At 38.8% G+C, this 72,089-nt stretch overlaps 1 protein-coding gene across 1 annotated transcript; it reads right to left on the bottom strand.

The window, feature by feature from the left end:
* Positions 1-31,098: 31,098 nt before the first annotated feature.
* LOC139708502 (somatostatin receptor type 2-like) lies at positions 31,099-69,557 on the bottom strand. Its single transcript, XM_071620449.1, has 4 exons — positions 69,332-69,557; positions 37,984-38,149; positions 32,720-32,846; positions 31,099-31,812 (listed from the first exon to the last, which is right to left on the bottom strand). The coding sequence occupies exons 1-4, from the start codon at positions 69,555-69,557 to the stop codon at positions 31,099-31,101; spliced, it is 1,233 nt and encodes a 410-aa protein (XP_071476550.1).
* Between the last annotated feature and the right edge of the window lie 2,532 nt (positions 69,558-72,089).

Here is a 72,089-nt window from a genome sequence, read left to right as displayed (position 1 = left end):
TCATCTTCAGATACATTTATGTTCAGTCGTTGCTACCGAAAGGATTACGTGTGGTATTACGAAACGTATCACTCTCTATCCACACAATCATATTGGTTACACATTGCTATAATAATCATAAGACAAAATGGTATTACAGGTCTGATTATCATCATCATTATAATATATATATATATATATATTAATATATATATATATATATATATATATATATATATACATATACATATATTCATATAAATTATATCTTAATTTTGATATATACAAGGGATGGTCTCTTCGGGGTCACCTCTTTTCTCCCAGAGGGCCCTATCATTATCGATGGATACCCTGCGTTGCTGGGTTTATATCCATTTATACATTTACAAGTGTATTTCGATGCGGGAATAAAGACAGACGTGTGGGCAGAACATCTCGTCCAGGATTCGAACCCCACTCTCTGTTCCATAATCCATAACCTTTCTACTATCAAACCATGGTGCTTTTCCGATCCATCTCGAGTGAAACCTTTCAAATTTTTGGGGTAAAAACTACGTTTGCTTTTGGAGGTGATACCTTCTTTAACCTTGGTGTAACCCATGAAGCACCAAACGCTGTGTTGCATATACTGCAGAAACGGATCCGTGTAATAATGTAACATTTGGAAGTGACGAGGACCCGCTTATGCCGTACATGTATAATATTTCTATATTTTCTCACCCGCAGAGTGTGGTTCGTGTCTGATATCGACAAGGATGTGTATTACGAGCCACCTGCCCGACAATAAACTGCGCTGAAAGAACATTCGGTTGGATTAACCGAACGGCTACGGATTCACAGAAAAACAACATGGATGTTCTGTTGTGTGAACCTGAGATGTATTGCGAGTATCATCCTTCATAGGACATCCTGGTATCATTATCACCACACTCAAAGTAATTTGAGAAATCTGTGTATAACGTAATACGTGTGACTGACCTTCTACTACCTTATCCAAGCTGTTGCAGCTGACGTATGATTATAACACTTCTATATTTTTTCCAACTCATAATCAGATCGATAACCTATTTTTCAATTTTCTTTGAAAATGTCACCCTATGTTCATTGTTACAATAATGTCACAGGATCATAATAACGACCGGCAATGAGTAGGCGCAAGGGAAAGAAATCTATATGCAGTGCCCTTCTCTAAATGCTAAAAATAAAATGAGTGAGATTGTTTAAAAGTATGCCGTTCAAACATTCACCTCTCATAAAAGCATAAGCAACGACAGCTGTAGCATTATATGGATTTTGTTACGAATCAGAGCTAAATCAATGTTTTGTTAAATTACGACCATATAAACAGTGGGTTAGGCCTATGACGAAATATTGCATATTATATATATGAATGTTAAAAACTTGTATTAGACATATTCAGAAGAAAAGAAAACGTGAATCATCACGGAAATTGTCTATTTCATACGTAAAACTATGGAGCTGTGAATGCCTGAGCACCAAAGAAAATTTGACTGGTGTCAATAGTTGATGTTAGAACACGATAGATTCAATTTCATTTTATCTTCTGGATGGAGCTCGTCTTGTATGCAACACATTTTGAATATAATCAATTATTTTATCAATTCATGTTGCAACTGGGTTGTGGTTCAGCCAGTAGAAACGTCTTGTATTATACAGCATTGTGGTGATCGAGGGGCGTGTATCAGAGAGATCGCAGGCAAAAGAAGAAGAAGAAAAAAAGGCGTTTCGTGTGCAGTTGTTTGAACTTCGGTTTTTGGATTGTTTTGGTGGACCCTGATGCCTAATGCATTGTTCCCTCGCTTAGCGCCTGATTTCTCAAACCATCCTAACATGGTCATTGTTTGTCTGATCAAGGGTCCCTCGCGATCAAACTTCGCCAGTGTTTGATTATATGAAAGAAGCCATTCCAAAAAATATATCACGTTTGGACGTAACCTTTAGACGCTCTTCGCACGTGTTCCTTGCGTGTTATCCCGTTTTCTCCTCCAAATCGACTCCCGCATCAACTCTCATCTTTGCATACAATGGCTGATGATCACCACACATCGCAATGACATGGATTGTGAATGGGTATCGTAAGTTTAAACATACCTTGTGCTTCAACATTGAAGGGCATTAGTTCAAGATGGCTTACATCTTCAAATATTGAACTGAAATTCAGTTTAACGACACAACCATATAACTAATGAGTCCATTCCATCATCACGCGCTGCATTCGTCGTATATTATCTGTACGAGCTGAAATTTTCGCGTACAGATATTTTCGCGAATTGCTACTTGGAGGACATTTTCGCGTGTTGTTAATTTCGCGGTTGCAAGGGTCTAACTGAACTTAGTTATTCGAGCGTTATTTTCGCGGTTCAAAGGCGATTCGCGAAATTCCGAAAATAACAACACGCGAAAATAACACCACGCAAAAATAAAACCACCGCGAAAATTTCAGCTCGTACAGTACATGGAGATAAGAATTCCCCTTCAATAAATGAAATGCGAATAGTAATTATAGTCACTCATCATGCAATGTGTATAATGATAAGAATTGCCTTCGTAAAAGGAAATAAATACCTGTTTGTTTCTTCAAACCCCAGCTTACTTCTTTTTCGTTTCAACATTATCCAGTTTTTATGAAATATCTGAGCTACATGGTCGTAAATGATATTTTAATACCTGTAGTAAATTCAAGTGCATATTCTTGTAAAATACAAGGGTGTCGTTGAACTCAATTTAATGGATCTAACAAAGTGTCGTGACAACACAGTAATTATTTATCATTTAACGAACACTGTGTAGTAGTGGAGAAGATTCTCTGCTTCGCTGATAATTATTGGAAAACATTACCGATTAAAAAAGAAATGTAACGTTTTCGCATGTGTAGTAATGAGGCGGCATTATGTTATTGAAGACACATTAACATCAATCCCTGCTCAGGAAGCGTTGCAGTCCCATCTTTTATTTTAGTCATCGATGCTCCCTCCCCTCCTCTGAAAAGCTTTCGATGATCGTTGCAGAATGAGGGGGAGGGGGTGGATAGGGTTGAATGAGCTGGCTAAAAGCAGCAAATGTTGCAATCGAGTGAATGTTGTTCTGATGGAACGGAAACGGACGTTTCGTCCGTCACGTAGCTCCGACATTATTAGCCTTGATGTATCCAGCCACCTGGAGACAAAGCACATGTCTCTTGCCCCCTTCCTTGCTCATCAGGGAAGAGGGTTTCAACTTGGCTTTCGGCCAGTCGACTTGGCATCGTGCCAATCTTTCAATCACTATCTATTCACAAGCATCGATCGAGGGGCATTGATAATAATGCTGCTGTTCCGTCGAAGAAAGGAGTAAGACCAGGGAAGTGGGAATAAGAGACAAAGCATTTTTCCGGGGTTTTTACGTGAGGGTTTACGTGGATTCACATTTGTTTCATTTCATGCCTTTGTGCTTACAGCACAAAAAGGAAGAACGCGAACAATATCCAGATACAGATTTATGAAACTTTTATATAGCGTCAGCGCATTTTCTATGAAGACTGACTGTGAAATAGTCACTATTGTTGTACTTGTAAAAAATGGTGACAATGGTTGTGATATAGTGATACGATATAAAATTATACAAAAGGAGGTAAACATCTGCATTTTTCGATTTCTAATAAGCGTAAAGTTCCACCGATGTACAATATGTAATTCATGGTCATTCTTTGCGTTTGTTTGTGTTTACTTATTTAGTTCAGCACCACATACATAACCATCTCTTTTTGATGTAGTAGGTTGTGACAAAATGAAAATACTTGACTTCCTAAGCATGCCTTGTATCACTCTTTGCAACCTCTACTGACTATATTTATATCATTTCTACATTGAATATCGCGGTCTCTGAGCAGATCCCTATGCGTAACAGTACTATATAGTATTCAGCAACATACAGCAGGTGCCTACAATCAATGTACAACTGTATGTAGTCTCTTCCCACCTCCCTGGCTCTACTCTAGAATACATAATTACAGGCACAACAGCCTCCCACTTTAGGCAAAGGGATGAGAAATTATCTGGTTGTAAGGCCTTGTAATACAATTAACGCTTGTTTTCCAAGTAAGGTAAGAATGGTATACATGTCTATACTGGATTGTTGATTTTGGACCAGGAGTGCTTATCATACACTTGCAATCTGCGATTTCCAGATTTCCTTGTCTCATCACACTGGTCTGTACCGGTGCCAAAAGTCCTACTAGCGGCCATCGAGTGACCATCTGGAGGCAAAATCCATCCAGCTATGCATAGGGCCTATACGGTCTATAAAATCTCAACACAACCTTCCCAGGGCAATAAGATGTATGATTATGATCAAAATTTTGCTATAAAGAACAAAATTTTGCTGTAAACATCAACATTTTGTTATAAAGATTAAAACAAAACAAAAGAGCACTGAAAACTAGAACTGTGTGAACTAATAAAATATACAAGTATAGTATAGTTGTATACCATATTAATACAATGCACCCTGTCGTTGACGAGATAAGGTCATAATCAAACTGATACTTTTCTTTTTCCTTCTTCTTTTTTTTTTTGGGGGGGGGGGGGGTGAGATTCTCGCCCTATTTTCTTTGTATCATTCCTGTACATGTAGAACATCACGGACAGTTGAAGCATTCTATATTGCAGCTGTGACGGCACCTCCTGTATGGCAAAAATTTATATAACTTTGGAACGGAGAGTCCGATTTTCTGCAAACTTCATTGATGTTTTCCTCTACTACTTCTGCACACGTTCTCAATCCATGCAGGGAGGTGAGACTCACCTCCCTGATCCATGTGAATGCAGTTGTATATATTCACGTTTCAAAAACCTTGCTGACCAATGGTGCATGGTGGGGCCTTATTTAAACAAGCCTGGTGTAATACTACCGTTCTAACTGGTATACCTGCAATAAACATAGCATGTGCTATTCTTTCCCCCTATACGAGGAATATTTTTATGGCCTTCTGGAATCACAAGAAGATAATCCCGACACGCTGGTTAGAAACTCTCAAAATGAAGGGTTCCGGATTTTCCCCCTTGTTCTACATTCCCCTTTCCCTGGGCCAACGTCCTTCCGGTCGACCTTTGGCTTGGTGATGCCGCGGTATCATCCCGCCATTCAAATCTTTCTTCCACGTGGTCGTTTTATGTAGACAGCGTCTCGATGTGCAAATTTGAGTTCGTCTCTTGTGACTTCATTTCATACTAAATATTAACTTAATCAGGGCTGCCTCCATATCAAAATTTGGATGTGCAAGGCTACGTATGTCTTTGCATAATGAATTAAAGAATCAATCAGGACTAATATTTATTGTACAAAATCACGTCGCAGTAATGTGTACATATTGAAACGAATAAAACCAATGAACTCCCTGAAACAAAATGTGCAGACATTGGATACTTGACGAAGGTGTACCGCTGTTCTACTACAAAACATTTTATTCCTTTGTTGATATATCGGTACCACCTTTTTTGTTTGAACTGATTTTGTTTGAACTGATTTTGTTTCGTTGCTGTATCTATGACTTGCTCAGTTTATAAAATGGAAACAGTTTTCTTTCACGTCCTCTCTGAAAGAACAGCCTTTTAGCTAATTGAGGATTTTTAACCTCGTAAAAAAAAAAATGAAATGCATATTAGCCCCTACATACAAATTTGCATGTTTCATGTTGTTCTAAAGTTTGTAGAAACTGAAAATCCTCGTTAGGAAAGAGGATTTCCGGAAGACAGAACCGAGAACATTGCTCGCCAAGAACACTGTAGGCCTACACATGACGGTGTGACAAGTGACCATGCGGCTTGCGTTGATGTAGGATGTGAGGGTTCGACGGAGGTATTTTATAGATGTGACATGTTAAATGTTCCTCCTTGGCATAACTCCTTGGGGTGTAGGCCTACATCCATACAGACCTCCATCCATGCAAGCATGGATCGCAGTTCAATGTGAAAGTGAAGGCACGCGGACTGTCGTGATGGTACCTTGTAAGTACGGATCGGTGGAGATAGAGAGGTTACGTAACTTATTATTTACGATCGATAAAGTACAGGCGCGCTGGTGAATTTAATAGCAGAGTGTCACCCATCGGTCAATGCGGGATGTAATAATGGGGCGGAAAGTGCATGCCCCTTGTGCCACCCAGTCCACACCCCCAAGTACGGATTCCCGAAGGAATGCATGCCTTTCTTCTGAGAACAAAAGCGTGGCGAGATGGGGTTATTCATTGGGCCCAGGGGTAGGGGGCAGGAAGCGATGTAAAGGTTGAATGGCGGGAACTCATCTGTCCACTCTCGCTCTCTTCAGAATCAAAATACTGAGTACAGCGTACAATTTGGTCATGGGTGTAAGTACTGTAACCCATTGAAACATTGAAATGCAAGTGTAAATAATTATATTTCATTTTCAAAGAGGGAGGATTAAAAATGGTTTATCTAGGCAGCTTGCATGCAGACTTTCAAAGCATTCCAACTGTTTTGGGGACAATTTACAGCGACTCTTTCCCACGATGTATGGAATTGTTCCCATTCACTGTTTTCGCGCAGTTCCGCCGTGTGCTCTTGCTTCGCACCATTACGTAACATCGTTAAATAAACAGACGATATTTGCTGACGAAAAAAAAAAAGAAAGAAATTTCTTTGCCTCAGCGTGGATGCTGCGCTGTATAGCTGGATAAGCATCGATATTCAATGTTTTAAATGAACCGAATTGCAGCCGTATACAAATGAGTGATACTACCATGGAGCTACTATAATACTTACAACTGTGTAGTAGCTCCATGACACTACCGAGTAATCGGTGGTTTTCAACTGGGATAGTGTCATTTTCAAAGGCCAGTATAGCCACAGGGTCAATGAGTATCTTTACGTCTATCTATATAACCCATACATAATTCTCGTGCAATACAACCTTGTCGTTCTAAATGTCTTGTAATAGTCAAGCCTGCAATCGTTAGTATAGAAGTGATAGAATTCTTTGTCATTTTGGTTTCGTTTCCCCGATCTTCGAGAGGTTGATTCCTGATAGTATTCAACACCTTCTCAACTACAATAACGAGGTAAATGCGCGAGCATGCAATATCTGGCCAAGTGCACTGACAGTTTTTCAATTTCAATTGTGATTTTCTTTTTTTTATTGCTCATTTTACAAGTATGTGTAGGCCTATCTATACAATCTGATTTGTAAATCACTCTGTTCAATAAAGTGTAATTTTTTTCTTTGAGAGAAGAGGGGAAGAACTGCAGCTTATGTTTTCGATTTGCGCGCACCCGATATCAATTTAATTGGTTATAGCCGTTGTATAAAAGACGGTTCTTGCTGGAAAAGAAATCGAGGCCAACAAATCATGGGAAAAATCAAATGCAATTTTCCTTTCAAGGATGAATATTCTGCAGCGCATTTACTGCTTTCACTGCATTCATTTTTTTTTTTTTACTCTGCATCGATGTCTAATGACTTTTTCAAAGACCCTTTACAGCTTTCTGCATTAAAAGTGAACTTCATGAGTACTGTTAAGTGCTGGTGTGCTCCCTTTTGCTAGATCTAACCCCCCCCCAAAAAAAAAAAAAAACCCACATAAGCAAAGCCTCAGCACACTGTGAAGGACAGATATATTAAGCAACGCACATAGTTGCTTCAAGGGTTGCCATATTTTTTGTTTTTGTGAACTGTAAGTGCTTCGAAGTTACCGTACATCGAACCAAAAAAGCTGTAGCTTCATGATCTAATGAACAATAAAACTATACAGCTCTTTTACCATGAGTACTGGTACATTTGCAAAAGGCATTTTGTAATTCTATATCAGCCACACCATACAAGGTTGAAAAAATTAATTTATGCATAAGGAGCTAGACTTCTACCAGACAGTCCTTGTAGCCATGTACACAGTACCTGCATATTAATTACTAGTACAATTAACACAATCTTCAACAAAACAAGGTTTATGAAGCAATGCTATCATGACTTTGCACTCCCATGAACTTACACTTAAGTTACAGTACTTGACTTGACTAAAAAATGAAAAAGACTCTGACAAAAAAAAAACAACAACAAACTTGGGTGCAACATTCTATCCCTATTTCTTTTTCCTATTATTAGTATTAACGTTAATGCTTGCATTAATGGTTTGTCGAAAGTGGCATTATTCTTAGCAAGCAAAGAGTCATGCGCTGATATGCGAGACTCAAATGTAGAATTCCTCTGCTCTTACCATGCAACCTCCAAATATCAGAATTTTACACAGTGCTGTGTCCACGAAAGAAAATTGTGCACTTGATAGAGGGTCTACATATGGCTAACTTACAAAAAGTTATGTAAATTATTAATGCTATCTTCATACAACTTATCTTTGTGGCATGTTTTGTCTGCAAGTGTTATGTTTTGACAAAACATAAAAAACCAACTTTCATTCAGCACTTAGTAACATTCGTGACTCCTCGTCTGCTTTTCCGATAATTTGTCTCCCAGCTACTGAGCTAGATTGTGGAAAAAATATAGACAGTAGCCTGGAACAGGTCCACCACGCCACGCACCAGTTTCTTTTTGGTTTAGTCGGCAACCAGTTGTAGATATGATCTGGAGTGGATTTTACTATTGCTGTATGTAACATGATGTAGGGCGTTGATGGCATGCACAAGTAAACAACAATGAGCGGTCATTCACTTACCAACGAGGGTCCAGTCAGAACGCCGATGCCGTAGCCATACTGACACGAAGATCCGAAGGTCACCGCTACCACAGACAAGATCAACCAGAGCGTTGGCCGACCCTGCGAAGGCGAAGAAGGTGAAGAATATCTAGGCATGATTGAATTCCAATAATGAAACACCAATGAACACGAGTTATCGTAGTATTGAAGCTCTTGCTCAGCTCAGCTCAGCTATCTCAAGATCACGGAACAGTTTTGGCTCGAAATGTTTTATGCCAGGCTGTAAGTAGGCTCGACTCGATTCCTTACGATGCTGCGGTTGCGCGACTGTCACTTCATTCACTATACTATAAAGCATCAACTGCTGGCGCGGCGTGGCGGTATGGTTCGGCGCTCGTACTCGTCGTCGTCACCTACGTACGTTTGTGTACGCTTTCTTCACCTTCAATTCGCTGCATGCGCTGGTTGGTGGTACAACGTATGGTGTACGTGTGTACCTTTAACTGGCGAAAGTATCGGTGTAGTGTATGTGCGCATGCGATTTCAGTGATAAACTGAATGAGAGACTCTCAAGCTTGCATGCTACCGACGATGGCGTCCTTGGTCTTTACGCTGCGATCGCCTGCCCACGCGGTCACTGCGCGCGCGTTGTCTCGTCTTCTAAAACATGCCTACTACAAACATAACAAGCTTGCGTAGATTGTGTGTAACAGAGCGTGACGATGCGAACGTAAACACAAGGAACGCCTCCTCAAGATGTAAGATAAATCGAGATCGATAAAAAACCCCGCAAGACTGGGCTCTAGCGGTTAACCGTTATATCACCTGCTCTGGACCCTGGTCACTATAAAGAACTTTATAAAGGCGGGTAACACAATACAAGCATTCAAGATGACTGGGGTTTGGCTGGGAGGGGCAGGGAGGTGAGAGGAAAGAGGGGTTAGGGAAGATCCACTCACATGACCATACGCACAGAGCTAACAAGACGCAGTTCAAAGGCTTGGGATGTCTCGACAGAGTACTTGTTACATCGTGACGCAGCGAAGGAAAGCCATTAGTATATTGGGGGAGGGTGCGGGGAGGGGCATGAGTACTGCTAGCATGTGTTCGTTGCAGTTAGGTCGATCTTTTTCAACAGAATACGAGTACGAAACGTATAATACATGTACTAGTAATTGAAACTGGACATAAATTTGAATAGTATAAGAAAACAAAAACAAAAATATATCGATGTAGATTTTGATTCATCCAGGTAGTATGCTAAAAGCGTGTAAATTAAATCTGTTCGACTGGACTTACTTGTGAAAATCACGGAGAAAACAGTTTCGTGACTCGTCCGAGTCACTTCGGACGAGTCACGAAACTGTTTTCTCCGTGATTTTCACAAGTAAGTCCAGTCGAACAGATTTAATTTACACGCTTTTAAAAACAAAAATAGGTGTGGACCTATGTTCCAGATCATTTAAGTTCAGTGTAGTGTTATTTCTGCATTCCATTTCCAATTCAATAGGCCTATAACAAAATTATATATCATAACATATTATAATGGTAATGACTGTAATGGTGTCTATTAACTTTTGGGGGGGGGGGGTGAGAGCAATGTATCCAGGCCTACTCATACGTTCTCCAAAGGATCCACTCATAAGAATGTACTTGTAAATATTGTGGGTCCTGTACAAATTTTGAGAAAAAAAAAAGTGATGACCTTACAACTTCGAAGAGTGCGGAGGTGAAAGGATAAAGAAAACAACAATAAAAATGATAAGAGTGCATATATACAAAAAGAAACAAGTGAAAATGAGGAAATAAGTGAACATTCATGTCGTAAACAAAAGCCTATAGATCAAAGCCTAAAGCAATGGTCACAGCCAACATTAACTTGATGCAGCATGGGCTGCCTTGCAAGGGTAATAATATCAAGACTATTCGTAGTTCTTTCGCAATGACTGCTAGGCAACCTAGTCGTTCCTCATCTTCTTCAATGAGCATAATTCTGGGTGACGAGTTACTCTTTTTTTTATCTCCTGCTCCCCCGTTTGTTATTACAAAAGAGTGATTGAAATCACAATTCCAATATAATCAAAATCCATTCTGACGTATACCGGGGAAGCTAGGAAGTGAACAAAAAATGTTGGCATCTGCTCCGCAGATGACGTATGCTGAAGGCTCTGATGCTGTGCAGTGCCGTGATGCTGTGTATTGCAGGGCGCCATCTATGGACAAGTTTGCGTGTATTTTTCTCCCGTTTTCGCCATTTTTTCACCATTTCAACTATAAGAGCATGTGCTGTGACGAGCCCAATGCTGATACAAAATGTCTGCAATAAATGATTTCTTTGTACCAATTAAATGAGATGATCATAATCATAGACGAGTTGGGAGAGCAGGCTGTCACGTGACTTTAGATAAAGACGTAGACATAACTCATGTTGTTACGTCTGACATGCCGAAGATGTGCGTCATGAATCTTGACAATGGACCGGCCTGAACTTGGAAACAACTGTTTGGCGCATTGCCATCCAGCCAGTGCTTCAGTATGGAAAGATATGTAATATGGTCATCAGGCACGTGAATTAGAGTTGAAGGGGAAGGGAGGGGGGGGGGGGGGGCTAGGTGGGGTAAGGTGAGAGCTGGATGGAGAGGGAGAGTATGAGGAAGGGGAAGAGCAGGAAAACAAAATGGGAGGCGACGAAGGAGAGAGAAAATAATTGACCTATATCTGACAAAGACACTTGCCTATAGAGTCGCAATAGTTTGCCATTGGGCTTTTTACTTCTTTTGTCTGATGATTTAGCTCCTCAGCTTCAAGATTTTTTTCCTGTTATAGCCCGCTTGTCCGTGCATGCCAGGTTTTCCCGGTTATGTATATCAAATTAAGAAAGAAAACCTCTCTCCCAATCATTAATAACCTTGTAATCTGTCTGTCTTTGCTTGCAAAGTGCTGCGTCACAGTAGGCGCGTTATCTCGGTCTTGATAGATGTGATGATGATATCGATGATTATTATTGTTTATCATTGAATTGGTATAAGTATGTTTACACTCTCTAAAAAAAAATGAGTGAAAATATTCACTCTTAAAGGAGTGAATAAAAAAAAGAGTGAATTTAGAGTGAAATTGGAGTGAATCTTGAGTGAAAATGTTCATTTTCACTCATTTTGGAGTGACCTCAGGAATCACTCGAAGATTTTGGAGTGATCCCTGAGGTCACTCCAAAACGAGTGAAATGAACAATTTCACTCAAAATTCACTCGAAATTCACTCGAAATTCCCTCTTTTTTGTATTCACTCTTTTATAAGAGTGAATATTTTCACTCGACTTTTTTTAGAGAGTATGGTTGTTCGGATTATTGTAATCGTCATTATCTTTATTACCGTTATCGTCGTCATTGATTTAGACACATATTTTGATCAATTTACCTTTGTATATGCAGCTCGTTGCACTGATAATCTCTTTATTGTTTAAATATGGGAATGTGGCATTTCGTCAGCACTGACATTTCTTTTTTCTTTTCAAATCAATGCCATCCAACTTCTTGTTTGACATACAATTAATGAGCTCCATTTTGCAATTTCTCTGCACTTTTACAACCATTGATATCCGATAAGTTCGCAGTTAGTGAAGCTAAACTACTTATTCATAATAGTGGAAACAAATTTGCATTGGAACTATTACAGTGTACGAGTGCTCCTTATACTTTCGGGTCAGGCAAAGAATACAATGTATATATTACTTTATTTGTCTATTATTTTTATTGGGAAGAATGTATAGTGAAATCTATATCAAAGTATAGGATTAAAGCGATGGTACAGTATTAGTGGATATGAGAATTGGGCTTTTAACTTTTTGCGAGATACCAAGAAAACACTTATGATATAGCTACTACAGAGCATATCATCAAGAGGAATTCAAAGTTTAATTGATGAAAATCGGGTTTGGAATGACTGAAACATCCACACAAAAAAAGTAAAACAAAGCGATCACAATAAAGTGTGGGTCCCACGCTTTATTAGAATCGCTCTTTTTGGATATCTCAGCCATTTCAAAAACAATTTTCATCAAATAAACGTTGAATTCCTCATAGAATTACATGCTCTTTCATATTTCATAAGAGGTTTCTCATTATTTCACCAAAAAAATGTTAGAAACCTGAAATTAGATCTCAACCAAAACTGTACGATCCCTTTAAGACCCTAAGACTATGCAGACAAATCGACTGAAACATTACAGTGAAGAGGGTCGGGGAAAAAAAAGAATCATTGTTTTTCTCTCAGAAGACAGCTATACTAGCAGAGGTCAAAACCTTTATGTTTAAGAGTTTGCATTAGAGAAAGCAGGCATAAATGATAAAATATATATGGGCATAAATGTCGCATAAAAACGTCCTCAAGATGTCCTTGATCTGACATTCAAGTCAGCGTCATGATTTTCTTGCGTGCATCCTGGATCATCATGCAAGCTGATAACTACGAAGATGCAGAAAATTATGTTCTGTGAACGAGCCAGCTGACGACAAAGTATACAGAAAAAACAAAACAAAAACAGATCCGGTGCTGCTCGGTACAGTGCATTACGATGGATGTATAGATGTCATATCATTACACGAAGGACTAACACTATACCTGCATTATTTTGCTGTTTGTTTGTCTGTTTGCTTGTTTGTTGCTGATGTTGTTGTTGATTTTCTTTTGAGAAAACATTGAACCACTGGAAATGCGATGATAGACATTAAAGGGGCTGTCAGTACTGGTTGAGGTGAGAATTCAGATTGTAACGTTTTGCAAGATTAAACCACTGTATATAATTATGAAATGTTAAAGAGCTTACAATTCTAAGGGGATTCAAAAGTTTATTTGATGAAAATCGGTTGTGAAACGGCTGAGATATCTAAAAACAAGGTAAAACAAAGAGATCCTAATAAAAGGCGTGGCATGTCAATTTTATTATGATCGCATTTTTGGATATCTCAACCATTTCAAGGCCGATTTTCATCAAATAAACGTTGAATCCTTCTTGAAATTACATGCTCTTTCATTTTCCATAAGAGGGTTCTCATTATCTCACCAAAAAAGTTATAAACCCAAATCCTTATCTCAACCAGTACTGTACAGTCCCTTTAACTGAAATTAAAGAAATTTAGGCCTGCTCCTTTATGCTAAGTTCGTATATGGATAACTGCAGTCATGTTGTGATATATTTCTTTGCCGAACGTAACTGCAGATGGATTCACAATAATGGATTGACCAATATAGAAACTGCCCGCGCGCGTGCTAAGGGCACTTCCACCTTTAAGGCGTCCTTCCGGTGAACTATACGTGACTGTATCGGAATGAAGACATTCTATCCGGCCATATAGCTCCTCTATCCGAGCCATAGCTACCCCAACACCGGGCAATGCCGGGTTGGATGTATGTCGCACTTCGGCACGTAAACACAGGACTACATGTTCTGTCTTTATACTTCGCCCTTGGTGACGACAGAGAAAAGTGATGGGGCTTTCGAGTCTGGCATCATCATATTCCGTCAATGTCATCGTCTTTCGGATGTATTGTATTTGGTTAGGTACATTGCATAATATTCCATGATTAATTGTAGCGCTACTACAAGGAAATCAAAAGTGTTTGTCAGTTGATTCAAGGACAATTGAACCATTATTATTGTTTGATGACAATATTTCATTGCACTATAAGATGCGCAGACAAAATATTTTTGATAGTATCCCAGGCTGTTTTGGATCCACATTGTACTCTTTATATTACCGCTGTCAGTATGCCAAGTGGTAAGACACATCAACAGAGCACTATAAACATACGTTCACATGAGACCATTAAAGGCCTTCTATCAACTCTATATCTCGTGACGTCACGGCGCATCACGAATGAATCTTTGACGTCAGGACCCAGGGTCCCTACTGGGTGAGAGTATTACGTGCTGTGTGTGATGAGGATGTGTGAGTGACATGGACAGTCACCGCAATCACCTTGTGGCAATGTACTAAGGATATTTAAGGGACTTATACGTCTTCTTTCTGACTTTAATGTATAATATTACAATGTTTATAGCGATGTTTGTTCCATTGGTAATAATCAGGCTACAATGTAAATGTTGTTGTAAAAGGGATTATGATCGATAAAAAATATAATGATAGAAATACTGATGATGGCGTGAGTAATGAAAACAGTGAATGGAGAAACGCTGGTTGTTACAAAATAATGTTTGCCGATAATAAGATCTAAATCTCTGATTTCCCTGTATTGATTATGTATGGTGTCATGTCTGTTTCTACACTAATGCGATATTTGTATCGTATTCGATATTCAGGTTCGTATTCATCATTCGGGCCTACCTGACGCACAGTTGCCAAATGTCAAGAAAGCATTTTGCTGTTATACTCTATCCATACCTGCATGCAGATTTGCAGTAATCCGAAACAAGTCAATAAATCAATAAATCCATTAACAGAAAAATCAATAAAGTAATTTTACTCTGCACCATGCACTGCCATAAGTTGTAAAATACTACTACAAAATAACTTGATGAGAAGGGTATGATAGTATACATATTACAATATGAAGAAAATTAATAGGTAGTTTAGAGAAAGGGTGGAAGTGACTTGCGATGCTATAATTTCATCTTCGTATCTATCTGTTTTTTTAATACCAGGTGGTTGCGAGTTACATCACTGCATGCTTTGTGATAACGTGTAAAACTTAAATTTCTTGTTCCTTTTTATATGTGTTGTTTTCATGAATCGTTTTCCAAGTATACGTTCTGATTCTGTGATTATGAATCGTAAAGGGAGTGATTATTGTTAATTAACGAATACTGACATGCCTTCGTTTGCCAATTGGCGTAATGTATGTCTGCATGAAACCTATAGAAAGTACATTTAATTCCCCTAATCCCTATGATGTCACAATGGCCTTCAGGTTGGATTGAGGCACATTGTTACACCTGAGTGGGCTTCCGGATACAGAAATCAACAGTAATATATAGGTTAAGTTTGGACGGATTACCGAATGCTAATGCTGCGTATGATGAAAACGCCTGGATAGTTAAAAACAAGGTGAGGGCCACACGTGAAGTGCTAAGGATGGTTTTATGCATCCATATTGTTTTGTTGATTTGTGGGTGATAATAAGGATACACTATGTGCATGTGCATGTGTCGTATCGTATGCAGATTTATTTTGTGTTGCATGTTATACGTTCATTATTATCATTATAATTATTGTTGTTATTATCATCATATAATTATCGTTATTATTATTATTATTATTATTATTATTATTATTATTATTATCATTATTATTATTATTATCATTGTTATTATTATTATTATCATCATTATCATTGCTATAATTATCATATTTTTATCTAGCGCATTTATAGAGACAGCTACGGAAACATTACCGATCTGGTTCGACATTACTCATGTGCGTATATTGTACAGATGCATGGGCGTCACCAGGGGGGGGTGCGTTGGGTGCGAACGCACCCCCTTCAGATCCTTAAAAAAAAAAAAAAAAAAAATCAGTCTGCGAGCGACCTCAATGCCGGACGCTAAATAATTACTCTTTTCTATTTTTTTTCATATTTTGCACCAGGGGCACACACACACACACACACACACACACACACACACACACAAATCAATTCGCACCCCTGGTTCTGGCAGCACTGATTTTATACATATCTATTAGTATTCTACAGTGTTTACTATTTATCGACCGTACTGTACATCCCTACGATACCGAGCACTTATACCCCCCCCCTCCATAATTCCAGAGACGAGAAGATTTTCTTATCTTTTTTTTGGACCGAAAAACAAAAAGTTACCCCCATAACTGCTTTTGAAATAAAACAAAAATGTTGCCCCCATAAAGATATTGGAAGGCAAGCGCACCATTTGCCCCACCCCACATGATCATAATTCCCGCGATGAAAAGATTGTCTTGCTTTTTTGTTAGAATTCAAGAAATCTGTCCAATTATTTCACCCAAAAGCAGTGGCGTAACTACGGGGGGGGGGGGGTGCGCCCCCTCATAATCCGCTGGTAAAAAAAAAAGACTTACCGAAATAGTAATTCAAGTGTTAGTAAACTGCTTTTGAATGAAAGGGTGATCGAGAAATAAGATATTTTTCTATGATTTCTTTTAACCATAATTAGATAGGTATATAATGTGAAACATTGTTCAAAAAGCCCGGACCCGACAAAAGATTGTGATTCAGCGTGATTCCTGGTTGGCATTCTGCATATAAGCAGGATGTGCGCAGTGTACTCAGTACATCCGAACGAAGAGTCGCTACTAACAAACAATGGTTCGCAATGTGATGTAGAATGTACAGCACCTTTGTACCTTACGCTTCGTTGTATCAAAGCTAGATCATTGCTTTTGCAGTGTTGCTTTACATATTAGTCTATGTAAAAATGTCTTGCATTGCCAATAAAAAGACTTGACCTGGGCTAATTCCTAACTTTTCCATGTACATAATATAATACACACACACAAACAAACACGCACAATTAGTTTAGGGGATGCTCTAAAGTGCAGATTTTGGACATCCTTTCCCCGCTTGGTCACTTCGACGCCACCTCGCTGGTCATACCTCCCCCAGTCATGAACATAAACCCACACCCTTGACTACCAGTGGCGGATCCAGGGGGAGGGGCGCACCGGGCGCGCCGGGCGCACCGGGCGTCCGCCCCCCCCCCCTTTAATTTCCAAAGCGAAAAAAAATAATAATATAGCTTCAAACGGCAGTTTTTGGACAGTAAAATGTCAACATTTTCAAGCTCGCTCGCTCCTCTCGCTCGCATTTAGTCGTAATGCCATTCTCCTGAAGTTGCTGCCAGTAATTGCCGGCAGTTGCACCTGGTGCGCCCCCCCCCCCTTAATTTCCAAAGCGAAAAATTATAGCTACAAACGGCAATTTGGGGACTGTAAAAATGTCAAAATTTTCAAGCTCGCTCGCTCCGTTCGCTCGCATTTAATCGTTATGCCATTCTTCTGATGTTGCTATATAGATACCAGTAATTGCCTGCAGTTGCGCCCGGTGCGCCCCCTTAATTTCCAAAGCGAAAAAATATGGCTAAGAACGGCAGTTTTTGGACTGTAAAATGTAAAATTTTCAAGCTCGCTCTCTTCGCTCGCTCGCATTTAATCGTTATGCAATTCACCTGATGTTGCTGCCAGTAATTGCCAGCAGTTCCGCCCGGTGCCCTTCCCCCTTAATTTCCAAAGCGAAAAAATATGGCTAAGAAAAGAACGGCGGTTTTTGGACTGTAAAATGTAAAATTTTCAAGCTCGTTCGTTCTGCTCGCTCGAATGTAATCATTATGCTCTCCTGATATTACTGCCAGTATTTGCCAGCAGTTGCGCCGGATGGGCCCCCTTAAATATAGAAATATACCTACAAACGGCAGTTTGTTTTTTACTGTAAAATGTCAAATTTTCAAGCTCGCTCGCTCGCATTTAATTGTTACCCAATTCTCCTGATGTTGCTGCCAGTAATTGCCGGCAGTTGCGCCCGGTGAACCCCCCCCCCACCTCCTTTATTTCCAATGCGAAAAAATATGCCTCCAAATGGCAGTTTTGGGACTGTAAAATGTCAAAATTTTCAAGCTCGCTCTCTTCGCTCGCTCGCATTTAATTGTTATGCCACTCACCAGATGTTGCTGCCAGTAATTGCCAGCAGTTGCGCCTGGTGCGCCCCTAGATTTCCAAAGCAAAAAAATACGGCTACAAACGGCAGTTTTGGGACTGTAAAATGTCAAAATTTATTAGCTCGCTCGCTCGCTCGCTCGCTCGCTCGTATTTAGTTGTTATGCAATTCTCCTGATGTTGCTGCCAGTAATTACCGGCAGTTGCGCCCGTTGCACCCCCACCCCTCCTTTATTTCCAAAGCGAAAAAATATGGCTCCAAATGGCAGTTTTGTAAAATGTCAAAATTTCCAAGCTCGCTCTCTTTGCTCGCTCGCATTTAATCATTAGGCCATTCACCTAATATTGCTGCCAGTAATTGCCAGCAGTTGCGCTCAATGCGACCCCCCTTAATTTACAAAGCAAAAAATTATGGCTACAAACGGCAGTTTTTGGACTGTAAAATGTCAAATTTTTCAAGCTCGCTCGCTCGCTCGCTCGTATGTAGTCGTTATGCCATTCTGATGTTGCTGCCAGTAATTACCGGCAGTTGCGCCCGTTGCGCCCCACCCCTCCTTTATTTCCAAAGCGAAAAAATATGGCTCCAAATGGCAGTTTTGGGACTGTAAAATGTCAAAATTGCCAAGCTCGCTCTCTTTGCTCGCTCGCATTTAATTATCATGCCATTCACCTGATATTGCTGCCAGTAATTGCCAGCAGTTGCGCTCGGTGCGCCCCCCTTAATTCACAAAGCAAAAAAATATGGCTACAAACGGCAGTTTTTTGGACTGTCAAATGTCAAAATTTCCAAGCTTGCTCGCTCCGCTCGCTCGTATGTAGTCGTTATGCCATTCCCCTGATATCGCTGCCAGTAATTTGTCGTTTCACACCGTCATTCCATAATTCATTTATAAGGGATGCAACCCTCTCCGGCACTTCCACACCCTCCCCCCCCCCCCCCCCTCCCGATGAAATCCTAGCTACCGGCGCGCCGTTGCCCTTTCCCCGCTTGGTTTCCCTCAAAAAACAGTAAAAGTCTAGGGATTGAGAGCTTCCTATATTCCAAATGTCTGTCCAAAAAAAATCTCGTAAACATTTAGTGTCAAAACGCACCCCCCTTGAAAAAAAGCTGGTGACGCCCCTGAGATGTACGAGTATAAAACGTATACTGCAGGCAACATACTACGGCTTTCACATTGTAAAACTCCTGGTAGCTTCTGGCTTCGGTGTACAGTAGACCCAACTGTGCATGCCAGTGAAGGTAAATACCGTTTACCTCAATTCGTTTAGATGAACACTAAAGGTTTTTTTTTTTTTTTTTACAGGATAGATGATTATAATGGAATGATCTTTTGTATTACCGGCTTTCGCACAGGAGGAAATTCTTTTACAGCTTTTGTATCAAAGCTCATAGGAGAAGGGATGGCATCAGAAAGTGATCTGATGTTCATAATGTTATGACCTATATCACTGTAATATGAAGAAGCTTGAATTAGCATCTCTTTCTTTAGTTCACTTCTTATTCATGTCTCTTAACGAAACTTTTGCTTGCCCTGCTTGTTGATTTCTGGTAGAAAACGGAGAAAACTTTCAGTGTAAATGTTTTTGATACGCCGGAGATTCTGCGATAAGCACTATTGCACCGGCGTGAAATGAAAGTTCGTTAGAGCCAGAAAGGCTGCCGGAGCATGTAAATCTTACAAAGCGATTGATGCGAGTGGAACCAATTACCAAAGGCGCAAAACAGTCCCTGAATATATTCCCTAAAATAATACTGTTTTTTTTTTTGCTGTACGCCGTAACTAATACCCTCACCTCTAAGTATTATTGTTTTGTCTCTTTGAGGATCTCCCAGAATGGGGAAGAAAATGTAGCCATGCATTAAATGACTTTATTCAATACAAGTAACCAAGTTATCCGCGGATTTGGCCTCCTTGATTTCCCCACATTGGTATCAGGTCATAAAAGCAATTGGGTAGACGATGATAGACGATAGACTGTACAGACATGATTTACGGTTCGATATTCCGAACGTTCGTTAATCCGAAAATGACAATTCGTTATTCCAAAGGACCCGTCAGTCCAAAAACGAAATTAGATTAGCATTTCCGAAGGTTCGTTGTGTCGTGCGCACCTTCCTTTCATTTTTGGATTAACGAACTTTATTTCATTTTCGGAATAACGAACCTTCGGATCAACCCCACACAGTTCTAATAAACGATTTTTTTTTTTCATTGTCGAATTAAGGAACATTTAGGTATTAGGAATATGTATGTTTCGGAAAAACGAACTTTATTTTCATTTTCGGATTAACGAACCTTCGGAATAACGAACATCACTGACGATACAAAATGCATACGATGATTACGTGGGAAGGAATAATAGAGGCAAAGAAGTAATCATGTCTCAACATACCAATTTATCAATGTTTTCAAAATTATATCTTCCTTGTTTACAAGACTTGTTAACTAGATGTTCCCTTCCGGCCTACATAGGAATACCCAATGCATTTTAATGATTGAAATCAAGTTTGCGGAGATAGAACAGGTTATGATGCTGAGAAATCTCAGAACAACCTCAAGCTCGCTTTTGTTGTTGTTGCTGTTCTCTTGATGATCCCTTGTTATCGAAGATATACATGTACGATTTATGATATATCAGTAAACTGCATGTGGCAACAACAGAAAAACACAAACGGACCGCATCTTTTTACGTCTACGTCTTCAGGATCTTAATGCTGGCGCGGTTTAACGCGAAGGAGCCATCGTCGTCGGCGCGTTTGACAGTCTCTCTCAGCACAGTTATATTGAAGCACGCGCGAAGAAAAACACTTTAATCTATCATACCACTTATTTTCTTCCCCATTGTTTAGAGAGGATTTCTCGCCATGGTGCTCACCTGTGTCGGAGTCTTCCTGGTGGGTGTCAGATCCGTCTGCGAAGTGTCTTTTGCGACGGCAAAATCGCTCCCGCCGAAACTGCCATTTTTCTGGTCCTCCATCTTCTGAGATTTTCTATCCGCACGCCGAGCAGTCGTAAACGAACGCAGGAGCACTCTAATCTCTCCACGCGGGTTTTTTCTTCTTCTTTGTTAGATGTGCTGCAAATTTTCCCAACTACTGGTTCGTAAACCCCGCTGGGAAGGAGAATTTGACTCGATAGGGTCGTGGGTTCGATCCTGTACAACCCCTTTGTCTGCGCTTACAGGGAAAGGTCAAAAATTTTTGATCGGTAGTCGAGGAGGATTTTTGGAATAACGTCACGTGTAACACCACGCAGCAGGGTGCATGGAGTCCAAGCGAACAGGAGAAAATAAATACAACAGAGATTCGTCTGTGTTTTGCAATTTGCCAGATGAATTAAGTGTGACAACTTGTGTTTCTCTCTCCCTCTCTCTCTTTCTAACTTTAATCTCATTCCATTCGGCTTTGCGTACTCCGATACAAAACTCGGGTTGTGTAACGGAACCGTTATCATTTTAAGCCGTTTAAATGTTAACTAAAATAATCCGTTTATTCAACGCCTGGAGGTCAAGTGATTCTGTGTTGTATAATGACCAATCCTCAGACACGTCAAACACAACTTCATTTGATTACATCCTACAAGAAGAAAGAGACGAGAGACAATACATTGTATGACAATTAAAGCAGTAATACTAGTGCATAAGTTCCTGATACTCTTATAGCCCTCGACATGTGTGTATTAATACCCTAACGATTTAAATAAAGATTAGTGTCGTCGAATATCTCGATATCAACTCTTTAACAGTTTGTTCACCCTCTTCATAAAGATCTTCTTACTGACTTTTATGCTATTTCTCTATGTTGACCCTCTTTTGTTTTTGTTTTTGTTTTTCACATAGAAATTTTATTTACATACAAACATTCAGGTACAAATGAATGCCACTCTCATTGATACATGAAGCAATACGATTTAACAGACCGATTAGTCTAAATGATATATGAAACAATTCCATACAATGTATAACACCTATTTTTTTCTTGACATTAACATCTTACTACTTTCTTCGCTTGCTATCAATGACAAAAGTAGCAAAAAAGGTAATGATTTCTGTTTTGTTTCTGGAAGAAACCTAGAAATGTCGCTATGGCAACTGGTATGCCTCGGCCATAATGCATGATTCTCCTAATACTATAGGTCTATAGTCCAATGTCTTGGCTGTGTGTGATGACAATTTCACATACAAGTAATTGGCAAGATATCATTTAATGACATGTTTGTCACAAATGTGTTGAATATTCACATTAATTGAACTATAGGTTTAATTAGATGAATGGTTATGTTGTTTAAGAGTGCAGGTATTTGGGGATTTGAGAATAAGACTTTTGACCTTTTGATAAGTTTATGCCTTGAGAAATTTCAAGGTATGGGGAAAATGTGTAATTTCATGATTGAATAGTAAAATTATAGCGTTTTAACCTGGCCTTTGACATTTGACCCCTATATATGACCCTAAAATTCCCAAGAAAATCACTGTCAGGTAGAACATGCTTAGATTATGTACTAAGTTTCATTTCCATGATGATACCTTGAGTCACTTTTGAGATATGTACGAAGAAGTGAAATTTAGCACTTTTGCTTGACCTTTGACCTTTGGTAAGAAACTGCGAAGTTATATTAAGTTTCAGGAAAAATCCTGCAGGCAGTGCGTATATATAAGGGAAATAGTGATATTTTGAGGAGTTGACCTAGACATTTGACCTATGACACCAAATTTCCTACATATTCACTGCCAGTCCGTGCATGTATATAATAATCCTTTCATGTACTAAGTTCCATGAAGATAATCTTGAACCATTCGTGAGATATGGAGAAAAACATGAAATTTTCACGTTTCCACTGTACCTTTGACCTCTGACCTCATGAGACCTTGAACTCTCTCTGGAGAATCTTCATGAAGTAGTACGCGTATACACTAAGAAAATACCTTCAGGCATTGCATAAATATTGGGGAAATAGTGAAATTTGTAGCATTTTGGCCTTGACGTTTTTGACCTTTGACATTAAGCATGTACCCAAAGTTGACAGGCACAACTTGGCCCACTCATACATCATACATGCCAAATTTCATTAGGAAACCTCAAACCAGTTTTTTGCTTTGTTTTGTTTTGTTTTGTTTTTGTTTTTTTGTTTTTAGTTACGTTGTCCACAGAATTGATTACGGACGGAAGGACGGACGGATGGACGGACGGATAGACGGAAGGACGGACGGACGGATGGACGGACGGACAACCCGAAAACAAAATGCCTCTGGCGACATTTCGTGGCGTATGTATAGGCATAAAAATAAGACAGTTTGCATACAAAAAACAACAACAACAACAGCGTAACATTTAAGGTTTTCTGTATTGACTATTTTAACATATCCTGACCACTGACCACCAAGATTAACCTTTAAATTTGTCAATAAACAGAAAAAGAAACGCATGTGTGTGTGTGTGTTTTAATACTAATCGATTTTCCCAGTAGCATTATGGTTATGGAAATGGAACTTTAGCTAACCTCGGTGACTTTTAATGTTGACCTTTGACCTTAAACCCGTCATTACAGGTACAGTCCGACCTCTGCTATCCGGACATGTCGGGACCGGTGCTCATCAATTCCGGATAAGGGATTTGGTCGGACATGGGAGACTCAATGTTTAATACACGCAGTTTCCTGTCCAATAGTAGCTATACATGATATAATTATAATAGTACGCTTGTACACTGTTCAGGGACATGTAACCTTGCAGGTAGCGTACGCTAGAACACTTTCTTTACTTTCAGCCCCAAACTGTGGGGGAGGGAGGGAGGGGGTGCAGGTAGTGAATGTCTGAATGCATGTTGTTAGATGAAAAATTTGATGTAAATGTATATTAAATATGTTCGGAATAATACGTAATTCATGTGAGTTTGTATATAGGAATTTTGTTTGCGTTTGAAATCCCCCTTTCCCCCCGTAATTATTTAGATTAAAAAAAAAAAAAAAAAACACGCCGAGAACGCATCCGGATAATGGAGAGATCCGGATAGAGGGAGGTCGGGTAGGAGAGGTCGGACTGTACACACTAAGTAATAAAGGTTCAAATTTGCACCCTATTTGTCCATATAGAGCAGCACCCTGGGGTGCACAATTGCACCTTTTATTATGGAAGTAGAAAATTGAAGACCTGGGGGTGTTTCATGAAACTCTTTGTCAGTGATTTACACCGACAACTGTTAAAAGCTACTGAAATCCTTGCGTGTGATTGGCTGATAGCAAATTTGTCGGTGAAAACCTCCGACGAACTCGTTGATGAAACGCCCCCCTGAATATAAGAACGACCCAAGTCCATTAGTACCTACAAAGAGATCCTGCAGACATATCCGTCAGAGTGTAAGTTTGATCTTACGAGTAAAACCTTGGTACTTGTGGTCCAAATTTTCAATTCACAATGTTAATGTTTATGGTCCATGTTTGCACCCTTGATTAGCACAAACTGAGGGTGCAAATTCGCACCCCTCTAGGTTCAAAATTCAGCGTATTGCACCTCTATGGGTGCAAATTGCTTATTGGGGTGCAAAGTTGTACCCTATAGGGTGGTTGTATAGCGACAATTTGGGGGTTCAAATTTGAACTCGTATTTCTTAGTGTGTATCTTATTTTTTCTGTCCTTCATAATAATATTATGCCTTAAAATATCCCATATGGTCACTCGTATAGCTGACGTTAATGAGTGAACAACATGCCAGCTGAAGTTATGGCTATAAATTGAAAATGCGATTTCTCAGCAAAGTACAGTGCCCTCTGACCTATCACTGCTATCGTGTTCGCTCAAATCATTGTTTGTTTGTTTATTTGTTTATTTATTCACCGTATAAGATAAAAAGATAACAATGATACAATACAACTGGAATATATAACTGAAGAAAAACGGATGGATTGCCCTTCTCAGCTCGGCCTTCATGGCCGTGCTGGTCTTCCGAGGGGTCCAACTTCACATGAACAAAAAATTACAATAGTCGAAACTCCATACAATAAAAACAACACAAGCTTACTTACACATAATGATATGATGCGAAAAAAAAATGATACATCTGTGTACAAAATCAACTAAAACAACATTACAAAAAAAAAACTTATGAAAATGATACCCCCATACCGACTACCAAAATACAATGTTCCCTCCCCCACCCGCAGCCCTCCCCATATAACATAATGTGTTACATAATACAGAGATACGTGATCATTATCATAAAATCCAATATAATACATAATTATTTATAGCTTTCTTAAAGGAATTACATGATGATGAAGATATTATATCCAAGGGAACAGTATTGTACATTGATGCCCCACGGTACGCGAACATACGTCTACAGTACTCTGTTTTAGGCTTTGACAGCGTCAATCTTCCATAAGATCGTAAAGAATATTGATGAGATACAAAATTAAACCGGTCCAATAAATATGGAGCGCTGAAATCATTTAGAGTTTTAAATACCATTAACAAAATATGCTTTAAGCGACGTGTTTTTAAAGATTCCCAATTTAGTGTCTGATGAATAACGTGATTTGAAACATGCATATACGGACTGACTCTCAGGATCATTCTCCCCGCTCTATTCTGTAATTTCTGTAATCGATCAGTATACTTCTTGTCTGTTCATTATATCTATACCCTTCCAATTAAACTTGCAGTTTCACTGGATTTTCCTCTTTAGAGCATTGAATGTGACCAACAACGTTGACCTTAACCTGTAACCTCTATAATGCACATAGTTTCACTCTATACCTGTTACTAATGTTCCTGGCAAAAGAATGGCTGGAAATTGACTTTCTGTACCACACTAATTTCATATAATAAATGTCTATTCATGTCTATACTTCATGACAAGTCTATTATAACTCATTTTGAATATACCTATATAGCTGAAGTTGATAAAAGTAATCATTAGCCAAAGTTCAGTGACTTTTCACCTTGAAGGAGTTTACCCCAGAAATCTAATAGGCTCATCTTCACATCACGCAGCATGTCACATACTTCCTAATACCACGAAAATGCACCTTGCGGTTTGTCTATAAAATCGTGACAACAAGATCCTGGGGTGATGACCAGACGGACGGGCAACCTAAATCCGGTATTCTTCGGGGCGGAGGAAGGAAATCGGGCGAAAACGTGACAAATGAGGAGCACTTTTGTCTTGTGTTCGTCACTGAATTCAGACAAACACAATGTGATCCCCTTTCAGAAAACCTCAGCCATCTCTACGTGTTTGTAGGAATCAGTCCGAACCTTGGAAGGAGACAACATTTCAGACAGAAGAAAATATCACATTGATCAGCAGACGGTTTTATCAAACTTTATTATTAGATAGATCTCACGAGCATCTTTAGATAATACGGAACAATCCGAGGACCAATATTTCCCAATTCCAATCCCAATAATTTGTCTTATCAAAGATGAAGAGATGAATCTTGCAATATAACGATAATGATAAACAATAATAAGTCATACAATCCTGTATGAGAACTTATTATGTTTGGCTAATGAGGATTACTAGTAACCCCTCTGCGATACTGTATACACCTTAATTCGGAGGCTGGACGCTTTCTTTCAAAGTGAGGGGACAACATTGCTTTTGGCGTAGAACAAAACACGGAAAATCATTGACAGAATATAAATCGTATACTCTTAAGGAGAATGAAACCTAAACACATGATAGGTGAATTGAGTGAGTGCAGCAATAGTTGTAGAACACGTCAGTGACGCTTGAAGAAATTTGGACAATCTGTTCAAAAGACATGGGTTTCTAAAATTTCGGTGCCTCCATGGCTGGATGAGAAGTCTACAACACTTCGTGACGTCACGCATGGATAACGATATAAAAAAATATATAGTCCTATTCGGCTTTATAAAACACTGTAGCTTATGTCGGCCATAATAATAATAATAATAATGATGATAATAATAATAATAATAATAATAATAATAATAATAGTAATAATAACAATAATTATAATAATAATAATAACAATAATAATAATAATAATAACAATAATTATAATAATAACAATAATAATAATAATAATAATAATAATAATAATAATAATAATAATAACAATAATAATGGGGTGGGGGGGGGGGGGCTTCCAATATGACTCAATGAGTCAGGTGCGTTGCTATGTCACTGCATAAACTAATCAGCTATTGTTAATGCATACTGACCCCCCCCCCTTTATGGCTATAATGGACATTAACACAAAAAGCCAATCTACACACAGAATTAAACACACTTTAATTTTTCTTGCATAATCAAAATATACTTGACTTTGACCTCTTTCAGAAAATGGGGGAGGGGATTATATCATCCGTATCAGTGAGCAAAGATAGTGTAGGATCTTTGATGTCAGTCTCAAATGTGTACTTTTCTTTTAAGATGAAATTCTGTGGAATTATCTTTACATTTCCCTTGCATCGTTGTTAAATCATAAACCGTCGTTGTCTTCTCATCCACCGATGGCGGCACCGAAACTTAAAAAAAAAACCCAACTCATAAATTTTTAACGAATTGACTGATTTTTCTTAAACTTCACCGAAGTATTCCGCCAATGTTGGTCACATTTATTCAATCCTTATAAATGAATATTGGTTTTCATTTCCTTTTAAAGAACTTCTGAATAAAGTTTAAGCTGTTTTAAAATATTTTAAAAAAAATCCCTTGCAAATCTCAAGACTGGGGTGAAATAACTAATATAAGCTGGACTATTTAGATATGAAACACGACAGACAAGTTCATAGTTGTTTCATGTCTAATCAATGACACAATTATGTCTTTAAGATTTATTCATTGGTGTAAGATCTAGACAAGGTACGACGAATCGGTATAAGGCCTGCAGCACGATCGCACAAGAAATTTGGTTGAGATCAAAGTTGAAGGCAGCTGCAGATCATGCCTGCATATCTATGATACAGAGGGCGCCATTGATCACCATACACTAGTGTACCATACACATTTCGCATCAATGCCACAATCAAGACCAGACTGATTAAGAGGAGATAACAGTATTGATGTGTATACACTGAGATAAAACTTCAACTATAAGCTGTGTGACGAAAATAAGCACAGATTGATATCACCTTAATTCGAGACACGAACGATATTATGTGATGTACTCAAGTTCGATTACTGACTCAGATTATCTCATATGTTATCTACCAAGGTAGTACTCTTGAATGCTAAAAACACATTCATTGTCTACCGCACCATGACGTATCAATCTTCTTACCCTTTCTTTACTTTTCTTAGGTTCGATTTGCTTCTCTTTCGTGTTTGTTTGTTTGTTTGTTTGTTTGTTTTGGTACTCGGTATACTGACATCTTTTCTTTCTATCATTTTCTTTTCTTCTTCCGGCATTAACGAGATGCGAGCTTGACTGTCACTATCTTGTCGCAAAATCCCTCAGTCCAGCTTTTGCTGGATTCAAGAGACGCATTTGTAACAAAATCAAAGCAAAGCAAACAGATAAAAAAAGTGCTGCTTCCACAAGACATGAGTGAGTGATTATAATACGTAGTGAAGCGGTGGGTAAAAATCATGACATTTTAAGCAGTGAGATAAAACGGTGGGAAAATGAAGAATTTACTAAGCTACATAAGATCACTGCTCAAATATCAATGATAATGTTTAAAAATTGGTGGCAGTAGTACATGTAGAGCGATATTTGAAGACTGCAATGGATATAAAGATCCTTACCTTTCAAAATAATAGTGTGTTACTGTAAACTTCAATCATTTTTATATCAATGTACGTACATATTGTTGAAATTCCTACCTGTCCGCTGTTTATACCCAATTTGTGGTGCAATTTCAACGGAAATTACTCCCTTCAGAAAGAAGAGATATGTAAAATTGCATCAGTGCTTGATATAACAGACTGCGATGCGATAAACATTTTGCTTTTCAAAATTCGATAACTTTTGTGCATGCATGCAATAATTTGTTGAGTTCTTGTCTGTCTGATGTACCGTTATATATTTTTATTCGTTAAAGTGCAATCTCACTATTCTATAATTATCACTTAACTTCTGTAATATCAGACAAGTCAGTCAAATTCTTGTGAGAATCGGACTCATGAAAGAAGGTCAAGAAAGTGATCTATTTATGGCAACCACAGACAATGACGTCATCACCTCGCAACTTAAATTCCGGTTTTTGTTTTGTACATCAAAAAAAGAAAGAAAAGATGAGGTCATGCTTTTGATATGTATGAATAAGCAATTTACAACTCTTAACTGCCTATGAGTAATCACTGGTAGATTTTACAACACCACAGTCATTTGATACCGGGGTTATCTTTTAGTAAAGATGGCCATCTCATGATTACAGACTATCTCTTGGAGTGCAAGACGTAATGCTAATACCCCATCTACGGCGAGTTGACGCCAGTCTGATGAAGCCTGCAGAAACTGACTCACGAAGGTAAAGTCAAACTCAAAATTGTAGACTTTAAGAAATCTCATTTCTAATAATAACTATTCGTGTTTTGAGAATTGTTCGAACGTCAGTGGGTGACTTCTGAGGTGATGACACCATCAATCAATCCTCGAAGTGCATAGTGATATATTTTCTGAAACATCATATTATAAAGAGTTTGACTGCAAAAGGATTTAAGTCCAGTCAGTAGATATAAGATATTTGCGGTTAAAGCTGCTGAAATTAAAGGAAATGATGAGAAAATATGCAACACTGTTAACAACGTCAAAATTTTCTTAGTTATGTAACAAGTGAGGTTGTATCACTGGAAAGGTTTTCCTTTGCGCTATCTGATTATGGACATATACTTCAAAATGTTTAAAGGACGAGTCCACCTTCATGGACATGTGGATTGTGTGAATGTAGCAATATTAGTAGAACACATCAGTGAGAGTTTGGGGAAAATTGGACAACCCGTTAAAAAGTTATGAATTTTTGAAGTGTCTACCCAGTCACTGCTGGATGAGAAGACTACTACAGCCTGTGATGTCATATGTGTACAACAATATATAGAAAACAAAGAAAATTCAACATATTTTTACTTTTCTCGCAAAATAAAAGAATGCTTGACTTGCCTCTTTCGGAAAGCAGGGGGAAATAATAATATCATCCTTAACATACGTCAGTGACGAGTCGAGGAAATGTGCACTTTTTTCAAAAAATATAAATTTGTGAAATTCTCTTTATATTTTCCTTGTATTGTTGTACGCACGTGATATCATACACTATAGAAGTCTTCTCATCCAGCAGGGACTGCGCAGACACTTTAAAAATTCATAACTTGTGAATGGATTGTCAGATTTTCTCCAAACTTTCACTGATGTGTTCTAATAATATTGCTGCATTTACTCATTCCATATGTATATGAAGGTGAACTTGTCCTTTAAAAATGGTGTTTACCCCTATTTGCAATCTTGGAATCTCTTCATTTATTATGACCAAATAAGAGCCATCATAAAGTTTTAGCTTGCTGTTAGCTATTTTAGAATCGACAATACAAATTACCAACTTTCTTCATGACAGAATGCAAAATATAGAATCAGTTGTTCGTCATTAATCTATAGCATGAGACATCCATAGAAAATGTCACCTCTTAGACACTTTGAGAAGTCGTTATAGACTCATACATCATGTGACTCAGCTGAAAAGGAATTAAGTCGTAAGTGCCAGTATACACTTAAATAGATACTCCAGGGTGAAAATAACTGTTTTATGAAATATGAATAACAATTTAGCGGCAAAGCAGTTTTCAATTTCTACGATATTTCTCCAAAATGTTACTGCCAGTTCTGGAAACTATTTTTTGTGCACGCCGTTCACTTTCTTGGTATCACTGTCATCCTTGCCGAGTTGATTTAATGCAATTTCTGACGTGTTTCTGCTGTCAAATATGAAGTTCAGTCCTATGTCCTGTGTGTGGATGTTGTTTGCCAGAACATGCTCCGACACGGCGAGTTGAATCCTGCCCTCTACGTGGGCGTCGCATGATGAGAACGACGGTTTATCGGGCTCACGACACCGCTCGCACCTGCATAAAATCTGTTTCACCGCGCGCCAGAATACTTTGTTTGTGAATGAGTACACGATAGGGTTGAGACATGAGTTGAAATAAGGCAGGAGAAGCGCGAGGTTTTTCAGCTCCGGATGGAGGGAGCCGCTGAAGTACTCCTGCACGATGTGATACGTTGCGAATGGCGCGAAGCAGACGATGAAGACGACGAAGACGCAGAGCAGTGTTTTGGCGGTTTTCCAGTGCGTGTTCCGCGCGTGCTCGGGTATCCTTCCGCTGATGACGAGGTTGCTTCGCAGGAATTTGTTGCTGCTCCGGACGCGCGTAAAGATGAATACGTAGATGATGGAGGTGATGATCACGGGCACGTAGAAGAGGAGGATGTTGAGGTAAACGGGTTTGAAATCTTTCCACCACGGACCGAACGGGACGATCGCCTTACAGGCCCACGGCAGCTTGCCGGTGTATGTAACGGCTACACCATCCCCACCATAGATACTCTGTGTGGAAACGATTATTAGGTAAATAACATCATTTTAATAGGTGAACAGTTTAATACAAACGTAAAAACTGAATTTTTTCACAAACAGGGCAATGAATATCTTGAACAGAGTAGAACACTTCGCTAATGTTGGAATGTCCACATGTATCGTAAATGTATCTTGATGTGAGTGATGAAAGAAATCAATGTTATGCTAAAAGAGACTAAAGAGTCAAAAACCTTTGAAGTGAAGCAACTACAAAAATCCCTATAAGCTGTTATTTCGGCTCAAGTTCAAATGAACATGTCAGTCGATGGAATCAGAGAGGACATACAAATGAATTACTATACAGTTTTCTGTAGAAGGTAAAGATTCATAGTGACTTTTTGTGTACGTGATTTTGTTTGGTTCTTTTTACAAACACCAATATCAATACCAATACCAATACCAATACCAATACCAATACCAATACCAATACCAATACCAATACCAATACAATTACCTATACCAATACCAATACCAATGGAATGTCAATGCCCGTGCCAATACCAATATCAATACCAATACCAATACCAATACCAATACCAATACCAATACCAATTTTAAAATCTTACTGATACTGATATACTAATATTCATACTCATACTATTACTGATATTAATACTACAACCAATGATGACAAATATGGTAACAGATTAAGAGAGAGGGAGAGTGGAGAATCAAACGCCAGACGCACTTATACGCATATCAATAATTGAACATAGCTGACAGACCAAATTGAATGCCCTGTACTAACTAATAAGAAGTGACTTTCAACTATAGTATCGGCCTATATTGTGGTGTTTCTTCAAATCTTCCCATTCCTACTTTATTATCAGCGAAATCATTGGACACTACACTGTAACTTGTCAAGTGAGGGCGTCACCTCAAACATAAAGGCCACAGGAATGGCAGCAACGATGGCTGATGCCCAGATGAAGACGATGATCAGTTTAGTGCGCCTTCTCGTAAATCTGCTCTTGAAGGCCACAGGGTCCTTTACGGCGAAGAATCTGTGAGACAAAAAGACAATAATGATAATAATGATAATAATTATAATAATGATAATAGTAATGATAATGTAATAATAGTAATGATGATAATAATAATAGTAACTACGATAATAATAAAACAATACTGATAATAATGACAATAATACATGACACTTTGTGCGTGCGTCATGTTGCCTGTATTAAATAACATTTTGCTATAGCTGAAAAGTTCCTCACAAGGGAAGGCTTGGGCAAGGTTAAAGATTTAATCTGTGTAAAACACGGATAACATTGCACATGGATTAGCGACGGACAAAGGCGCCGGAGAGGTTTTAGGATTTCTTGTAGTTCATATCAATACATGTGTGCTCCTCCGTCTAGTACGCATCCAGTCTCACTGGAAAATTCAAGTCCCCTTGAGGAGACAACGATGACATGATTTAGATAGACACGCTTGTTTATTCATTAACATTTTATTCATTTATCTAGTTATTTATCCATCTATTTATGTATGTATGTATGTATGTATGTGTATCTATCTATCAATTGAGTTATCTTTATTTTATTATCTTTATTTGTTAATTCAGTTATTTATTGATTTATTTATTCATCTATCTCTCTCTCTCTCTCTCTCTCTCTCTATATATATATATATATATTCATATATTCATATATTCATTTATTCATTTATCTATTTACTTATGAGAAACTCGAATAAACACATCTTCTTCCTCAATTCCTTTAATAAATAAAAAACAACAACAGTACACATACAACAATGAACATGAGTACATGATGTATAATTTTATACACTATGACATTAGACGTGAGGGCAAAATAGATTAAATCACCCCTCAGTAGAGTTCATCAAGGTACCGTGAATTATTTCAACTCACTGAACGACCTTAGAAAGGTTGATGGATTTTATAACGCGTTCATGTTCTTCGGGGATAATGGATTTCGTCCGCAGGGTAGGCGAATCAAATTTGTAAGAAAATAATCTTTACTCCAACATGGTACATGATTCCTCCAAAACTCTTCCCTTACAGAGCTTTGGGGAAAAACAGACGATTATTATTTTTTCCTAATCGCTATGTTTTCTCCTGTTTCCAAACATACAGTAAGATTCAATTTCCTTCAAGCAAAGGGCAAACAACCTCGGCGCTCACGCTCTGTTATGACAAAACCATTAAAACGTTCAATTTCGGGGATGCATGATCGGACTGTGATGCTAGCCGTATAGTTCCCATGGCAACAGCCCATTGAGGCGGGGAAAGATTAATGCGTAGGGTATGAGGGTATAATCCGGAGGCAATGCGGTAGCGGCCACTTCACTGGTTTGCTCTGTTAATGGCGTTCACTTCCGAGAACCTGCCGTATTCGGCTCTACCTTATTGTTAGATACGAACTCAGTGACATTAAGAGTTATGCCTCTTTCATGATCAAAATCATCTGTTATTTACAACTTTCATTGATAGTGCAATGTTATAATTCCCTGACTCAGATACCTCTCCGCATGCTCAGTGAAAACTTTGCATCCAGGCATAACATGCTAAGTACATCCTCTAAATTCATATTTTGATTGGTCGTCTCTTCTCTTCTTTAGGCAAAGTATAGGACAGATGAATGAGTGTGAATGACCTGAACAGAAATAAGGTATATAGCACTAATAAAGAATTGATATAAATGTGACACATACTTACCGGTGCTATGAATTAGACCCTTGATAGTAGTACATTTTTTTTTGTGATTTTTTTTTTCTACTGAGACAGACAGGTTTCAGGGACAAACGTTGTGAAAGGGCCAGAACCTCCAGCCAGCTACTACAATTCTTAGGTTAAAGCGGCGAGAACATGAAATCACTGAAATCTAGGCATGTTTGGGTCACACGAATTTATTCTATTAAATAGAGCAATTGGTAGCAAAATGATCTGAGAGAATTCGCGTCCTATCATGAGATGCGATGCTGATGATAATAGGTGACAAAGAAATAAGTATTATCACAAATTCGGGGCATACTCATACACTCTAAAAAAAATCCGGGTCAGAACTGACCCGGAACTGGGTCCGTTGGGGTCACACACCGTTCCGGGTCAAGAAATGACTTGGAATTTGGTCATGAAGATCCCGAATGGGGTCACCCTGACCCAATTCATGACTCTGTATGGGGTCATATCTGACCCCATTCCTTGTCATTTCTAACCCGGAACGGTGTGTGACCCCAACGGACCCAGTTCCAGGTCAGTTCTGACCCTGATGTTTTAAGAGTGTACGGGCATGACGAACATTTGGTTTCATCCGGGAGATTCTGTCTTTGTATGGATCCCACAAGGATCTTTACCAGTTAAAAGTAGTTTGACAAGGGAAAAGTAGAATTTTATAAGCACAAGGGTGATTGTATATCATGATCACAATCAGATAAAGGGGATTGGGGAAGAGATATTCATTGTGAGGATGCGCTAATTTTCACAAAGCAATTCTCGAACAGTCGTACGTATAAATCCGTGGATCACGGGGCTTAATTCACGTATAACGTCGAGTTTGTGGACCGTTCTTGCTTGTGTCGAGCTCGTGGGCCATAAGTGTCTATAGTTCATGTGGGTCGTTGGCCTGTTGTACTTGGTGTCTAGGCTCGTGGGCCGTCTGACTCGGCGGCATGACTTGTGGATGTATGACTCGTGGACCTTTTTCCAATGTCTAGCTCGTGGGCGTATAATTATTATTATGACACGTGGGTGTCGAGCAAGTAGGACGCCCCCATGCAATCCTTGCCCATCTACTTCAATGGTATGACAATCAGTTCCATACATAATATAATTATGAGTACAGATAGAGATAGGGAGATTTGTCAGAATTGCTATTCTATCTCCACAAATTCTCAAGATATCCCTGGATTATACTTTTCAATTCCGCAAAAATTGCAATCGGAACTCTTTCGCATTCATCAGATGGATATGACTGTCATTAAAACTAATTCCAAGATATTGGTTGCATGAACTGAAGACCTCAAGTCTCAGTGATTTGATTGATAATTACTCTTTGCCGGATCAAGTGGGCGATATAGATGTAAAATATATATGTAGACCAGAATAAATCCTGTAGAATATTCATATCATAATATATTATGTATTTCAGTTCCTATATAAAAGAAATAATAAAATGACGAAAGCAAGTAGATGAAATTCATTTCTTGATTTCCCCTGCTTTACTCTTTCGCTTGAATATTAATTCTATTATTTTTTGTTCTTTCTGAGAAGCTATATTTCAATATTCTCCATTCATTCTCTCATTAATTCACACAAAGACACAGAGATGTGCACGCATGAGCACAAGTATATGATAGTTTATTGCACCTTCCAAACAGCGGATATACTGCAATCTGGTTGTTTCCTTTATACGCGCACCAAAAGCCCTGCAGTGGTCCGTAGTTTTTAATTCGGCAGATGCACCTAATGGACTTTCTACTTCTCACTACTGCTAAGCTTCCTAGTTACTGACGAAAGGGTAGCAAGGACGCTGAAAAAAGGAGATCTAACAAAACCAAATACACATTCTGTATATGGAGCGTAAAAACTGTCTTATATTTTATTGTTTACAAAGACAACTTGAAAGGCGGCCCTACTAAATGGAACACAGTGTCCCACAATGTGACATAATGTGAAACACACTGTGAACACGTTGTGACACAATGTGAAACACAGTGCAAACACGCTGTGACACAAGTGTGAAACACAGTGTGAACACGTTGTGACACAATGTGAAACACAGTGTGAACACGTTGTGAATCATCAATTCACTGTGTGAAACAGAATTTCACTATGTGTATATAGTCTGTGAAAAACCACACCACAGTGTGAGATAATCTTCCATCTGTTAAATTCAACATGTTCGAGCGTTTTTCGCATAGTCGATAATGTGAACACCATGTGAACATACTGTGGGACACAGTGTTCTTTCCAGCTGGGGGAACCGCGGGAATCGCGGGAATCGAGGGTGGGGTGGGGTGGGGGCAAGTTAGGGAAAAAAAATTATAACGCCCCTAAGATTCCCACCACGTCATAATTTATCGAATCTCTTCCCTGCACTCAAGTGCTTCTTTCACTGGGATTACATGACGCCTTCATCCGTGCCTACAGGGGCACTTTACTCTAATCATTCACTTGGGAAGGATTCCACTCAAGCTATCTTGTGGCGGCGCAATTAATATCCAACCACATCAATGTTCAGCTTTTCACCTGTACGTACTTGATACACCTGGGCAAAGTGTCTATGTGAGGAGAGAATTACTGACTGAGTGAGTTGCTCAAGGACGCAAATTAAAGAAAAAGAAGAAGGAGACGGAAGAAGACAAAGGAAGAAAAGAGAGGAGGAAGGAGAGATGATTGAGAGAAAGAATACAAGAATCGGATGAGGAACAGAAAGAGAAGAAGAACAGATAGAGAAAAATTAAATTGTATTCATTTGAAATGACAAATCGGAGAGAAGGAAGAGACTGGAAGAACTGGAAAAAAAGAGAAAGAGAAAAAAGAGACAAATATAGAGATATACAGAGAAAAGGGCAGGAAAGCTGGAGAGAAAGCTGGTTAGAAAGATATATTGATATATACGATATATATCTGTATACGATGTATAATATATACAATATATATAATATAATATATATACATTGTATATGTGACATTATATATGTATCATATATAATATATAATATATATATATATATATATATATATATATATATATATATATCCCTAGTTGGCACCTTAGGGAGACATATTGGGGGGAAGTGTCTTCATTAGGGAGACAACTGGTCATTAAGGAGACAATTTTCGTGTCTCCATTGCGTAAATTGCCATTGAACATGTATTTTAAAATTTGCATATAAAACAAATGGAAATGTCTTCCAAATGACCCATCTAGGAGTATATATATATATATATATATATATATATATATATATGTGTGTGTGTGTGTGTCTGATGGTCTTTAAATGTTTACATGTACATAATTTCTACATGGCTATTTATGTCTATATAAATCATGTCTACATACAATAGATTCTGTTGACATGAACGGTGTTTGTGTCTATATGTCATGCTGGATGTAGACAGCAAGGGGAAGAGAATGAGAGAGGTGAATGTCCAGTGTACTCACTCACCTGTCTACTGCAATGGCCATCATGGTGAAGACAGTACTGTTGAATCCGACAAACCTCGCACACCGGTGGATCTGACACTGAATGTTGTACGCCCACAACACCGTCCACGTGCTCGGGTAGAACTCCGTGATGTGGAACAGGACGACGATCAGGGCCGTGATGTCGGCTTGTTGAAAGGAAAAAGAAAATGTGGGTTATGTCTTGTCAAGGGATCAACTTCTGGGCCTCATTTCATGAAAAAATGATGTGATAGTTACTCTTGCTGGAATGGCAATTATTATGGTAACGACAAGAATCCAGCTTCCTGAATGGCTGTTGCCGTGTGGTTGCTGTGGGAAGTTGACATCCCACCAAAAGTTGCTATCCTAACATCTGTGGCTGTTATAAAACTTGTTGACCATTGATGTTGACATTTGAGGTCCATTGAATTTCCAATTGACAGTTAAAGGGACCTACAAGTCATTTCACCAACGAAATGACTGATTTCGTAACAAAATCGACTGTTCGACATTTGACTCTCCATAAAAATTACCCTCGAAGTTAGCTATCCTCGAGGTTAAAGATAACTGTCTGATCGTAACTTCTGTCTGTAATGGCTATAGAGCTTGACTCCTTGATGACTCATTACCCAATAATGGAAAATGATTTTACATTGCATATGCATTCTACATTGTTCTATCGAATAGATTATTGCAATCTGCTGAGAAGAAATAGCAGAAGAAGAAAAACAAAACAAATTCCATTCTTAGCGAAGATACAATTGTAACATAGATTCACTAAACTCTGTGATCACAGAATGAGTTCGGGGGCATTGAATGTGATACGTAATGCTCATCGTGCTTCTCTTTGATAACTTGAAGAATGGTAGAAACATGTATAGTAGCTCCATGGTAGAATATGAAAGATCTAATTTGAGAAACAAAATGACTGAATCAGCACAGAGAGTAGCAATGTTGATTAAAATCCTTCGAGGGAATAATAATAATAAACACATCGTAAATAATTATCTTAAAAAAATCTCTATAGGGCGGCATTACTGAACAGATGATTTGGAGAAATGGGTCATGCACCATGAAGATTCAGGAAAACAATATTCTACGCGAGTTCCAATGGCTATCTTTGTGCGGAAACGTCATCAAACACGTTGCTCGAACCCATGATCATGGATATTTTATGACTGTGGGTTGCGTTGTACCCTTTGTATTCGCTCTGCTGTTTGTCAATAATTAATAAACGTTATGAATAAGTAATGTTTGACCAGTAGACCTTTTCGCTATGGTTCAATATAATCATTAATTTGTATTCCCTTTGCTTTGTTCCACTGATACACTGGCAAAAATCACGTACACCAGTTCGCTGATTACCTTTCGTAACTTCACTATTCTATAATTCTCACGACGAAGATGGCGTCCTATCTTCCTATAGCTTAATAAGTAGCTCATCATGTGCATAAATGACTCAGAAAATATTTCTGATATGAAAGAAAAACCAAAGAGAAAGCATCGATTGCATCATGCTGATTACAACGTAAACAAGACGAAGTGATTTCAAGCATACCATCAACCTGTCGAATGCAATGATAAACACAAACAGTCAAGAATGGTTTAAAACGAGAATCAGATTAGACAGTCGAACAACGTGATTCCTCCCCGCACAACACATGACGTCATATATTATAGAACATAATAAACCTGTGGGATATGCTATTATGCTTTTCATAATACGGCCGTACCCATTGAGCCGAGCTTAATTTCAGATTAATGAATCATCCTTAAGCCGATAGGCAGTGTATTGTCTACTTCGAATGGCGTTTGAGCTTTATTATGACGAGCCAGCGTTCTATAACAATCACTTGCAAGTATCATAGGGTATATCCATGCAGAGACGTTTATGATTATTCATTGTATCGGTAAACGAAGTTTTGATATTATGTTGTTTGAAGGTTTGCATGGTGAAGTACATGAGGGAGAAAGATTTGCGGTGACACCATGTGTATGTAGTCCTTAACCGGATCGTTGTTTGGCAGAAGAAGAGTCTAGAAAGAGGAGAATTGAAGAGGGAAGCGACATATGGGGGTTGTAAGGAGGGCAAAAAGAGAAGAGTGGGGGACAGCAATAGGGTGGAAGTTGAAGTTGCACTAGTGGAGACGGAAGAGAAAGGAACAGAGAGAGTGGTAAGGAAGAATGGAGTGAGAATCAAGATGTTCGGACATCGTTAGAAGGGGAAAGATGAAATAGAAGGGAAGAGGGAGGAATTGAATGTTGGAAAATCATGGAGATAGGAGAGAGAAGTGAAGATACATGAAAGCAAGAGAAGAACGAAGTCGGCGAGCAATGTGGACTATACATGGAATGCGGAATCAACGGAGAAAGGACGAATAATCCCGCGAAGGAAAGGTAAGTCGAGGAGAGATGAGACTACTGTAAAACATGATATATTCGCGGCATGAATTTTTCGCGAATTGGAACCGGCAGCCTTTTTCGTGGCATGAAATTTTCGCGAAGTGCCACTGACGTTCAATGCATAATAGTGTAAACAAGGACTTTCGCGTGCATTTTAATTTCGCGAATCTTGGCGCTCGCGAAATTCGCGAAATTAAAGTGCACGCGAAAATTCCTCGTTTTACAGTATGTTGGGAGAAGGGAGAAGTTTTGATATTTTGTTAAAATCATGTTCACAAAATCACAACCCTAGTTACAAGGTGAAACTTTTGTTTTGTATTGTTTCGTGTTATTTTTTTTTCTAAAAAATGGGGCCATAAAGATATGTAATGTAAATATGAAATGTATGAAATAACGCTGTGTTGACGAAAATGTGAAATATTAGCCAGAATGTGAAGCCGACAGCATTGGAGTCTGAGAACATAATTATCCGCTCACGGTTGCTACGCAATGTTTTATAATGTATTATCGACAATCGACAAAATCTCGGGCAACAGCAGTATCCACCTATTTTCTTCGCGTGAGCATGGTGAGTGAATCGCACGGAGTATGTTGGGAAATACGACTGCTCTAGGGCACGGTCGATCATCACGTAACGTTCTGTTCTACCTATCCAATACTGAACCGGGAGGGCTCTTCAAGACTAAAAATCGCGTAGGACCTACTATATAATCGAAATTATTTTACACTTTTGTTCTCAAAATACTCCCAAACAACCCATTATCCTGGCAAATCGCGTCGGCCGGACAAGTTTCTTGGTAGATCGAGCCTTTCGACATAGATTTACTATTACAAGCAAAGTCCACATGGCGCAAGCTGAATTTTGAGCCCTTCTGAAAACTATGTTTTACCTTTAAACTGAAATATTTGTTTTATCAAACCGTTACGGCATTTTCCCGATTTTCACAATAAATTCAGAAAATTCAGAAAAAAAAATTCTCTATCTAAAAGAAGAATGTGTTATTTCTTATGAGAAAAAAAAAATTACCATTAATAAAAAGAAAGCATATAGGTTCTACCAGTCAGCAGCTCTCCTATCAAGAACTTCACCGTACTTTGTCGATTTACTCTGTCCTGATCCGCGTTTGAGTACAAGAGTAAAAGTGATGAGCGTCCGAATGACTTCCCCTTAATAGAAGGGCGACTGATACCTTGGACTGATATCAAAGCCAAAGGGTTAAAACAAGAAAAACGTCAACAAATTATAATTTCTTACAAAAAGTAGTCTTTTTTAAAAATAGATTTCACCCGTTAAAATGAATTGAAAACTAAAAGGCCAAGCCAAGAAAAGAGAGAAAACCTAACCCCGCATTCTGCGGTAACAGGTAGAATGTAGTTGTTGTTGTTGTTGTTGTTGTTCATTTTCCATCTGTGAAGATGGCTGGATAGCCCATATTCAGCTACACTAAGCTGGTCTTCCATGGGGTCCAGTTGGATGTGGGGTGGGACCACTTCACCGGGTTAGACACCCTGCTCTTTGCGATGAATGAATGAAGCGGGATCTTTTACGTGCATGAGCTGTGACTCTCTCATACACGGGACCTCCATTTTATGTCCTATCCGAGGGACAGAGTGTTTTGCCTCTTGCTAGAGGGGACGGTATGTTTACACACAACATTGCTCAGTCCAGACTCGGGTTCGAACCCGGGCCGCGTGATCGTGAGGCAGACGCGCTACCGACTGAGCCAACTCACCGCCCTTAGTGATGATGTCTACACCTGTTCATTTTTTTTTCCACAGAAAGCGAAGTTCTACGTTATTCGTTACTTATTCATTAACTTTTTATTTTCAAACCGTGGCCAAAGAGAAACGATTCCACATTACAGTCGAAATTGATGTTTGTCGAGACGAAATCGAAGAAGATGGATAATGGTGAAAAAAAAAAAGATGAGAAAGACTGGTCTTAATCAATATCCCAGGGCTGGTGAACAGTTGATAAATGAATACACCTACCGTAACGACATGCATGATGCGTGAAACGAAATTTCCCGGTCGCACAATTTCTGATCTCAAGAACACACCTACACACACACGTACGCCCATCTAGGCAAGCAAACACACATACCCACATGACGCATACACATAGACAAACGCACACAAACGCACACACCCCTTTGCACACACGCGCGCACAAACCCTCACCAACATCCATTCACGCACATGCACACGCTAACCCACATGTTGAGGGATCAATGTACAATCTACACGAGCTGCTGTTCGGCACGGTTGAGCCTAAAGATTATTACCATTTTTTTTTTGGGGGGGGGGGGGGGTGGGGGGGGGGGGTGGAGGCGGGGAGCAATGTTTCATACTTCAGGCAGATCCAACTCTCAATTTCCCATAAAAGCGTGACAGTCGCTCGTGCGATAATCGAGTCACCCGCTTTGTTTTCTTTTGTTTGTCCTTCATGTAAAATTTAACTTAATAACATCGAAGGCAACAGCTTCTTTCTGAAATGCAGTCCTCAATTTTACCAAATTACCCGTATTGATTACATTGGGTTGCAGAATGACAGGCGTACATCATACGGTACATCTTTGTGTAATTCCAGCTTTATTTATCAAGTTTTGTCTAAAAAATATCGCTACTCCCCCCTTTTTTTAAGGAAATTGTACATCTTTTTATGCATCTGTTCTGATAGAACACTGCTTTTTTATGATATCGTTTATGAAATGTTATCGATTAAAGCTATGCACAAAAGGTTCATTCCATATTACTCTCGCTCCGTGGATAGGTATTTTGGACTATTATTCCTAGCAACATTACAAAGTAAGAGCGTGTGTCTTTAAGACAACAGATTTGCGATACAACGGTGTATTAGGAGGAATGATGCCAAATGTGTTTGAACGCATACCACCTGTAGGCCTATAGAACACGGTTTATGAGCGCGTAAAGTGTCGTCAGTGTCTATAACACTCTTTACACTTATTTTGATTGCTCTTATCCATTTGAATTTGTTTTAGTTTTCGTGGTCTCATCCTTTATAAACTTGGATGGTGATCGCCCTCAGAAACGGGTCAACATGGTTGCCACTGAGGACGAACACCTGTACACCTGTAGCTATGTAATCTTTCAGCGGTTTCATGTCGTTCTACTGTGTGGGTAACAGTATCTTGCACACAGAAAGCTTTCAAAGAAAATTCTGGTGGTGAGCTCGCCAGCAAAATTATTAGAGGTTGGTAGAAGCCTTAACTTCCTTTTGTAGTATCTTACACATTTCTCTCTGGAGATGACACTTAGCCTGTGGAACAACAGTGAGCATATTTCTCTTTCAAATAACACCATGATCTATATTTATCCCCCTATATACGTGAAACGTAGTACATTTCTCATGGGTATAACTTATAAGGAAAAAAGACAGAAAAAAAAAAATGTCACAATAATATAACCGTCTGCACCGTAGGGTGTTCTATTAACCAGTCCTTCATAATGAAATATCCTATAGGAAGATCATAGATATGATCCAGCTGCTAATATTTTGTATGACTTCTTTGAGCATCTTCCTGCTTTTTTCCTTAAACCCAATATCTTCGAGGTTCCGAAGTCCCCATCAAAATTTCCTCAAAATACCTACAACGTTTCTGTAGGCGGCGAGTTTCAGATTTTCTTGAGTTTAGTCTTCTGTTAGCTGATTAGGACGTCTCTGTATAAGGCCGCGGTGGTAATTTTCTCGTATTGTTTGTTATCCTCCGCCCCTAATCATTTTGCTGGTGACGGATCTTTGCCATAAATAATATGGGAATACGGGAACTAAAGCACCATCTCGTATTGTGATGAATGTATATTACATATTCATTCAATGTGACTACGTTCTGTATAGTAATGTGACTACATTATCATAAATGAGTATTAACACTCTCACCAGTGATTTCAATTCAGTTCCATTTATTTATTTTCATTCTTTTTTCCCCAACAAAATATAACACAGAATAAATCAGGAATTATATCATAGGCTAAGAAGCTAAACCTGCTAAGAAGCGAGTCGTCTATAGAAAGACAAGCAACATTGACTTAAACAGATTCCGACGGGATATCTCGGAGTCAAATCTAATGCGCACGTCCGATGGTGATGACACTTCTATGTCGGGACCTGAGGCTGTTAAGTGCTACAACTCCACAATGTCGCATCTTCTAGACACACACGCTCCTCTGAAAACTGCTGATATCTCACTGCGCCCACACGCCCCTTGGTACACGGACAGTGTGAAAGAATCTAAGAGATTGAGAAGGCGTGCTGAGCGTCGTATGATGAAGTCTGATCTTGAGATTCACCAACAAATCTACAAAGCATGCTGCAGAGAGTATCAACAGGCACTTAACACGGCAAAGACAGCTTACCTAACAGCAGAGATCGCAAAAAGTGATAACAAGCAACTTTTCAAGCTTGTCCAAGAGCTTTCCACACCAAGGAGCAGTGCGTCACTTCCTGATCACGACTCTGACGAACAGCTGGCTGCAGATTTTGGACACTTTTTCCAAGGAAAGACAACGAAAATCATTGCTGGTCTCAACCATTGTGATCCAGTTGCAAACCTGCAAGACGAAGGAGATACATGTGGTAGCGAGTTTTCGTTCTTTGAACTAGTGTCCCAGAATGACGTTCGCAGTGTTATACTGGGACGTGCAACTAAGACGAGTAGCCTAGATCCAATTCCAACGTGGCTTCTTAAGTCTTGTCTAGATGAGCTTCTTCCTTCGATCACTAATATTGTCAATCTGGCACTCTCTACTGGCACATTTCCGGAATCATTCAAGGTAGCCCATGTGGTTCCTGTATTGAAGAAACCTCACCTGGATCGAAATGTACTCTCAAACTACAGGCCGATTGCCAACATCACTTTTCTTGGTAAGGTTCTCGAGAAGGTTATGTCGGAACAGCTCTGCGCTTACCTCGAGATGCACCGTCTATTTCCTGAGATGCAGTCAGCTTATCGCAAGTTTCATTCCACCGAGACCGCACTAGTTAAAGTCTACAATGACCTCCTCCTGGCCTTGGACAAAGGGGATGAAGCTGTCGTTGTACTCTTAGATTTTTCGTCGGCGTTCGACACGATCGATCACACGGTTGCCCTCAAGAGACTTCAACGGACATACGGCATCAATGAGCTGGCCCTGCAGATGTTGAAGACGTACCTCGTAGGATGGACGCAAATTGTAAAAGTGAATGGTTCCTTTTCTCCCCCATTCTCTGTACAGGCCGGTGTACCCCAGGGCTCGGTCATGGGACCGTTGGAATTTATCCTGTACACTGGTCCTCTTGCTGAGGTCATCAGATCCCATCAAGGGATCAACCACGTCATGTATGCGGACGACACGCAGCTGTACGTAGTTCTTCAGCATAGTAAACATAAGGAAAGTCTGGAGAGATTGTCTGAGTGTGTTACCGCGGTCAAATTGTGGTCAAGTCGGAACCAACTCAAACTCAACGAGGCAAAGACTGAAATCCTTCACGTCTCATCTCAGTTTCGCCAATCAACGCCCTTTCCGAACAACTGTTTTGGAGATGCTATCTCCCCATCAGCATCAGTTCGAGATCTCGGTGTCGTCGTAGACCACAAGCTCAATCTACAGAGGCATATAAACAACACGTGCCGCTCAGCCGCGTTCGGCATATGCAAAATTGGGAAACTTAGACGCTTCTTGGACCAAGCCAACACGGAGCGTCTTGTCCATGCCTTTGTCACCACACACCTCGACTATTGTAATTCTCTGTATGTCAACCTTCCCTATGCCCATATTGCCCCCCTGCAAAGAATCCAGAACACAGCAGCTCGTCTCGTCTCTCGCATTAAGAAATCCGACCACATCACTCCCATCCTTCGCTCCCTTCACTGGCTCCCCATGGTTCAAAGGATACAGTTCAAAATACTTACCCTTACCTACAAAGCCAAGCACGGTTTAGCCCCTGGATACATCTCTGAACTATTACTTCCCAAGAATTCATCCCGTGTCCTGCGATCCTCCCGCTCAATCCATCTCCAAAAACTTAGCCCTGGACCCATACCACGTACCCGCTATGGAAGTCGTGCTTTCGCCGTCGCTGCGCCCCAACTATGGAACAAGCTCCCCCTGCACATCAGATCTTCACCCTCGCTAGATACGTTTAAGACCCTCCTGAAGACACATTTAATGAAGACAATATAATATGAATTTCAAATGATCTCGTGTTTCTCTATGTTACCCTTTTTTTCTATTTTTGTGTGTATTATATTAAGTAATGTAAATTATTGTAGAGTTTGTAGTTATGTTGAATGATATGCAAGATTATGTTTCGATATGATTATGATATGTGTAAGGCGCTTAGAAACCATGTATTAAGCGCGGTAAAAATGCTAATTATTATTATTATTATTATTATTATTAGGCATATATATATGTATATATATTATATTAGAATGTGCGAAGAAATAAATGATTGTTAACAAATAGAGACTTCTATATATAATGATCTCCAACGCCATTTTGGAGCGAAAGTGTGTGTGTACATGTATGCATGTGTGTGTGTGTGTGTGTGTGTGTGCGTGCGAGCGCGCCTGTTTCGTGTGTGTTTGTGTGTGCTTCTGTCCGTTTGTTTTTAGACACCACAACCCTGTATCTGCGAGTCGCACGGTGAACATTGCAAAATTATTATGACCGCGGCGACCTACTAACGCCCATCAAAAGTGTAACGCGAGACACAGCTAGCATACTGAAGATGGTAACCTTACTTTACGTAAGCTTAAAATCAAATCTCCTAGTGGAATTATCTTTGAAGACAAGAGAGAGCAGGATGTGTTCCCCTCAAACTTTCACCTTGGATGGGTCTCCGAGGCTCTGGGTATTCGGCCGGATGTCTTCTTGGCGAAATGAAAATGCTTTTATTATTATCATCTCGTACAGGTCAAAATTGTCTCTGGATCTACAGGCATACACCGAGACATAAAGAACTTTAAATACCGACTTATTAGCTTGGTTGCATCCTTGCTTGTCAAGTTGAACGGGAATAAAATATTAAAATACTCAGGCCACACTGTCCCCTTTACCCCCCCCCCCCCCCCCCCCCCTCCCCATTCCACTACCACCTCTGCCAACAAGCTCTGCAAATGCCAAAGGCCAGTTACTGGCTTGCCTCGTTGCAAAATACCTCCGGGAAATCCGAAAAGTTAAATTGATCTCAACAACGTATTTACGACGCTTTTAATTTTCGACGGTTTTCTCTGGAGGGGTTTACTGTTCCGAAACCTTGTTTTCCGTTTAAGGGATAATGGAAAATGTATCCAATTCTTCGCTCGGCTGCCACGACAGGAGAATACAGATTTTTATGCAGCGACGTACTTTTCTATAGATGCTCAATTGGCAACATCATTCTAAAAGATGTACAGGGAAGTGATTTTATTGTGACAGAAAATCTCCTGTGATCATTTCATTTATATGAAATCAAGCGTTTGTATAGGAAGAGAATGCCTAACTATATACAGACTGATATCAACCTCAATTATTTTCTTTTCAGATTTGGAAAGCACTTTCAGAATCAGTTGTTAATTGAAGTTCGACTATATTTTGAGGTTATATCCCTCCTTTACGTTCTTTAACCCTCTGCGTATCACGTTGATTTCCTTTCATAGGTAATTTGTGTGTTAATGTGCGCATACATCAAATAAGTCACTAGCACAGAAAGGGTTAACCAAAGACAAGTGTGCATCAATATCCCTTAGCAGATCCCAAAGAAGTTTTATCTTCACTGCCATCCCCCGTCACCTTCTCTTACTTGAGCTTTAAAGGACAAGTTCACCTTCATAGACATGTGGGTTGAGTGAATGCAGCAATATTAGTAGAACAATGATAATGATAATGAATAACAATTATATAGCGCTTAATACTGATGTTTCTGAGCGCATTGATCCGGAAAAAAAGAAAAAAGAAAAAAAAAAGAAGAAGTATGACATTAAAATAAAATACAGCATTAAGCAAATATACGTATTATGATATAACATGCAGCAGCAAAACAACATAATTAAAGTTGAGTAAACAGATAAGTTTTCAACGATGACTTGAACTTATCAACGTTATCAGCATTACGAATATGGAGAGGAAGTTTATTCCAGAGAGACGGGGAAATAACAGAAAAAGCCCTGTCACCATAGCGGGTGCAGGTGCGGGGACCATGTGATAGTTGGAGAGTGGAGGAAGAACGAAGAGAACGGGTTGAAGTGGAGGAGCGGAAAGAAATTAAGTCTTTGAGGTAAGATGGAGCAAGATTATTACATATCTTGTAAACGATAAGGAGGATTTTGAAGGTGTATACGTTGATGTATGGGGAGCCAGTGGAGGGATTGGAGAACAGGAGTAATGTGGTCAGATCTTTTTGTAAGGGTTACAAGCCTAGCAGCTGTGTTTTGAATTCTTTGAAGTGGTGCAATACTAGAAGCAGGGAGACCAACAAGAAGGGAATTGCAGTAGTCAAGGTGGGAAGAAACAAATGCGTGAATGAGACGTTCAGTGGAAGACTGATCCAATAACTTACGGATTTTACCAATTTTACAGATACCCCAAGCAGCAGAACGACATGAGTTCTTAATGTGTTGTTGAAAATTCAGGTGCTTATCTACAAAAACTCCGAGATCTCTGACGGACTGAGAGGTGGGTATAGTACTGTCTTCGAGGGAAAATTCTGTGAGAGAACCACCTCGCCTAAACTGAGAATGAACATACAAAAATTCTGATTTAACACAATTCAATTTCAAATAATTATCACATGACCATTGCTTAATATCCTCAACACATCTACTGAGTTTGCAGAGTGCTTCAACTTGAGTATTTGGTTGTATGATTATATAAATTTGAGTATCGTCGGCATACATAACATGTAGAATATCTTCATGAGAGTTGATTACAGAAGACAGAGGGGCTGTGTACAGAATTAATAGTAAAGGACCGACCACAGACCCCTGGGGGACACCATGTCTGTGAGGGAATGACTGAGAAAGTGCGCCGTTAACGTTTACCATCTGGTGGCGGTCATGTAAGTAAGATGAAATCCATCTCAAGACTGTTCCCGTAAGACCAAAGTTGGACTCTAATCTGTTCAGAAGAATCACATGATTGATAGTGTCAAACGCAGCAGAATAATCTAAAAGCAGGAGAGCAGCTTCGTGGCCTTTGTCTACTGCTAATAGGAGGTCATTGAGTACCTTCAATAAGGCGGTTTCTGTGGAATGAAAGTGCCTATAAGCAGACTGACCAATAGGAAACAACTGGTGTTCATCGAGGTGATCTCTGAGTTGGCGAGCCACCACTTTTTCAAGAACTTTACCAATAAAAGACAAATTAGCAATGGGGCGGAAATTCTTCAAATCATTATGGTCTAAACTAGGTTTCTTCAAAAGGGGCAATATGTGAGACCTTTTGAAGTGCTCAGGAACTACGCCAGATGACAATGAGAGGTTCAGAATGTGAGTTATAGCAGGAAGAAATTCATCTAGACACACTTTTAGTAGCCATGTGGGAAGAGGATCTAGAGAACATGACTTGGACGGAAGAGAATTAATGAGACGTTTCACTTGTGACTCAGTGATTAAAGCAAACTCTGAAAATAAACACTCGGTGTTTACATCTATGTGAGAGGAATTTGAGAAAGAGATTTCAGGAGACACTGGGAATGAAGAAGCAATGGTGCTAATCTTGTTGTCGAAAAACTCAGCGAACCGATTGGCCAGAACAAGATTTGAAGTATGGTCAGGAAGAACAGAATCCGGATGTGCAATTGTGAGTTTTTTGATGATGTTGAAAAGTTGTTTGGTGTCTGCGGCAGCAATCTCCTGTCTTAGGTGCCTTGACTTAGCGTCGGCAAGGCGGTTGTAGTAGGACTCACACTCTTGCCGATACAGCTCTCTGTCAATGCACAGACCAGACTTGATCATACGGCGCTCTGCACTCTGCGCACATCTCAGAGAGTTTGAGCAAAATCGGACAATCCGTTAAAAAGTTATGAATTTTTGAAGTTTCTGCTCAGTCACGGCTGGATGAAAAGACTACTATATCTTGTGATGTCACATGAGTATGACGATATAAAGAAAGAATAAAGAAAATTAAACATATTTCCATTTTTCTAGCATAACAAAAGAACGCTCGACTTCTCTCTTTCAGAAGGCAGGGGGAATAATATTACCCTTAACATACGTCAGTGGCAAGTCGAAAAACTGTGCACTTTATTCAAAAAGTAAAGTTTTGTGAAATTCTCTTTTTATTTTCCTTATATAGTTGTACGCATGTGACATCATACACTGTAGTAGTCTTCTCTTCCAGCAGTGACTGCGCGATACTTAAAATATTCGTAACTTTTGAACGGATTGTCCAATTTTCCTCAAACTTTCACTGGTGTGTTCTACTAATATTGCTGCATTCTCTCAATCCTTATGTATATGAAGGTGGACTTGTCCTTTAATAGTTCATGTGTCCCTTTTGCAAAACTGACAATCCGATTCACTTAATAAGCTGGTATACATTGTGGAGATACTTAGTTAAGTCAGACCTTTCCTCAGAATGATAACACTGGAAACTGCTTTAAAGTGAAGGGGGATAATCAATAATTTATGTGTTTCTAGTGAATTCATTCGGATCCAGAACAATCTTAACCGTTATTCTAGGTGCAAAATGGGAGCGTATTCTCTGGTGACATGGGGTTAATTTTCAGTTCCTGTATGTATGTACATATATATATATATATATATATATATATATATATATATATATCTGATGTGCAAGATTTCATACGGTCATGATGTTGGGAGACATTATTCTTCAACCATGCAAAATTTCGTGACGTTTGCAAAAGAGATATACGACCTTTTGACAGTCACATCGGCGAGATGTGACAATCATCATTGGGAAGGGGACAAGGTCAGTTCAACAAGGTTTCTTGTTACTTTACGCAGAAAACTGATAGTTTGTGAGCTTTTTAGAAACCTCTATCAAGATCCCCCTTCGATTGCTGTGAATTCCTAGTATGTAAGTTAAGAATCTAAATAATTAGTAAATTATCTTTTTGGTCTTGTACATATGTGAAATTTATGTGACATTTCTTCGGGAAATATGACGCATTTGCACAAAGTTACTCGACAGCCTTAAAACATCCCCCAAAGTTAAAGAAAGTAAATGTAAAAAACACGAATAACACAAAATCTTCTGTATCTAAGTCTTTGAAAAAGAGGAGGCGGTTTGCCTCGTATAAGGGTCTTTTATAGACTACCATGTAATAACCAGGATCTAAATGCAATGTTCAGATGTTCGTAAACTCAACATTTTTGCCTATATCATTCCATAAATTCACACAAGTGGCCTAATTAGATACCAAACACCAGACGCATTATAGATGACATCATGATGACGCACTGAAATGAAGCTAAGACATGGTTCTTTCGTCCAACATTTGAGATTTGTTTGCAACATATAGAAAGACGCTACCGAGAAACTTGTCAGGCTAACGCGATTTACCAGGATAATGAGTTGCTTTGGAGTAGTTTGAGATCAAACGTGTGAAATAATACCAGCATTATGATGATCAAATCATTCCCTTTAGCAGTAGAATGGAATCAATCGCGATGAGCTAACAAGCTGCACACAATATGACTCTCGCTCGCGATGGATATTGCTATGACCCGATACGATATTGTAATCGGTTTGATCGAACATGAAACATCCATGATCGGGTAAATGCTCTGAGATTGCATTACTTCCGGAGCACCTTTCGGTAATATTTCACATTTTCGTCCGTACCCAAGTGAAATCATGCCAAGACAGCGTAATCTCACACCTTTCTTTTGCATTTTGTCTCCATTTTAGAGCAAAAATCAGCAGCTGCTGCAGTCATATTAAACCTTTTTTTTTTACCTTAAAAAAAAGGTTTTACCCTTAAAATGGTAAGTCGAGAAGGAGGCGATGTGTTTAATCTTACATAGCGGCAGTTGTGCAAAACATAATGTTGATAAGCATTGTTTTTCGTCTCTACAATCTATTAAAAAACCCACTGTCTACGTTCTACCTTTTCATGACATGAAACTTATTCTATCGTGCTAGAAAAAACCTATCATCGAAACAGGGAATGAACAAACAAGTTACACGTTTAGTCAAACAATATGCTGGAATTTAGAAAGATCTAGATGATTTCAAGGCATAATTGATACGATATGCATACCGGCAGATAACCGTAAAATCATGTGATCGGCAATCGTATAGCGAGCGTTGGGGCGCGGGCGCGAACGCCCATCATTTCGCGCATGTGCAGAACACTATTTTTTTCCTAATTAGCGTCGGTAAGCATTTGCGTCGCAGATCTATACCGCTCGCTATTATATGCTCGATACGACGAACTTTTATTGTGTTCATCTTTATGTCTTGAAGAACCTCTATTTAAAAACTGTGGTCACACAGTATAAAGACGGGATCAAGTATGTTTACATCTACCGTAGATCGACACTTTACTTCGCTTATGCAACATGGAACTGAAGGGGAGTGGTCTTAACGGAAGAAAATAATTATCTATGCGCGAAATAAAGGCACACTCTGTGGTGTAAATACAGAAACACTGGTTGTTTTTTTTTAACAGTAATGATGATGATAATGATGGTAATAAGAATGATAGAATATGTACCTCTCAAATCGTATGATGCAAACATTCCAACGTAGTACAGTTCCTTGCACAAGATGCAAGAAAAGTAGTTATTATTACTGTCCTCGGAGAATGTGCTCTGTCTTACTCAAGAATCCTCGAAGATAGAATTATACTCTAGATCTTGTATAATCATGTGAGACACTGATTCAGAAATACCATGATGGCACACTGTGAACAGTTAAGCTATTTCCCAATGTGTAGCAAAAACTCATGTGCCCCGTGGGCTGTTTTTAACTCAGTCGCTTTGAAGGCAAAGCTCTAACCTTATTCCGTCAACCTCCCCTGTCTTGGTCAATCTGTCACGAGTATTGACTACGAACGTACATTTTGTGAAGGGAGAGGAACTACAATTAATATTTTCATGGTGTATTTCGAAATATGAACCAGATGTTCATCCTTTGAAGCATCGCCATTGAAAATAGCAAAAACTATAATACCGGTGCTTGATAGAGGCTATAAATTTTGACTCTAAGGTCTCATCACTCAACATACGATTAATGTGTCGGGTGACTTTTGTCGAAGCCTGATTCTAAATCCCATTCAATACAAAGCTGCCATTTCATTTCATTATAGCTAGCAATATTGAAGGACACGTTATTACTATATGTATTATTATGACATCACAATAGACTGTAATGTAATACAGTATATGGATGTTCTTTTTTCCTACACCCTATAGTAACAAAGCAATTCATTCACCTGCTCTCCCAGTAAGTTTTATAGGCACGAATTGCTGTTGCTATAGGTAGGGCAATCCTCCGGCAAATTGCGGTAGTTAAGTGCAACGTTTACGAACAAAGCATGCATAAAATCCGAAAGCCCTGCATTACGGAACGGGTCTATTGCGCTCAATGTTCCATGACACGATGCTGTATTGAAGCAGAATAAAATGTTTTCCCATGTGGGTTGAAGTGTAAGCTATAGGCCTATAGGTTGAATGTTTCTACAGATTATGTAAACAAGTACAGCTCGTCTATGTCACCTTCTAATGTTACTGAAAATGTTGACGTCATTAATGGAATACATGCCAGGAAATCATATCTGTCAAACCACAGAGCTCTTGAATCAAGAGTTTTAATTACGTTTGAATTAAGATGACAAACCACTTCGACTCTATACGCAAAATAAATGCAAAGCTTTATAAGGTTTAGCTCAGTGGTGGATCTCATAATATGAAACTCGATCAAAATAATTACACAAATGCGCCATAGTTTTCTCGAATGAATATAGCAGGATATATTTTTTTCTTTACAGTGTCATTTTTCGCCTTCAGATCGAATGTTACACAACCACATTAAAAGTGATAAGAGTCAGTTTTCGATGCATCGAATGATTCAAACGTGCACCCTGTATTGTACCAGCTGATCTGAATAAACGTGCCTAACTATCAAGAACACAAAATATATGGCTGTACGAGAAAATGCACAAAGTGACCTATTATTTTAGTATATAAGAGCTGAAATCCCTCTAGCAGGTGCTGTAAACTGATCGGCAGCATGCGCACGGACATCAGGGCCGAAAATTTCCACGACCCAGTGGCGCCGTGTTTCCCCAATGCACCATGAAACACGATATGGCAACTGTAGCGTTAAATCTATCAAGCTGAAGGCTAAGATTCGCTGCTGTCTCAGCTGTCATCACTGATTTTTTTCTTTTTTTATGCCTAAAAAGCTTTGAACGGTAGACACGTTGAGTGGTTGTATAATAGCCGTCTATTCCAGAATCAGATGGATATAGATGGGTGGAATATTTCACTGAATATATACGGTATAAATTATACTGACACTTTATTGTTAACTTAATGTTGTCATCATTTGTCATGTACATTATGCTGTTTTATTCTAGGTCTTTTTTTTTCCACACGTAACACGGATTATACCCCTGCAAGATTTTAGCTGAAAACAGTGCACACTCTTCAAGTTCTCTCGCTGCTTAACATGATACAGTATATAAGCTAAAATTTGACAGACATGACAGATGCTTGTGTTGCTATAGCAGAGGTCATCTTCACAGCGCTTATCATTACTATTTTTTTTTTGACATATGATATACACAACCGGGCTGCTATACCTCTGGTCACTACTTGACCATGAGCGCAATGCAATATCCCACTTTGACACAGAAACACACATATACAAACACACACACAATATTTAAAAAAAACGATGATTTTATCAAGGTACAATTCTTATATAAAATCCATAGTCTATAACAGTGCATATGACAATCATGCATAACGCAGTGTTGAGATACAGGTCATTATTATACATCGCTTTATTTAATGAATGCTTGATGCGGACTCACATTCCTGCAGCACTGTAAATTAGAAACAATAACAACAGATTTAATTGTTGTTTGCAATGCCTGATTATTACAAATACAGCCATCAATTTTTGTTTAATGCAACAGGGAGCAGAATATATTCGCATATCGTATATAGATACACGGAGCACACATCATTAGCGAGACTCCATGCAATTGGATTCCAGTCTGTATGTCGTAATTCACTCAATTTCAAATTAAGCTGGTTTAATAATGGTCCACAGGAAAGTTCATCCGTGTTGCCAATTTGCCATGCAGTCTTACACAAACTGATCAGAAAAAGAGGCCCCGAACACTCGTGTTTTGGTAACGCAAATAATACGCGCAGCAAGATAGATACGCATTACCAGTACTCTCCAATCATCATTACAAATATTAATTGATTTTCCTCGTGTATAAATAGGTAGTGAAAACTAATTCATTAAAACCTCTCTGTGACAATCAAAGATAATTAAATAAAGAATTGGAGAATGTTTGGTGCCATAAATCACATTTCTTGAGCCGATCAGCAAAGCGGCATTACAGCGCACGGTGATTTATCTTTTTTTTTTTTTCCTGTGATTATAATTCAATAAAACATGTGCATGCTTTGATCATGATAATGCTGTGCGGGGTAATATCTCTCGGGAAGGGAACATTAAATTTTATTGTGCAAACACGCACACGTACACACTCAAATGCACTCTTCGTAATTAGTCGACGTATGTTCATGGCACTGTTCACCATTGGAAGCAGTGATTTAAAAAAAAATGTTCGAGATATCACATTTGATACACCTGCGTATGTCAGTTGTGTCACAAAACATCCTACCATACAAAAAATGCAATAAAGACTAAAATATACGATATAAGGATATATCACTATTTTTCTCAATAAACCATAACTGCTTGACGGTTTAGTCTGGAAACATTTTCGTTATAACTATTGTTTACATTTTGCATATTTAACAATACTTAACATTGATTATGCTAACTGAAATTTTTACATTGGTTGTTTCTGTCCCTGGCTCACATCTTAGAACTATTTTGAAGCACTATAGCTGGCTTTTGTTTCCTCTGCAAATGGTAAATAATGCCTTTGAGTCACTAATAATTTATCACCTCATTGTATACTGGCGCCATTTCTGCAATTCGCCTTTAAGCGAGTTGTGAGCAACATGACAAGGTTATCAAACGAAGAGTTTATCATCAATTTCTCAAATCCTCGAAGAAATTCTGAGAAACTGATCATTATGAATGAAAACTTACTAACAACTGAAAAAATGTGGTCTGTCAGTTGCTTACTAATGAGTCCAGTTCGATATTTATTCATATCATAAAATCATCGAACTTTTCATGAATTAAATGCGAAATAGAATGGTCCTTGTGGCTAAAATGTTGATATCACGTCCTTTGCATATATATATATATATATATATATATATATATATATTTGTAGATGATACAAATTGGTATCATCTCTTTTCTCAAAATAATCTTTCCTATATACAAAGATCTTCATTACATTTATCTTTTGATAACGAGTGAAACAAACGCATATAGATGTGTTAATAATTGGCCTATCCCAACTTGGATTTGACTTAATCCTTTACTAGTAATTCATTTTCTCACATCATCATCATTATACGTACCTTAGGAGACAAAATGTTCCAGCAAGAAACAGAACATAATCCCTTATTCACAACAACAAACAGGAAGAAAACCAGGGATCCCCTACAGACGGGCAACCGTCTTAGCAAAGCTTAACTGGTGATTCTTGCAGACTGTAAACAGAAAACGAGCTGAATTTTAAGTCCAAAATACAATATGGACACTAATTTGAATAAGGATGTGCGTGTGTGGGTGTGTCTGTGTGTGTGTGTGTGTGTATGTGTGAAGGAGGGGGGGGGGCAGAGAAATTAATAGTTGTTGCTCTTACGTTAAAACGAGAATATTTAATATGATAGGAAGGGAGTCAACACACTCACAATACTTACTGAGGCGCTGTGTGCTGACTGTGACTATTTTGATCGCAATTAATGCATTGATACAGACCTGAAATGTGTCTATAGGGATTTCAAAAAGGGAAATTCAAACAAAAATGCTTTTTGTCTATACACTCAGATCGTAATTTCTCTTATCTTAATGGACGACATGAACCCGTGGGAGGATGCTCTTCTATGATTTCTTTGTGTAATTGAAATCTTCGCGGAATATGACTTCCGGTAAAGTGGTTGGGAGCACTGACGCTTAAAATTTAATCTAGAGATGGGTCTTTTTCCCTCGGATGAACAGATAGGGCTGTTAATCGAATAAATATTGTAGTCATTTTTAAAATAATGACAAAACTGATTTTTCCTAAATTTAGACAAGGCGTGAAAACCTGCACTATTGATTTGTTTCGAGAGGACGCGTAGCATGCACGTATACAGATTCGATAAGGTACAATATTGTAGTAAAAATGCCGCGATGCCTCTTTTGATAACAAAGATTGTAATGGCGATTTCTTTCCCGTCATGTCACAAGTAGTATAGATACAAAGTAGGAAATTGAGAGTGATCGTAAAAAAGTGAGACAAGAGAGTGAGAGGTAGAAAAAAAAGTGAGTGAGTGCGTGTACGTGTGCGTGCATGTGTATTCACGCTTTGTCTCGTTTAGATCAACTTGTATTAATAATATTTCTGTCCACGTCTCTCATGGTTGATATATTTTTGATCTACGTGATACATCAGATGTTCATTCGATAAATGACTTGCTATACAGAAAGTAATTCAAATTAAAGCAGCGCTATGAAGGAATACCACAGATTATTATGATTTTTTTAAATAAAACGAATAATGAATAACAATCGTTGTCAATGTATACAGTCTGTTTGATTTGATGGACACTGTCTTTCCCCTTGTTTGTATATACCCGGTCAGTCATATGGTTTATTCACTGTCTTGGGAACGAACAGAACTCTTTTAAACCTTTCCCCTCCCTCACTCCCCCCCCCCCCTCCCCCCACACACGCAAACATGGTCACAAAAAGACATACATATACACACATACACATACATACACACATAACCCGAGACAGACAGACAGACAGACAGACAGACAGACAGACAGACAAACAGACAGACAGACGTCCGTAATTGTTGAGAGACAGAAATAGAGTTATGTGCATGGAATAAGTAAAAAATGAAATGTTGTATGATATACCATAGTCAACCTCGATGTTTCAATAGACTTTATATTCATAATTATGCAACTTTCGAGATGTCTTATTCCTACATTTTACCTCACAACAATACTTGTGATTATGAACAATGAAGATGATTATAAAAAAATATATAGAATTACAATGCAATGATCGTTATGATTTATTATGGTCTAATTCATCCAGGTTATAGCCTCGTTTTCAATTTTCCCTCCAGTGGTTTACGTAATCACCATCACTCCAGCACTACCGGGGCACTCTTGCTTAGATAAGCAAGTCAAGAGGAACATCGCGGGTTAAATTATCTCCCAAAAGCACTCGAGGATAAACAATACCATCATTATATGAACATTCAATTACCAAAAAGTCCTTATTTCTTATTATTTCCTGCCAAAGTAAAATTTGCCTCCATGTCTCACAGCATTGAACGTAATTCGCGTCTCCTTATCTTTGCTTTCCCCAGAGATTGATACAGTTTGTAACACTACAGTAATTGTAAACCGTTCCTCAACCATTCAGTTGATCATCTTCGTAGCAAATAATTCTTGCTGCGGTTAATCGTTAACTTTGAAATGATGTTTCTGCAGTCTTTGCTCCTATTTTGTTATTCTGCATCACTAATGTTCATCATTATTTTTCTATCAGTCAGTAACAACGTGCATTTTAAGGTTTTGTTTTTTTCTGTCTCTCTGTTCAATGAGAAATACGATGGCTGTATTCTCCTTTCCCCATAACAGAATTTAAACGCTCTCATAAGAAATCTTCACCTTTCCATGCCCAGTGATATGCCACCATGCACCACTTTCGCAGTCCTAGAAATCAGATACTATAACCTTCAGACTCGTATTAGTTGTCACCAAGGAGAATGGGTAAGATATCGCCTGTGTGACTACTACTGATATGTCTATGGTATAGGTTCAATGTTCTGTTATTATTATACCCGTAATGTTTCCGGAAACCGTATAACTGGCTAAAACAAATATGTTTGATGTCAGCCATTATCACCTGCATCGTAATGTATGATCTTATAAACAATACAGTACACGTATAATGTAGAATGTCTTTAACGTCTGCCTGTGATAGGAGGTCGATATCCAATTCAATTTTTAAATTCAAATTCAAATTTATTTCACATGCCAAAAAGAAAACATCACTATCACAATTAAAAAAAAAACAAGAGAAACGTACATACAGACATAGCACACGAGGGATCAGTAAAGGCCGTATGAAGCCTATCGAGGCCGATTCCCTTACAAACAATAGATAGGAAGCAATTTCCATCAAATATACATTAACGAACAAAAACAACAAAGAAACATCACAACATTAAAAAAGGGGAAAAAGTGGCAAAATTATTACAATAATTACTCAATTGCACTTTGGATTAAAAACATTTTGTATTTACGTTTAAAAGATGACAGTGTTGGACTCTCTTTAATAAAAGTTGGTAACTCATTCCAGCATTTTGCTCCAGTGTATCTAATTATAGTCTTTGAGAACTTATATCTATAAAAAGGTAAACATATCTCGTTGGCACGTCTAGTGTTGTAGGTATAGATCGCACTATTTGGGGTAAACAAATTACGGAACGTGACAGGTAAGACACCTTTCAAGTATGAAAACATAAATGTAGCCACTTGTAATTGCACAATTTGATCAATTTCCAAAATTTTTAATTTCTTAAACAGTACTGCAGTGTGTGCAAACGGATTTACATTACAGAGTATTCTTATTGCACGCTTTTGTAACATGAAAACACGATTCAATGAATATCACGAACTATGACCCCATATTATTGCACAATACGTTAAATGTGGGGAAATCATTGTATGGTACATGGTCAAAAGAATTTTTAAAGGAAATATATGTTTCAGATAATTCATGACACCAACAATTCTACTTATTTTGATACAAATACCCTCAGAGAATATCACTAATTATTAACACGAATCTGAGGAATGCCAAATGACATAATAATTATCATTCATTATTTCCATGTAAATCACGCGTGAGCTATCGTGAATCAACCGTTATGCCAATAGTCATGAACTGTAATGGTATTGCATTATTCAATCGGCCTTACCCGAATTGTCATGACCTACAATATTGCTCAAAGATCAAGACGTTGCAATGCCCTTGTTCTCGACAGCCGTTACTCAACTCCAGTACTGAGAAACTTACAAGTTAGTCATCGATTTTTTTTTTATAGCTATCAAGGTGGTTAATCGACAAGGGCAGATTACTGTGGACCATGGTGCTTTGATTGCGGCTACACGCGAGAATGATGGGCCCCACAATCAAGATTATTGGGCCTCAGTTTGCTCTCTCGTAGCAACGAGAAAACATCAATTTAGCTGTTCTTCGACCATCAATAAACGTGATTAGCTTCGCAGGGTATAATGTCATCACGACCGGACCAGGAGGCACAGTGGTTTTGCTTCTTCGGCCAAAGCTTTACGTAGGGAGGCCTCACGAAAATCCATTTGGCACAAATGACATCTGTTTCACACCTACGAGTTGGAAGAACGGCGTGACTAAGTGGTTTCACTTTATCACTTAATAAATGGAAATGATTACATCCACGTGTGCAAATAGGCGTCGGTCAGGTGGTGTTATGAAAGCTACAACCCCGTAGGGGAAAAAAAATCAAAACATTGTTGTAAGAAGTGACAGTACTATAATTATGATGGAATAGATATCTAAAATTTTTAACTCCAGATTTAAAAGCATTCTGTGAAAATGTTGGACCTGGGAACCTCAGAGCTTATAAAAATAAAAGAGCATCCGAATATTCTATCAATGAGAAAAAGAGGAATCTATATCAAACCGATATCAAAGTAGTTTGAAATCATGCCAAGAATTTGTATGACTGAAGCCGCACATTTTTACTTCTACTGCGTACGCTCGACTCTACTTACAGCAAAGTTACCGTTGTCCTTATTGATGTCCATACGGCTTATTTATCCTTGGATGGGTAATCTATCATTGGTGGAGTATCGATTTTATATCATTTTGTTTTGATTTAAAATTCTCCTTTGTACTGTGCCTTCCTGCGTGCCCAGTGTCGTCCTTGAGTAGCACGAACAAATCAATATCATTTAAAAAAAAATCGTTATTAACTATAAAATTATGACCTAATTGTGGAGTACCTCAATACTGTTACCGGGTCTCATGGTTTATACGACAAACATGCACTGTGTTTATTGCCTTCATGAAAATTCAATAAAAGAAAAAAAAAAGATCAAATGACTAAAACACAGCATATCACTTGGCAAAGCCAAACGATATGGACCCGAAAATTGTTGAGACATTCCATTCCTGACCTTTTCTTGTCGTCAAAATCTTTCTCCCTTACTGGGAATGATCAACACTCAATATCAGTTTATAAATCGTGCAAACTATCTGTATCTTATGTAGACATACAAAGTTACAGGGAGAAATAAAAAGGAAAATAATCCAGCATCATTTATGCAAAATATATTAGATCCAGTCTTGTGGTTATTCAGAATTTCGATTTCTTCAAATGAACTTGCACCATTAACCAAATTTTTGAACAAACGTTAAATTAATAGATGAAGAAAGTTGAAGAATATGAACGGAGAAGGAAAAAATTCATGTCCCCTTTGATCGGGAAAGGTTAAACATTTATTAGACATCACCATAGATATGTACAGAATGTCTTCGAGCACATTTCATGGTTTCTATCATACTTAAGTACCTCCTCAGATGTTACTGCCAAATTCTCTCCTTTTACGTGTCCGCTCTTCTGCATTCTTACCGGTATATGTACCCAATTCTTCGCAATATCAATCCATCAGGGTGCGTGTTATTACTCCTATACATCATGAAATCCAGTTTGCTTGTGTCCTCGATGGCGCGTGTTGTAGTTTCATTTTTTCTTTTCCCTTTCCCCCTTTTTTTCGTTCCTTCCTAATTTGATTTCATGTCAGTTGACATTGGTTTCTTTGATTTTGTTCTCTGTTTGTAGTTTCAAGTCATTATTCGTTCTCTTATGTATTCCTGAGGGTCCCATATCGTAAAAGCTTAACTTTTGAGTGGGACCCTCCATTTCCATTCCCATCCTTGTAGTATGCATATGTATATACCTTAAGATGCAATTATGTTGTTACTCATGATCACATGTATTTTGTTAATTTACGTTTTTTAGATTATTACAAATAATATGTTCTGTTAATGATTTGTATACAATTTTCCCTGTTTATTTGATGGAAATGAAAATAAAGTTGAATTAAAGTTAAATTGAATACTTTTATTGCAGAAATAGTCAGAGGAACAGGAGCAAGATGTGTTAGCTAAAATGTATACCACTCCTGATTACAGGACCACATCGAAGGAGAATATGCAAATTCGAAAAAAAAGAAATGATTTGCAATCTGTCAAAAGGAATGACGCAAAGTACAGACTTGTGTTACACTGTGTTATGACTTCCCGCGCTTGTTCAATAATTAAGTTTTTTTTTTTTTAAATTGTTTTACTTTTGTCGAGGGAACAAAAGAATACGTTAAAGCCATCGCGCACATGATCGTTATCAATAAAAGTTTCAATGGATATTACAAAGTGAGCAGCTGGTTAAGGACTAATCAATCGTTTTCATTAAGAGAGGCATTCTTGGCAAGAAAAGGGTATGCATACGAGTAATACAAATTACGTGCTGGTCAATGCCTTCCACTATTGTGCCCTTAATGAAAACACTGATTGAAATCGTGGCACAATCGATCGATAAGGACTTCCAGGTTTGGGCGGGAAGAAATGCAACGTCTCAATACAGCTTGTGTACATCATGAACAGACGATCACCTGAGTCAAACGGGTAATAGCTCTTGCTTATCTTCCGTGTACTGACCTCATGAAACTGGCGGAACACAAGTTTTGCGCCTTGAGACGGAACACCAAATGAAAGGTGGAAACTATTCATGGAAATGTAAAGACAATCAGCAGGTGTTTTTTTTTCATCGGTATGTCAGAATATTAAACCGTCACAACCGTAAGGCTGCGTTCACATAGAAGTATACTATTCGGGTATTCGGGCTCGTTTTTCGAGGGCACGCGAATAGCTTGAATCGAACGATAGGATTTCCTCACACCGGTTCACATAGGAGGGCACTCTTCGAAAGTACCGAATAGCTGCGAAAAGTATAGCAAAGTGGGAATCGAGCTTGTTCGATTTTCTTGCAGCGTATACCGTCTCTCGTTTATGAAATAATGACAAGTTTGGCCTGGCTTTGCCCGTTAGCAAATATAAGCATGTAGACTGACATTCTGATGCAGTTTAGATATTGTTAATAAGATTTGCTGGGATGTAGGAGGAAGAAATCCTCACTACATGGGATGGTGAGTTGACGGTGCGGGTGATGGTGTATTCGGTGCTCGAATAGCGAATAGCGAATAGCGAATAGCGAATAGCGAATAGCGAATAGCGAATAGCGAATAGCGAATACCGAATACTTCTATGTGAACGCAGCCTAACACTCAGAATGTAAACAATGGCAAAAGGCACTTAATTCCGTGTCACTCTTTATTACATTATCTATTCACCACACATTAAAAAAAATAGTAAGTTTGATCTGAAATTCAATATATCATAGGCAATGTTCCGTTTGCTCCTATTTTGGTGTTTCAACATGATTGCATGAACATGTTCAGTATACACAGAGTAGAGTTCTGTGGCTCAGTATCCGCGGCCATTTCCGGAAGTGACCATCTTCCATCATCCTTTGCGATACTAACTAATCATGACCGGCTGTACAGTGCGATGAATACGTTTTGGACCAATGATTGTTAACAAATTGATTTAAAGAAAATATACGTACCCACATATTATACGTGCAAGTTGTCATATTGTTTATCTGTTTGTGATACATCTGAAACTTTGCTTAATTTTAAATTTTCACTCTCGTCTGTACCTCGGATACAACACCACCTCCTGATTGTAGACTTTACCAATCCGGCACACATTAACCACCATTAATTCAGTTGAAAAAAAAAAACAACAACAAAAAACTAACTAACAAACAACAACCCCACAATAATTAACATGATGAAGGGTTACATCAAGCTTTCGATGACTACAGTTCTCTTTTAAAAAAAAATCAAAAGCATTGTGTATTTAGTTACATCACTATACTTTGCTGACATACATTTGGCAGTGGCGGATCCAGAGGGGGGCGCAACCGGCGCACGCCCCCTTTAATTTTCGTAAAAAAAAAAAAAAAAAAATGAAATGAAACCCGGAAGTGGCACCAGAAATATTAGTCACGCCCCCCCCCCCCCCCTTTACAGAATTCCTGGATCCGCCCCTGATATGAACCAGGATAATGAAACAAAAATAATCATGAACATTAATTTATGCTACTACCAGAGTATATGTGTCTGAAAGGGTATCTTACAATTCAAATATCTTTGATATTTGTGGAGGCGGTCCCATAGGAGAGCGAATAGAAAAAAAAAAGTAATGCATATTAAAAATACAAAGTGTTCCTAAAGCAAACTTTCATTTCGTGGTTCACAGATCCATATAAGACGTTAATTGAAAGTGGGCATTTCTATTACTGGATACAACTTGATGAAGCCATGGAGAAAATGTGACCCACGTTGTTTTAATCGACATTGATTAACTCGGTCGATGACAGAGTCCACGGCAGGAGCAATGACCTCAGCCTTTCTCCCTTCTTTTTAAGCCGTTGAAGACTGGTCCTTAAGCCTATAATGGGCTGTTGTCTGTAATACCATGGAAATGCGTGATATATATATATATATATATATATATATATATATATATCAGAGGTACCAAGTCTCACGCATTCTGAGTGAGACTCAAGCATTTAGGGGCCATCTCACGATCTCACGCATGGCACCCATTTTTCTCACGCATCAGGCAAAGTCTGCAACTTGGGCCTATAATAATCAGCATAGCTCAAGTGATAGTTGCAATTGAAGGTATATTTCCCTTTTGTTTTTCAAAATAAGTAAAAAGTAGTCACTTAAGTATGCACCTCATTGCACCATTAAGAGCTAAACATTGAAAAAGCTCCCTATACCGTGGGAGGCCACAAGGGGAACACCCTCGATCGCGCGCACATTCGCGCGCCGAGATGCCGAGTCATGAAAATCTCACTCATAAATGTTTTTGAACTTGGCATCCCTGATATATTCATATATGTATATAAGAAAAGTTGCTCGTCCTCAGCGGGTTAAATACCGGAGCCCCGGGGGCATATTATTAGCGTCTTTAATTTCATTGTAATCAGCTGCTGTCTGTAGGCCGTTCCTGGATCATCGTCTACATAGGTAACGTTTTTCATTTAGAACTGCCAACATGAATATTGCACTTGTATATCCAGAGGTTCAACCGCTGTTGCGATAGAAACATTTAGAAAACTTCTTCTTTTCATCTTTATTCTTTTTTTATGGGGGGGGGGGGATGCAAATGGTAAGCACAGTAATATACAGGAGTCTCATAATACACTGTACAATCAAAATCATGCATGTTTCATCCGGACAAGTTTGCAACCAACTTTCTCATCTGTTACACTATTATTAATCATATTTCATGATAACAGAGGAAAATTTATGTAGGGCATACATTGTACATCTGTATAAGAGGATTCGATATAATTATGTCTAGTAAAAAGTCGCCACGCGTTTGAAGCTGTCTTTCGTATTTAATGAATAATAATAAAAAAAAAGAATATTATTTAGAATGACTTTTCAAGTGGTCTACCCACGTGTTTGTTTGTTTGTTTGTTTTTGTCTGTGTCCCTCTTTGATTTATGCAAGTATCAAGTGTAAGTTGAATACATGTTTCTCTTCAATGAATATTTTTTTTTTTGCTCTTGCACAGACACGTACATGCAGGACTTATGCACATTTCACCTACGTTTCTAATCAAAGTTGAAAAGAATCTCCTTTTTTTATCTGCATTCTGTTCTTGTCGTAACGGGCTTTGCCCCAGTGACAATTTCGGTTTATTCGTGTGTCCAAATCTTTGTTTACTCTTTATCACAGAAAGGCAACATACAACGATCTTAGAACTAGAAATGCGTGAAAGAAAATGTGTACCATGTACCAAATCTGCGCACGTCATACGACAAAGGCAACATAACGCACTTAGAACTACAAAGGCAGGTAAGAAAATAATGTGTCCCAAAAGTTTATGTGTTCCACCTCTGCGTTTACGTGTTACAAGAAAGACAACACGACGCTCTTGCAACTAGAAATGCGGGTAAGAAAATGTGGCCCATGTACAAGAAATGTGTTATATTTCTGTGCACACTCATGTTACGACAATGAAGGCCACACAACGCTCTTAGAACAAGAAATGAAGGTAAGAAACGTGTCCCATGTAAAAGAAATGTGTTCCTTTTCTGCGCACGTCATACGACAAAGGCAACACAATGCTTTTAGAACTAGACATACGGGTAAGAAAATGTGTCCAATGTTCGTGAAATGTGTTATATTTCTACTCACATCATACAACAAAAGCGACATTATACACTCACATCAGCACTAGAAATGCGGGTAAGAAAATGTGTCCCATGCACATAAAATGTGTCCCATTTCTGCGCACACATGTTATGACAACAAAGCAACATAACGCTCTTAGAACAAGAAATGCCTGCAAAAAAATGTGTCCCATGTATACAAGAAACGTGTTTCATTTCTGCGCACACATGTTACTACAAAGGCAAACAACGCTTTTAGGACTAGAAATGAGGGTGAGAAAATGTGTCCCATGTTCGTGAAAATGAATGTGTATACTGTATTTCAATCTCTGCGCACATCATACGACAAAGGAACCACAACGCTAACAAGAAATGCAGGTAGGAGTGTATTACAGGGTAACAGATGACATAATTCTTAAACAATATTACACCTCCCCCAAGGACGCTTTTTGCCGGACATCGCATAGTACTGCTATTTGTTTGTTTGTTGTCTAACTGTATATCCAAGCAAGAAGTGACGTGTGCAAGAAGATGATCTCTTAAGGAGAAATACTATACGGTCACGTTGCCTGCATAATAAGATGATTTAAGCATAATGATATAATTATCTTAATAAAACTTAACGTTGGAAAAGTAACTTGCCATAAACAATAACGTTGCTTACGCAAGGAACATAACCACTGTTTCTTTGAACGACCACCTGACGCTGTAACCCGACGTTGTAAGTTAGAGACGTATCATCTAAATCTCGAAGAGGAAGATTATGTTTGTCAAACATGGTCGCAAAGCTTATCTTTCTTTTGTGTTGTTTCTTTCTTTTTGTATTTCTCCCTTAATACAAACTGCACTGTTATTTTCCTTTCATGTTTTGCTAGTTGAGTTATGTTGCGTATCATCATTCCATCTGTAGTATAGGCTTATTCGTAATAACTTATATCGTAAATTACACGCTGCGACCATTCATTCCCAGCAATCTGTGCCAAACAAGTACAAGTACGTTTTTGTTTTGTTTAATTTTGCTAGCATTTTCACTTCCTGCGTGTTGTGTAACTTTTGATAATGGTTCCGCTTTGTACACTAGCTTATTATCAGTGTTTTGTCCAATAATGTTTAACGGCATGATAATGAATGTACGGATAATAATATCAATCAACCAAAGTCGGGTTCATCTACACTTGTTTCTCTTTCACTTCTCACCGCCTCCTCTTGAGTCCTCCTCCTCTTCTTCTTCTTCTTCATTTTTTTTTCTTCTTCTTCTTCTTCTTCTTCTTCTTCTTCTTCTTCTTCCTCCTCTTCCCCTTCTTCTCCTTGATTTTTAGAGCTCCGTAATAACCCGATTTAGGTTTTTTTCACTTCTCGTTGGTCTATTCTGCAACTTCTTCCCCCACCCTCACGTTCTAATATCGGCGATCTTTCTTTATTCTCCCCGAACACCACCACCCCCCCCTCCCACCATCTCTCTTGATTCTTCTTGGTGTTGATGTTTGGGGCATGCATGCCGCTTCGAGGTATGGTTTCAACCTACCTACACGACGTGTACAGTATTTAATCTGTGTTCTGTGGCTGAGCGCATGGTAATCAGTGGTTCCATTATGCATTGTCGGATCTTCTTGGAACATTAAAATAAAGGACATAATGCTCTGCATCAGAAATTTATGTAACATATAGTATTACGTTTATGAACGGGAGTTGTTTACGTAAAAACATGAAATGTGGGCCCCATGTCATGAAAGATGTTGGGATATAGCAACTCTTGCTGGAATGGTAACTTCACATAGCAGCAGCCAATCAGGAAGCTGGACTCTCGTCGTTACCATGACAATTATATAACTTCTTCTCAATGCAAAACAAAAGCCTCAGCAATCATGATATAAACAAATAATATTATTCAAGTTTGCGAAATACTATATAATCTATTAATCTGTTGTTTGGCAGTGTATGTGTGTGTAAGAGTGATTTGTTGTTGAAATCATTGCTCAGTGTTATATGATATTTGATTTAAATAAGAAGGCCACGTGTTGGTTAATATATGCAGAAATTGGGATAATATAATGGATTGATGCGAAGTGGCATTTCAGACAGATCAGAATCACGACTCCCACTTATTTTCTGGGTTGATTACTTCCTTTTTTTGTCAAAGTAAACATTCCGCACACATTCTGTCAGCAACAAATCAAGGACATCTGCCATTATATGCCTGAGATGAGTTTTACCACTGATTTCAATTACTGTAGGCGGTAATGATTACGCTATTTATAGTGACTGAGAAGAGATGCTATGACTTGTAACTACGTACCTGCCGCCAAATTTAGGATGTACAAGGCTGCGTTCGATCGTCTATGTTTGTGCTTGGTGTACACCATGCATACCAGTGTGTTGCCGAATAACCCAAACAAGCAGACGGCGTATAGGAACGGTAACTCGAATCCCACGTCCACGTAGACGTCTGCGTAGTCGGCATCCAAAGCGGAAAAGTTCGTTTCATTTTCTTCCATGTATTGCAGCTCGGATGCTGTCGTCATTTTGATTCGTGCCCGGCGCACACTTGGCAGCGGTGGTGGTTATCCCTTCCCAAATCCCCCGGTGTTAACGGCGTGGTATGAATCCGAGCTCGGATCCTTCTTGGTCTCAATTATTGTCAAAGCGTGGAAGGAAAAAGAAACAAGGTCTCTGCAGTCTACACCCGTGACATTTGTTACAATAAGTGGTCCACCAGCTTTTAACAGCAGTTGCTTATTGATATCCACATCTGATTCAACTGTTGATCACTGCCAAATGTAGGAGCTTTCTGGTTCATTTTAACCGAACAGTATACTACCGTAATTGTAACTTGCGTCAACTGCCCATAGAAAGAATCACCGACCAGAGTTTTGTGGAATGGGTGTCTGAGTTCAACCTTGTAAACGTTGCGCCTTGCTTCGCTTGGCAAGTTACGTCAACTATTCTGTACCCAAATTAGGTGCGGGGCACAATTTTCCACTGGAAGGATATTGTGCGACCTTTGCAGCCAAAATAATGGCCAATCTCGTTTCTGTGAGTAGCGAATGCATGTGCGATCCACAGGTGACACGGGGGTGATGTACCGTAACAGTGGAATAATAAGATTTGACAATCCACTTGTTTATGTGAGTCACGTCAGAACTTTTCTTGTTTACGTTGCTGTGCACCCATTAAAAAAAAACAACTCTCCAAGAGAGAAGGAATGCCCCCAAAAGACGGACAGCGTGGCAAAAAGTGAAGAACGTAATTGTGCACAATCAAATGCATTAGCATTCTGAAGAAGTCTTACAGAAATGTTCCACGAAGTTTGAGACGATGCTATCACTTTTCACTTCTTCCAGCGGCCCCAGTAGTCGTTAGGATAATGAATTCCCTGCGAAAGACGATTAAGTACCTTCGCATTCCCGGTGCGCATATTCTACATTGGCTCATCGACAAAGCGGCATTCGTAAAAAAAGCGCACCGCCGCGAGCCCTGAGATTTTCCCACGCTGCGTCCATAACAAGTGGCGCCACCTCGTACTATGCGGACCTGGACGGTATCCGCCGACGGCGATGCTCGCAACGTGAAGTGCGTATCCGTCGTAGTGCGCCCGGGGTGTAGTGGAACCTCAACCCAAACAAGGACGTATACTATCAGCACTGTACGACTTAACCACTTTTGTCATTATTAAAGGTTGTATCAAATTACGCATATAGTTTGAAAGCATTCAGAAAACCTGTCTCGGCAGCTGCTAATCCCGACCTGCCAAGAGGATTAATTAGCACTTGCCATTGGCAAGCTTAACATTGTTCAAATTACACGTACAGGGGATAAAAGGTGACATTGCTCTTATTATAGTAGATCTATAGGCTATTTGTGTCACAGTGATATTTCCTTCTATTTTTTTTTCTACTTAAAGTTGCGTATGACAATGCTCTGCTGCCTTTTACGATTATCATTTTTTTTTTTTTGCGCCACACTAATGGAATTTTGGAAAAAATATTATGAACAGTTTGTGACCTTTTATTTATGGAAAATAACAATTTTCAGCTCGGTAATGTACAGAAAGATAACCGGAAGCGTGAAAACTATAGTGATATACAGAATATCTCTAATATAATATATTATAGTATACATTCTCCATTTGAGGAAGACGTTCATGCTACACGCATGGGCGAACTAGCAGCTGTCCACATGCCGGAATGAAGTTTGTTTGCTTTGTTTTTTATGTTAGTGCGTACATACAATGTATATACATATATTTGGCTTGTGCGTGTGTTTTTTTTCTTTGTAAAGAGGTGTAACCCTACTATAATAAAGTCGATGACATCAAGATTCTGTTGTTTAGTATATTTTCCAGTTTTGCCGTACTTTTAATTTATGGTAGTGAATTGCAATAATAATTCGCTGGGGTGAAAAGACCTTGTATCTCAAATTTTGGTGAATCGGACTTCTCTGGATTAATGGTCAGATATGTGATGCTCTGTCCAAATTCTAGCTGTCTTACTCCAAAAATGAAGCCACCACGGCATGTCAAAGGAAAGTCTATCCCATTTGATATATAGTGCTTTGGCTCGCTTGCGCCACTTTTTCGCTCTCTTGAATATTTGACTTTTTTTTCTTTTAGATACGAGGTCTTGTCGCCCAAGTGACATAATGTTGATAATGTTCATAAGACCGGTCATGAAAACCCGAGTTGGTTTTCATAAACATTTTTTTTTTTCATTCAAAATAAATTGTGTGGAGTATTTGCTCCCCTTTTTTGGTAAACTATGATATCAGAAAACACCGTTAATTTCTCACGCACGCAGCACTCACACATACACCCACCCATCCACACACACGCACATACCCACGTTGTGTACACACATACACATATAAAAACTAAGAAAAGCGAATTTCGCTGCCCTTTTCCTCACAGAATTCAAATCGATGAGGTTCGGAAAAAGATTACGAATCATGTTTCTTCGTTCTTACGTCAACGTGACGTTACGTTAGTGTGTCGTTGAGACATTATAGTGACAATTTATGAGCAGATAGCAATAACATAGTCGTTTTATCATCATATACCT

The sequence above is a fragment of the Diadema antillarum genome, unplaced genomic scaffold (genome assembly GCF_040938485.1).
Source record: "Diadema antillarum isolate AM-2024a unplaced genomic scaffold, OU_Dant_1.0 seq00001343_RagTag, whole genome shotgun sequence".
Classification (NCBI taxonomy): domain Eukaryota; kingdom Metazoa; phylum Echinodermata; class Echinoidea; order Diadematoida; family Diadematidae; genus Diadema; species Diadema antillarum.
The sequence above is the reverse complement of the archived record's forward strand: the minus strand, read 5'-3'. Positions and strand labels throughout refer to the sequence as shown.

Excerpts from the sequence above, each read along its gene's own strand:
- LOC139708502 (XM_071620449.1), bottom strand. The coding sequence starts at position 69,557 with ATGACGACAGCATCCGAGCTGCAATACATGGAAGAAAATGAAACGAAC. Across the intron at positions 38,150-69,331 it reads CATCCTAAATTTGGCGGCAG|CCGACATCACGGCCCTGATC; the intron begins GTACGTAGTTAC and ends CCTTTCAACAAG. Across the intron at positions 32,847-37,983 it reads ATGGCCATTGCAGTAGACAG|ATTCTTCGCCGTAAAGGACC; the intron begins GTGAGTGAGTAC and ends TTTGTCTCACAG.